The sequence below is a fragment of the Triturus cristatus genome, chromosome 10, assembly GCF_964204655.1.
Source record: "Triturus cristatus chromosome 10, aTriCri1.1, whole genome shotgun sequence".
Classification (NCBI taxonomy): domain Eukaryota; kingdom Metazoa; phylum Chordata; class Amphibia; order Caudata; family Salamandridae; genus Triturus; species Triturus cristatus.
In genome coordinates, this window is record NC_140593.1 from 738493643 (window position 1) to 738565731 (window position 72089).

The following is a 72089-nucleotide window of genomic DNA, read 5'->3' on the forward strand; positions in this document are numbered from 1 at the left end:
GCTGAGACTTCCTGCTGAAATTCCTGCTGAAACTTAATCTTGGAACTTTCTCTTCAAAATTCCCTGCTGGACTGCTGGGGGATCAACCAGGTACTAGCGCTGTGACCCCTGCGCTCCCCGACCTTGCCTGGGATCCCCCTAGTCAGTCCTGTGCCAGGCGCTGGTCGCCGAAGTCGCCGCTTAATTTCAGCCCCCCCTGCCTGGGGAATTCGAGGCGCACTCACCGCTGCGGCCCGGGGCCGGGAAACTGCCTCCCTGTCATCACCGGGGCCCGCGGAGAAGCCCGGGGCCCCGCCGCTGCCGTCGCAGCCAAAGAATCGCGATCCCCGGCACCGGGAAGGCCTCGTTGGGCCCAGGCGTCTCGCCGCGGCCGCGTAGGCCTGAGGCCAAGCACTCGCATCACCTGACGGGGGCGGACTGCCAAACGCCGCCCCCGCCGCAGCGCCATTGGTGGATAGGGCCGCGCCCCCGCAGACCGCCCTGCCATTGGCGGCTGCGAGCGCGGACCCCTGCAGCCGCAAGAAGATCCCCAGAACCCCCAGTGAGGCCAGCGGAGCTCCCCGGTCACGTCTGACCCGACCGGGAGCCCCGCGCTTTGTACCCCGTGCCACTCCAGAAGTCCGTGAGGGAGGCCCTCGGCCCGGACATCGCCGGGCGGCCTGGAATCCCGCCGCGAGGTCCCCGCCGGGCAGAAGCACTGAGTAGCGCGAGGCACGTAAGGAGGAGGGAACCCCCCTCCCACCAGAGAACCCGTCGCCAGGGCCGCGTAAGGGCCGAAGACTAAGGTAATCGCCGGGGAGGAGGGCGGGAGGCCCCACGAGGCCCGGAGCACGCCCCTCCCCCGGGGAGATCCCCAGAGAAGTCTCCACCGCCCCACTAAGCTTGCCCGAGACTGTCGGACCCCGGACTGCCTCCCAGGGACAGCGCTGGGTGGGACTGCCTCCCAGGGACAGCGCTGGGTGAGACTGCCCCCCTGTAAAGCACCAGAGGTACCGAGCCACACGAACTGCCTGAGCCAAAGCACCGGTCCATAGCTAGGTGCAGCACTACGTTCTAAGAGCCTGGGTCCTGGGGCTATCACCCTGCTAAGTGCAGTGCCATGTGCAGCCCGCCTGATTCCTAGCGCTATTCATGGGATCTGTGCAGGGCTGGGTCAAATGACATATTTGGAGCGCTTGGGAATTGCTAGTTGCGGCGCTGTGTTTAACCTTGCCCTTTTTCACTGCGTTCAGGTATTGCCAGTTTAAAGTATAATGCCATGATTTGGAACCTGCCCTTTTTATTGTAGTCAGGTGTTGCCAATTTAAAGTATAATGCCATGATTTGGAACCTGCCCTTTTTATTGTAGTCAGGTGTTGCCAATTTAAAGTATAATGCCATGCTTTTGAATCTGCCGTTTTATTGTAGTCAGATGTTGCCAATTTGAAGGGTAATGAAATGCCTTTGAATGTATAAGGGTACTGCCAGTGAGAATCTAATGAATTGCATTTGAACTAGATAAACTTGATTGATTTTTAAGTGAACCTACTGTGTGAGGTCAATTATTGTGTGCGCTTTCTGCTTCAGGGGATGTGTGTGCTGTATGGTTGCTTCACACGTAAGCCTTCGGGTGCCCGACCGCTCGAGTCACGCTACGCCTTTAGGGCCCGGTGACCCCAGGTCCTACATTGTTGGCGAGCGGTGGGATAAGGACCTGTGACCATACAGCACCCTCCAGTGAAGCGGAGGGCGCCGCAATTAGACGCCTATTGTGGTTAAGCTCTGCAACTGTTGATTACTGCCTTGATTGAATTCCACTGTCCAGACTGAGGGTGTAGAATCCCAGTAGCCGGAAACTGTCACCCATATCCTAGGATTTTTTTTTCTTCCTTAGTATCTAGGTCCCCGCCTGTCACGATGGAGTTCCGGTTAGCCGACCTCGAGGGGTACACCGTGAGGCAACTGAGGGAATTCGGGCAGGAGATGGGGGTGCCTGGGGTGCGGAAGGTCAAAGGACCGGAACTCCGCACCGCCTTAAGGGCATGGGTAGAAGCCCACCCAGAGGGAAGAGGGGATGAGGGACAGGAGGCGCAGGATGCCCCTCAGGAGGAGAGCGCGCAGGAGGTACTAGACCTGATCAATGGGGATGTGTCCGAAAAGGGGCCACCAGGGAGACGTTCTGGGGCCAGCAGTAGGGCAGGGTCCAGGAGAAGCGCGTCTCCAGAGGAATATGAGGACAGGAGGGAGGAGAGGCAGTTGAAGTGGGAGCTAGCCAAGTTAGATCAGGAAAGAGAAAACAAGAGATGGGCAATGGAAGAAAAGAAGCTGGCGCACGAGCTTCAGCTTAAAGAGTTGGAGCTGCGCGCTCTCCAGTTGAAGGCGTCCAATAGGGACGATGGTGGCAGCGTACCAAAGACTCCCCAGGAGTCAAAATTCTATTTGCCCAAAGACGTGATTGCCAGTTACACGAGAGGGGATGACATCGCCAAGTGGCTGGAGGCATACGAGGTGGCCTTGACAGCCCATGGGGTACCTGAGAGTAGCTGGGGGGGTGGCCTGTATCGCTACATACCTCCCGACGTCAGGGACACCCTTCTGTATTTAGCCAAGGCAGATCAGGTCAGGTATGCCCCCATGAAGGAAGCCCTGCTTAAGAAATTTGGCCTCAACCCCGAGAGGTATAGGCAGAAGTTTCGTGGCAGCCATAAGCTGTCCACCCAGACATGGGTAGATTTTTTTGATTATGCGAGGAAGGCACTAGATGGTTGGGTGCGTGGCAGCGAGGTGCAGGACTACCAAGGATTGTACGATCTTTTTTTAAGGGAGCACCTCTTGGATAAGTGCTTTCCGGAGCTGCGCCAACATCTGGTGGACCGCAAGATAACGGACCCCCGTGAGCTTGCGGAGGAGGCAGATATTTGGGTGAGCACCCGGGTGTCTCACAAGGGCCCCGGGGGAGATGGCTCGAAAGGCGGACAGGGTTTCCCCCAGAAGAAAGAGGGGGGAGATAAAAAGGTGGAGTTCTCGAAAGGTCCCCAAAATAAGTTTGGGAAAGGAGTAGGAACCCCACCCCCGTCCAATTCCACAAGACCCACTTACCCTGACAGGAGTCAGCAGCCAAGGATTGTGAGGTGCTACGAATGTGGGGAGATTGGACACTACAAGGGAGATCCCAAGTGTCGCAAGCGACCCCCAGCCCCAACGGGCGGGAAGAGCCCCGGGGTAAGTAGTGTAGCGCTTGGGATGGAGCTGCCCTTAGATAGGGAAGGGGAGTGGACAGGCCTGGCCCTGGTCTCACTCGGGGATAGAGAGATGGTTCCCGTAGTGTCCCTACCCCCGAATACTGCTAAATACCAGCAGAAGGTGAGAATTAACGGGGAGGGGGTGGAGGCTCTGAGGGACACAGGGGCCAGCATGACCACTGTCGTGAGGCGGCTGGTGTCCCCAGAGCAAGTAATCCCAGAGGAGTTCCATCCGGCCGTATTGGCTGACGGCAGTGTGAGTCACTATCCAGTGGCTCAAGTTCCCTTTGAGTGGGGAGGAGTCAAAGGCCTGCTGAGAGTTGCGGTGAGCCCTGCCTTGCCTGTGGGGTGTTTGCTAGGGAACGACCTGGAGCACACCGAGTGGAGAGAAGTAGAGTTCCGAGCTCATACAGAGATGCTGGGGTTGCCAGGGTGGACTTGCGTAAGCACGCGGTCCATGGCTGCCCGGCATGGAACTCACCCTGGGTTGGAGCCTGGAATAATGGCCCAACCCAAAGCCAAACATGGAAGGAAGAAGGTGGTGGAGGACATGCCCCGTGAGATGGATGGGGAGGCCGCAGAGGTGCCCCCGGAGTCCGCGGAGGTAGATGTCGTTCCTGTGGAGGACCTGCCGACCCTTGCTGACTGGCATGTGGAAGGAGGACCTACCCGGGAGGAGTTTTGTCAGGCACAAAGGACGTGCCCCACTCTTGAAGGCATGCGGCGGCAGGCCGAAGCCCAAGTGGCCAGTCAGGAACTGGGGGGTTATCATGTGTATTGGGAGGATGGTCTCCTATACAGTGAGCCCAGGGTGCCGGTACATGGATCTTCGAGGGCCATAGTGGTCCCCCAATGTTACCGGGCCTTCCTGCTGGAGTTAGCGCACGAGATACCCTTAGCCGGACATCTGGGCCAGGACAAAACCTTTGCACGGTTAGTCCCCCATTTTTATTGGCCCAGGATGAGGATTGCCTCGGACACCTTTTGTAAGACCTGCAAGTCTTGTCAGGCCAGTGGCAAGACTGGGACTAAGTTGAAGGTCCCGTTGGAACCGCTCCCCGTGGTCGGGACCCCTTTTGAGAGGGTCGGTATCGATATTGTTGGGCCATTGGACCCTCCGACCGCAGCGGGACACCGGTTCATCTTGGTTTTGGTGGACCACGCCACAAGGTACCCAGAGGCTATTCCTCTGAGGACCATCACTGCACCGGTGGTGGCGCGGGCACTGTTGGGAATTTTTACCCGAGTGGGATTCCCCAAGGTCGTGGTGTCGGACAGGGGCACGAATTTCATGTCGGCCTACATGCAGGCCATGTGGAAGGAGTGTGGAGTGACCTATCGGTTCTCCACCCCTTACCACCCCCAGACTAACGGACTTGTAGAGCGCTTCAACAAGACGTTGAAAGGAATGATCCGGAGCCTGCCAGAGGGCTTGAGGCGTAAGTGGGACGTCCTCCTCCCTTGCCTGCTGTTCTCCTACCGTGAGGTGCCGCAGAAGGGAGTCGGGTTCAGCCCTTTCGAGCTGCTCTATGGCCATCCCGTTAGGGGGCCCCTCAGCCTAGTGAAGGAGGGGTGGGAGAAGACTTCGCAGAAGCTTCCCCGTGATATTGTCAGCTACATGCTGGCATTCCGCAGCCAGATGGCCAAGCTGTGGAAGGCGGCCTCAGAGAATCTAGAGGCTAGCCAGGCCGTCATGAAGGAGTGGTACGACCGCAACGCTCGGACGGTAGAGTTGGACGCTGGACAGAAGGTGTGGGTCATGGAACCTGGGGAGCTTTGTGCCCTCCAGGACCGGTGGACTGGTCCGTACGAAATTGTGGAGCGACGAGGCCAGACCACCTACGTAGTTGACCTGAAGACCCCCCGTCAGCCCCATCGGGTGCTCCACGTCAACCGCCTGAAGCCGCACCATGAGCGATCGGAGCTTGCCCTCCTCATGGTGACGGATGGGAGCGAGGAGGAAGAGAGTGAAGCTCTTCCTGACCTCCTTGCGGTCCAAGAGAAGGATGGTTCGGTAGAAGGTGTAGTCCTCTCCCCATCCTTGACCCCGGAGCAACAGAGGGACTGTCGCCATGTCCTGGGACAGTTCGCCTCGTTGTTCTCCCTCACGCCTGGAATCACTCATCTGTGTACCCATGATGTGGACACAGGGGACAGCCCCCCAGTGAAGAACAAGTCTTACCGGCTCTCTGACCGAGTGAAGGATAGCATCCAGCGTGAGGTGACAAAGATGCTGGAGCTGGGGGTGATAGAACCTTCCAGCAGCCCGTGGGCTAGTCCAGTGGTGTTGGTGCCGAAAGCGGCCCCACCGGGTACGACGCCAGAACTTCGGTTCTGTGTGGACTACCGGGGGTTGAACTCTGTCACGAAGACAGATGCTCACCCCATCCCACGGGCAGACGAGCTGGTGGACCGGCTGGGAGCAGCCCGGTACCTCAGCACCATTGACCTGACGTCCGGATATTGGCAGATTGCCATGGCCGATGGAGCAAGGGAGAAAACAGCATTCTCCACCCCCGAGGGCCACTACCAGTTCCGAGTGATGCCCTTTGGGCTCAAAAATGCTCCGGCCACATTCCAGCGGTTAGTGAATCAGGTACTATCTGGCCTGGAGTCCTTCTCAGCGGCATACCTGGATGACATAGCTGTCTTCAGTAGCACCTGGGAGGACCATCTGCAACACCTCCAGGAGGTATTGCAGGCGCTGCAACGCGCTGGCTTAACCATTAAAGCCAGCAAGTGCCAGATTGGACAGGGATCTGTCGTGTACCTGGGACACCTGGTGGGCGGAGGTAAGGTGCAACCCCTCCAGGCCAAAATAGAGACCATCATGGCCTGGGAGCCCCCCAAGACCCAAACTGCGGTCCGAGCTTTCCTCGGCCTCACTGGGTATTACCGCCGGTTTGTCAAGGGATATGGCACCATCGTAGCCCCCTTGACAGAATTGACGTCCAAGAAACAACCTCGCAAGGTCATATGGACAGCTGCTTGCCAGGAGGCATTTGAAACGCTGAAACAAGCGATGTGTACCGCTCCAGTACTCGCCACCCCAGATTTCAGTAAAGAGTTTATTGTACAGACGGACGCCTCAGAGCACGGCATAGGTGCGGTGCTCTCGCAGCTCAACACAGAAGGCCAAGATCAACCTGTGGCCTTCATCTCTAGAAGACTCCTCCCTCGGGAACAGCGATGGAGCACCATCGAGCGGGAAGCCTTCGCGGTGGTCTGGGCTCTGAAGAAGTTGAGACCATACCTCTTTGGATCTCACTTCCTGATTCAGACGGACCACCGCCCCCTTCGCTGGCTCATGCAGATGAGAGGCGAAAACCCCAAGTTGCTGAGGTGGTCCATTTCCCTACAGGGGATGGACTTTCGGGTGGAACATCGGCCCGGAGTTGACCACGCCAATGCTGACGGTCTCTCCCGGTTTTTCCGCCTTAGCGATGAGAACTCCCTAGAGGTTGGGTAGCTCTCCCCTCTTTCGGCTGGGGGGGACGCGTGTTAGACCTGTCAGCCCTAGGGTGGTCTCCCCCTGTATTTTTCATCGTGCCTCATTTTTTCCACCCTCATTTTTGTGTTGGACTTAGGTCTCCGGGCGCCTTTTCATTGCCAATCAGTGTTAAGGTGCAGGTGCTCCCTTCCCCTAAGATGGCTGCCACAGGCCCCTGCTACTGCGGAGTGGCCTTTCTAGTAGCACCCTAGCTGCCAGGAGCTGGCTGGGACCCCACAACAATGTTGCGACACCAGCCCGCCTTTTTTTGTCCTATACCTAGAGTGGGGAAGCTCCTGGAATGTGCTGGAACCTTCTAGAAGAAGGGTGGGGTTTTACTTTTGCCGCCTTAGGAGGTGGTCACCTGACCTAGGGCTACTTAACAGAGGGAGGGAACTTTTTCTAGTTAGTTGGGGTAAAGCAGACCTGGGGAACCCACGCAGGAGTTTTAGGCGGTAGGGCCTAGACAGGGACTTATGCCTCTGAAGGTGACAGGGTTTAGGCACTGCCCTTTAAGTGAGTGAGGGATCCTGTACTACCCACTGATCTGGCCCAGCGATAGGGAGACCCCGGAATGACCTGCCAAGCCTGACTAGGAGGGAACTAGTCACCAGCTCACCCCCCCCCCCCAAGGAACAGAACTTTTAAGGGCGCGAGAACCAACTGCGCCACCAAGACTGCAAAGACCTACTTCTGAAACTACTGCTGAAACTACTGCTAGAAGTTACTGCTGAGACTTCCTGCTGAAATTCCTGCTGAAACTTAATCTTGGAACTTTCTCTTAAAAATTCCCTGCTGGACTGCTGGGGGATCAACCAGGTACTAGCGCTGTGACCCCTGCGCTCCCCGACCTTGCCTGGGATCCCCCTAGTCAGTCCTGTGCCAGGCGCTGGTCGCCGAAGTCGCCGCTTAATTTCAGCCCCCCCTGCCTGGGGAATTCGAGGCGCACTCACCGCTGCGGCCCGGGGCCGGGAAACTGCCTCCCTGTCATCACCGGGGCCCGCGGAGAAGCCCGGGGCCCCGCCGCTGCCGTCGCAGCCAAAGAATCGCGATCCCCGGCACCGGGAAGGCCTCGTTGGGCCCAGGCGTCTCGCCGCGGCCGCGTAGGCCTGAGGCCAAGCACTCGCATCACCTGACGGGGGCGGACTGCCAAACGCCGCCCCCGCCGCAGCGCCATTGGTGGATAGGGCCGCGCCCCCGCAGACCGCCCTGCCATTGGCGGCTGCGAGCGCGGACCCCTGCAGCCGCAAGAAGATCCCCAGAACCCCCAGTGAGGCCAGCGGAGCTCCCCGGTCACGTCTGACCCGACCGGGAGCCCCGCGCTTTGTACCCCGTGCCACTCCAGAAGTCCGTGAGGGAGGCCCTCGGCCCGGACATCGCCGGGCGGCCTGGAATCCCGCCGCGAGGTCCCCGCCGGGCAGAAGCACTGAGTAGCGCGAGGCACGTAAGGAGGAGGGAACCCCCCTCCCACCAGAGAACCCGTCGCCAGGGCCGCGTAAGGGCCGAAGACTAAGGTAATCGCCGGGGAGGAGGGCGGGAGGCCCCACGAGGCCCGGAGCACGCCCCTCCCCCGGGGAGATCCCCAGAGAAGTCTCCACCGCCCCACTAAGCTTGCCCGAGACTGTCGGACCCCGGACTGCCTCCCAGGGACAGCGCTGGGTGGGACTGCCTCCCAGGGACAGCGCTGGGTGAGACTGCCCCCCTGTAAAGCACCAGAGGTACCGAGCCACACGAACTGCCTGAGCCAAAGCACCGGTCCATAGCTAGGTGCAGCACTACGTTCTAAGAGCCTGGGTCCTGGGGCTATCACCCTGCTAAGTGCAGTGCCATGTGCAGCCCGCCTGATTCCTAGCGCTATTCATGGGATCTGTGCAGGGCTGGGTCAAATGACATATTTGGAGCGCTTGGGAATTGCTAGTTGCGGCGCTGTGTTTAACCTTGCCCTTTTTCACTGCGTTCAGGTATTGCCAGTTTAAAGTATAATGCCATGATTTGGAACCTGCCCTTTTTATTGTAGTCAGGTGTTGCCAATTTAAAGTATAATGCCATGATTTGGAACCTGCCCTTTTTATTGTAGTCAGGTGTTGCCAATTTAAAGTATAATGCCATGCTTTTGAATCTGCCGTTTTATTGTAGTCAGATGTTGCCAATTTGAAGGGTAATGAAATGCCTTTGAATGTATAAGGGTACTGCCAGTGAGAATCTAATGAATTGCATTTGAACTAGATAAACTTGATTGATTTTTAAGTGAACCTACTGTGTGAGGTCAATTATTGTGTGCGCTTTCTGCTTCAGGGGATGTGTGTGCTGTATGGTTGCTTCACACGTAAGCCTTCGGGTGCCCGACCGCTCGAGTCACGCTACGCCTTTAGGGCCCGGTGACCCCAGGTCCTACAGAAGGGGTATGGCCCGGAGGAGAACTCCTGGGAGCCCGCTTCCTCCATCCATGCTGCTCGCCTGGTGGCGGCTTTCCATCGCCGGTGTCCCGGTAAACCGGGACCAGTTCTCAGCGCCTCGTGAGGGGTGAGGGGGGATGTGCTGTCACGATCCGCGCTCGGGTGGCGCTGAGTGACGCATCTCCTCTACCCCTGGACTACGGACGAGCAACTCGGCGACAGCAAGAACTACATCCCCCAGAACTCCCAGTAGTTCCCGTCCCACGTGACAGTTCGCGCTGCCGGAAACGCTGAAAAGCGGCCAATCCCGGGGAAGCAGTGCCGATGATTCTCTGAAGCCTTCGGTTCCTGAAGACCCGAGCGGATGGTTCTCCTCAGCGGCTTGAACTCCGGACCTCGAGAGACTCCGACCACGCCTCTACTGCTTCTTGTTCCTCGCTCGGCAGCCTGTGAGTATTTGAGACAGGAGCTGCCCGACTTTAGCCCTTTCGACTTAGACGCGACCTCGGACCATCGAGGGAAAGCGCTAAGAGACAGACAACGCCCACGGATTTCCGGGCATCTCCGCCTGGGGTTTTCGCTCCTCTGCTCCCGGCTCCTCCTGGAGCATTGAGTAGCAGCGCAACGCCACAGGCAGCGCCCACGGATTTCCGGGCACCTCCACCTGGGGTTTCGCTCCTCTGCTCCCGGCTCCTCCTGGCGCATTGAGTAGCAGCGAAACACCGCAGGCAGCGCCCACGGATTTCCGGGCCACAGCTTTCCCATAATATCGCGCTCCTCGGTTCGAGACCTTGCTGAGCCTAGAGTAGCAGCGCAGACACCCGACAAGACCAACCTCCACCTCCTCCGCGATTCTGATCGCCACAGCAAGGTTCTTACAGTTCCGTGACGTAACGGTGCTGGAGGCCTTCGTGCGCTCGGAAAGGAGGAGAAGATACGTTGGTATCGCCGAGACCAGTCACCCTGCGACACCAGTTCCCGTAAAGGGACTCTCGAGAAGCGGACCCTTCTCGATCCCTCCACAGTTAGACGGAAAGAGACGACCGGTAAGAGAGCTACTCACAAGGGGAAGCCAGGGGAAGGGGTAAAGGGAGCCATCACTCATTGTGTGTTTGTCTAATTCACAGATCTCCCTCCCAGCCGTCCCTACCCGTCCTTCCCTCGCTCACCTACCCCTTTCGTCCGAGTGTATTACACATCCGCCGGACTAGGGGCAGATGGGAGGTGGACCCCTTTAAACTTCAGCGTCATCCTGAGGAGCGGAACCAGTGGGATACCGACACTCACGCTCGGGGTCATCGAGCCCTCGGACAGCCCCTGGGCCAGCCCGGTCGTGCTGGTCCCCAAAGCTGCTGCCCCCGGCACCACTCCTGAACTCCGATTCTGCATCGACTATCGGGGCTTGAATGCTGTCACCAGGACCGACGCTCATCCCATCCCCCGAGCGGATGAATTGATCGACCGCATGGGGGCTGCCCGCTACCTCAGCATCTTCGACCTGACAGCGGGCTACTGGCAGATCGGTCTCACACCCCGAGCCCAAGAACGGTCCGCCTTTTCTACCCCCGATGGCCACTACCACTTCAAGGTCATGCCCTTCGGCATGAAGAATGCCCCAGCTACTTTTCAGCGACTAGTGAACCAGGTCTTGGCGGGGCTCGAAGAGTTCAGCGCCGCCTACCTGGACGATATCGCTGTGTACAGCCGCCACTGGTCCGACCACCTCCACCACCTCCGAGAGGTCCTGCAGGCCCTCCAGCGGGCCGGCCTCACAATCAAGGCCGGCAAGTGCCAAATTGGTCAGGGATCCGTGACCTACCTCGGACACCAGGTGGGAAGCGGTCTGGTGGCCCCTCTGCAACTCAAAATCGCTGCCATCCAGTCCTGGCAGCCCCCAGTCACGCAGACCGAGGTCCGAGCCTTCTTGGGACTCACCGGCTACTACCGGCGGTTCGTGAGGGACTATGGCAGCATTGTGGGGCCCCTCACGGGTCTCACGTCCAAAAACCACCCGAAGAAGATTAACTGGACCCCCGACTGTCAAGCGGCCTTCGAGAAGCTGAAAGCCGCCCTGTGCACTGCCCCTGTGCTCCAGGCCCCCGATTACAGTCGGGAATTCATTGTGCAAACGGACGCCTCCGACCACGGCATCGGGGCGGTTCTCTCCCAGCTGAACCCCGAGGGTCTTGACCAGCCGGTGGCCTTCATCAGCAGACGCCTCCTGGCCCGAGAACAGCGCTGGAGCACGATCGAGAGGGAGGCCTTCGCAGTGGTGTGGGCCCTCAAAAAGCTCCGGCCCTATCTCTTCGGTACCCACTTCCGGGTGCAAACCGATCATCGACCCCTGCAGTGGCTAATGCAGATGCGGGGGGAAAACCCAAAACTATTGCGCTGGTCCATCTCCCTGCAGGGGATGGACTTCACTGTGGAACATCGACCGGGCTAAGACCACGCCAACGCAGATGGCCTGTCACGCTTTTTCCGCCTCGACGAGGAGAGTCCCCAAGAGGATGGGTGACTCTCCCCGCCTTCAGCTGGGGGGGACGCATGTTGGACAGGCCACATGAAGGGCTTGCTCCCTCCCCGCATGACAGGGCCCAAGCCCCGGCCCTCCAGGTGTTACCCACAAGAGCAACCCGCACCCCGTCTCCCGACGGAACTCCTGCCCCCGGACATCCATGTATCATGGGGCCGAACCACTACCGGCTCCCCCGGCTGGACCAGCCGCCATCTTGGACACTGCACCACGAGGCCGCGTGGCCTCAGCTCGACCCTAACCCTGGGCCTGGCCAGGCCCCGACATCCCGGCACCACCATCCACCCAGGAGGTGAACGGACCACTTGGCAGGTCAGTGGGAGAAAGAAATGTCGCTCCCTCCCCGCATGACAGGGCCCAAGCCCCGGCCCTCCAGGTGTTACCCACAAGAGCAACCCGCACCCCGTCTCCCGACGGAACTCCTGCCCCCGGACATCCATGTATCATGGGGCCGAACCACTACCGGCTCCCCCGGCCGGACCAGCCGCCATCTTGGACACTGCACCACGAGGCCGCGTGGCCTCAGCTCGACCCTAACCCTGGGCCTGGCCAGGCCCCGACATCCCGGCACCACCATCCACCCAGGAGGTGAACGGACCACTTGGCAGGTCAGTGGGAGAAAGAAATGTCGATGGCTCTCCCCCGCCAGGTGCCGATCGCCCTCCAGCTCCCCCGGGCGCTGGCTCCACCCCCCTGCTGGGTGTCTGGACTCCCTCATCCCGGACCTTCCGACCTCCAAGCGCGAGGGTCCGGACATCAAAGGGCGCCAGACCTGTAACTAGGGCAGCTCCAGAGCAGGAAGGCAGTTGTATCCGGGAGTCGAGAGACACCGAGAAGAACTCAGCCTTGACGGACTACCGGCGCTGCCGTAGCCCTGCCTTGTGAACTATCGTCCTGCCTGCTGGCGCTGCCGCGGTCTTCTGCATCCTCCATCCTCGTCGGGACCTGCTGGCGCTGCCGCGGACCGTTGTAACGACCACCTTCATCGGGACCTGCTGGCGCTGCCGCGGACCGTGTAACGACCACCTTCATCGGGACCTGCTGGCGCTGCCGCGGACCGTGTAACGACCATCTTCACCGGGACCTGCTGGCGCTGCCGCGGCCCGTCCAAAGCTAGAACATCGAGCTCGAGGATTGTGAGCTATCCATCATACCATCTCAGCTACCAGATTGGTAACCAGACTGTCCCGCTACCCCCTTTCCCAAACCAAGAGACTAGAATCGAGGGGACCCCTGAGTCCAGACCTCCTTGTACCATTCCATCGTACCTTAAGAAATTGCTTATAAAGAACGTTAAATCCTATCCTTGTGTGGTGTATATCTGTGGGGGGGAAGTTACTCGTCTGTACGATCGCTGGAGACGGCTCTCCCCGGAGACCTCTCCCCTTGTCCTCGGCCGACCCTCCCGGTCCGTCTAACATCGAGCGGTTCAACAGAACCCTGAAGGGGATGATCAAGGGCCTGGAAGAGCCCCTGAGGAGGAGATGGGATGTCCTGCTGCCCTGCCTCCTGTTCGCCTATCGGGAGGTACCACAGAAATCCCTGGGCTTCAGCCCCTTCGAACTGTTGTATGGGCACCCCGTCCGAGGGCCCCTCAGCCTGGTCAAGGAGGGCTGGGAGGCGAACGCCCAAGATGCCCCCCCCCCGACGTCTACCGGTACCTCCTGACCCTGCGGAACCAGACTCGGAAGTTCCGGGCCCTAGCAGAAGCCAACCTTGAAGCCAGCCAAGAAGACATGAAACGCTGGTATGACGAAAATGCCTCAGCCATCGAGTTCGAGCCGGGCCAGCAAGTCTGGGTCATGTCACCCGTGGACCCCTGCGCCCTGCAGGACAAGTGGACCGGGCCCTTCAAGGTAGTTGAGAGGAAGAGCCCCGTCACCTACCTGGTCGACATGGAGTCCCCGAGGAACCCCCTCCGGGTCCTGCACGCCAACCGGCTCAAGCCCCACTTTGCCCGAACTGAACTAAGCCTACTGCTGGCTACCGACGATGGGGGCGAAAGTGACTCCGAGCCCCTACCAGACCTCCTGGGGTCCTCGGGCCAAGACGGCTCCTTGGAGGGCGTCCGCCTCTCCGCCACCCTGACACCAGAACAGCGCCATGATTGCCAGAAGCTGCTGCAACCTTTCGCTGCCCTCTTCTCTCTCACGCCCGGGGTGACCCCCTGGTGCGTCCACGACGTGGACACAGGGACAGCCCCCCTGTACGACACCGCGCTTATAGAGTACCTGACCGAGTCCGAGCCTGCATACAGACCGAGGTCGACAAGATGCTCGCCCTCGGAGTCATCGAGCCTTCCGACAGCCCGTGGGCCAACCCGGTAGTCTTGGTGCCGAAGGCCGCCGCCCCCGGCACTGCCCCCGAACTCAGATTTTGTGTCGACTACCGGGGCCTGAACGCAGTCACCAAGACCGATGCCCACCCCTTGCCACGAGCAGACGAGCTGATCGATCGCTTAGGGGCCGCCCGCTACCTAAGCACCTTTGATCTCACCGCTGGGTACTGGCAGATCAAGCTCACTCCCGGCGCCCAAGAACGATCAGCCTTTTCCACCCCCGATGGGCACTACCACTTTCGGGTAATGCCCTTCGGTATGAAGAACGCCCCAGCGACCTTTCAGAGGCTAGTAAACAAGGTCCTGGCCGGACTAGAAGCCTTCAGCGCGGCCTACCTCGACGACATTGCTGTCTTCAGCGACCACTGGGCCGCGCACCTAGGGCACCTTGGGGAAGTCCTGGCCGCTCTCCAAAGAGCCGGGCTCACCATTAAGGCCAGTAAATGCCAGATCGGTCAAGGATCTGTGACCTATCTGGGCCACCAGGTGGGGAGTGGCCAGGTGGCGCCCCTCCAGTTAAAAGTCGACGCCATCCAGGCATGGGAGCCCCCCGCAACCCAAACCGCTGTCCGGGCCTTCCTAGGCCTCACAGGCTACTACCGACGATTCATCAAGGATTATGGCAGCATTGTGGGCCCCCTTACGGAACTCACTTCAAAGAAACAGCCCAAGGCGGTGCACTGGACGCCCCGCTGTCAGACCGCGTTTGATGCTCTCAAGCCGGCCATGTGCGCTGCCCCTGTGCTACAGACCCCCGACTACAGCAAGGAATTTGTAGTCCAGACCGATTCCTCGGAGTACGGGGTCGGGGCGGTCCTCTCCCAGCTGGACGCCAAGGGCCTCGACCGACCGGTGGCCTTTATCAGCCGCCGACTGCTGCCGCGAGAACAGAGGTGGAGCACCATCGAGCGGGAGGCCTTCGCTGTGGTATGGGCTCTCAAGAAGCTCCGGCCCTACCTTTTCGGCACCCACTTCAGGGTCCAGACTGACCACCGGCCCTTGCGGTGGCTCATGCAAATGCGGGGCGAGAACCCCAAGCTGTTGCGCTGGTCCATCTCGCTGCAAGGGATGGACTTCACTGTGGAACACCGGCCTGGCAACGACCACGCCAATGCTGACGGCCTGTCCCGATTCTTCCGCCTCGGCGAGGAGAACCCCCAAGGAGATGGGTGACTCTCCCTGCCTTCAACTGGGGGGGACGCATGTGGGAGCCGGCCTCGTGGCGTGGTCCTGTTTCCCCGCGCTAAGCCGCACGAGGTCCCATGCACCTCGGGGCTCCTCCATTTTGGATTATACGTCACTCCACGTGACCACCTGCGTGACCCCGCTTCACCCGGCCTCTGTCCCAGCGAGGCCCGACATCAAGGCGCCAACCCCTGGCCCGGGGGACACTACGGGAACCCTTCCCACTCCCGGCGGAGGGCAGTATCGATGGGACCCCCAACCGTCCTTCCACACCTAGGTGCGATCGCCCCACAGCTCTCTGGGGCCTGGCGCCTCTCCTGCTGGGCGTCTGGCCGCTCCCTACTCGGCCTCTCCGCCCCCTCCGGGCGCAAGGGTCCGGACATCAAAGGGGCTCCAGTCCTATATCTGGGGCGACCCGACAACAGGACAGTAGTTGTATCCTGGAGTCAAGAGCCCTGCTGATCGGATCCCGGCTGACCCTACGGAAGAAGACTCACCTTGAACCCACCCTCTGAGCCCTGCTGACGACGTCGCGGCTCCACCGTGCTTAAAGACCTTCACGAACCTTTGGGGCCCTGCTGACGCTGTCGCGGCCCGACCTTGTTGAAAATTACCATCAGAGCCCAGCTGACCTCGTCGCGGCTCGACCGAAGCGGACCTACCACCGGAGCCCTGCTGACTGTGTCGCGGCTCAACCTAAGCGGAACTGCCACCCGAGCCCTGCAGACGCCGTCGCGGCTCCCCACGTCCGAGCCGCTCTGAGACCAGCACTCAAGGTCTGGTGCAGAGCCCTCCCGTACCTGGTTGGTACTAAGACTGTCCCGCTACCCTATCCCCTAACAGACATTGAGACTCTTATAGGATCCCTCGATCCCACTGTAAATATTGAACGTACTACTGCGATAAAGAACCAAGTCACGCAACTGATATTGAGTCCTGTGTGGTGGTGTTACTGGACCTAGTACGATCCTAGGAGAAAGACCTCCCCAAGGGGGCTCCTCAGCGGCGCTCGGCTATAACTTTGCGGTAGGAAGGTGCCCCGGAATAGTCCCTCCGACTACCCGGTGGTCCTCCCTCCAACAGGGCCCCACCCGCGAACAATTCCAGCAAGAACAGAAGGCCTGCCCGTCCCTCGAGGGGACCCGACAGCAAGCGGCCGCCCCGGCCTCGGGGGACCCCACGGGAACCCACTGGGTCTATTGGGACAATGACTTACTATACAGCGAGCAGAAAATCTTCGAACTGGGAGCCGGCCGGGTGTTGGTGGTTCCCCTCCGGTTCCGGGAGTTCCTCCCGAACCTGGCGCATGACGTGCCCCTCGCCGGACACCTCGGGCGGGACAAGACTTACAGCCGCCTAGTGACCCATTTCTATTGGCCCCGAATGCGGAGAGACGTGGACCACCACTGCCGGTCCTGCCAGACCTGCCAGGCTAGCGGAAAGACTGGGGGTCGAGTTAAAGCCCCCCTCCAACCATTTCCAGCCATCCACACCCCGTTCGAACGAGTGGGGATCGACATCGTGGGGCCCCTCGACCCCCGAACCGCCCTGGGACACCGCTTCATCCTGGTACTGGTCGACCACGCCACCCGATACCCCGAGGCCATCCCACTCCGCACTGTGACAGCTCCAGTGGTGGGCCGGGCCCTGATGGGCATCTTCTCCAGGGTGGGGTTCCCCCGAGAAGTGGTGAGTGACAGGGGTACGAACTTTATTTCAAAGTACATGAAATCCCTCTGGCAACAATGTGGGGTCACCTACAGATTCACCACCCCTTACCACCCCCCCGGGGGACCGGACTGGTCGAGCGGTTCAACAGAACCCTAAAAGGGATGATCCAGGGCCTGGAAGAGCCCCTGAGGAGGAGGTGGGATGTCCTGCTACCCTGCCTCCTGTTCACCTATCGGGAGGTACCACAGAAATCCCAGGGCTTCAGCCCCTTCGAACTATTGTATGGGCACCCCGTCCGAGGGCCCCTCAGCCTGGTCAAGGAGGGCTGGGAGGCGAACGTCCAAGATGCCCCCCCCGACGTCTACCGGTACCTCCTGACCCTGCGGAACCAGACTCAGAAGTTGCGGGCCCTGGCAGAAGCCAACCTCGAAGCCAGCCAAGAGGACATGAAGCGCTGGTATGACGCAAATGCCTCGACCATCGAGTTCGAGCCGGGCCAGCAAGTCTGGGTCATGTCACCCGTGGACCCCTGCGCCCTGCAGGCCAAGTGGACCGGGCCCTTCAAGGTGGTTGAGAAGAAGAGCCCCGTCACCTACCTAGTCGACATGGAGTCCCCGAGGAACCCCCTCCGGGTCCTACACGCCAACCGGCTCAAGCCCCACTTTGCCCGAACTGAACTAAGCCTGCTGCTGGCTACTGACGATGGGGGCGAAAGTGACTCCGAGCCCCTACCAGACCTCCTGGGGTCCTCAGGCCAAGACGGCTCCTTGGAGGGCGTCCACCTCTCCGCCACGCTGACCCCGGAACAGCGCCATGACTGCCGGAGGCTGCTGCAACCCTTCGCTGCCCTCTTCTCTCTCACGCCCGGGGTGACCCCCTGGTGCGTCCACGACGTGGATACCGGGGACAGCCCCCCTGTGCGACACCGCGCCTACAGAGTACCTGACCGAGTCCGAGCCGGCATACAGACCGAGATCGCCAAGATGCTCGCCCTCGGAGTCATCGAGCCCTCCGACAGCCCGTAGGCCAGCCCAGTGGTCTTGGTGCCGAAGGCCGCTGCCCCCGGCACCTCTCCGGAACTCAGATTTTGTGTAGACTACCGGGGCCTGAACGCAGTCACCAAGACCGATGCCCACCCCCTGCCATGGGCAGACGAGCTGATCGACCGCTTAGGGGCCGCCCGCTACCTAAGCACCTTTGATCTCACCGCTGGGTACTGGCAGATCAAGCTCACCCCCGGCGCCCAGGAACGAACCGCCTTTTCTACCCCCGATGGGCACTACCACTTTCGGGTGATGCCCTTCGGTATGAAGAACGCCCCAGCGACCTTTCAGAGGCTGGTGAACAAGGTCCTGGCCGGGCTAGAAACCTTCAGCGTGGCCTACCTCGATGACATTGCAGTCTTCAGCGACCAGTGGGCCGCGCACCTAGGGCACCTCGGAGAAGTCCTGGCCGCTCTCCAAAGGGCCGGGCTCACAATTAAGGCCAGCAAGTGCCAGATCGGTCAAGGATCTGTGACCTATCTGGGCCACCAGGTGGGGAGTGGCCAGGTAGCGCCCCTCCAGTTGAAGGTCGATGCCATCCAGGCGTGGGAGCCCCCCGCAACCCAAACCGCTGTCCGGGCCTTCTTAGGCCTCACAGGCTACTACCGGCGCTTTATTAAAGATTATGGCAGCATTGTGGGCCCCCTTACGGAGCTCACTTCCAAGAAACAGCCCAAAGTGGTGCACTGGACGCCCCGCTGTCAGACCGCTTTTGAAGCCCTCAAGGCGGCCATGTGTGCTGCCCCGGTGCTACAGGCCCCTGACTACAGCAAGGAATTTGTGGTGCAGACTGACGCATCAGAGTACGGGGTCGGGGCGGTCCTCTCCCAGATGGACGCCGAGGGCCACGACCGACCTGTGGCCTTTATCAGCCGCCGACTGCTGCCCCGAGAACAGAGGTGGAGCACCATCGAGCGGGAGGCTTTCGCTGTGGTATGGGCTCTCAAGAAGCTCCGGCCCTACCTTTTCGGCACCCACTTCAGGGTCCAGACTGACCACCGGCCCTTGCGGTGGCTCATGCAAATGCGGGGCGAGAACCCCAAGTTGTTGCGATGGTCCATCTCGCTGCAAGGGATGGACTTCACCGTGGAACACCGGCCCGGCAACGACCACGCCAATGCTGGCGGCCTGTCCAGATTCTTCCGCCTCGGCGAGGAGAACCCCCAAGGAGATGGGTGACTCTCCCTGCCTTCAGCTGGGGGGGACGCGTGTTGGAGCCGGCCTCGTGGCGTGGTCCTGTTCCCCCTCGCTAAGCCGCACAAGGTCCCATGCACCTCGGGGCACCTCCATTTTGGATTATACGTCACTCCACGTGACCACCTACATGACCCTGCTCTACCCGGCCTCAGTCACAGCGAGGCCCGACATCGAGGTGCCAACCCCTGGCCTGGGGGATACCACATGAGCCCTTCCCACTCCCGGCGGAGGGCAGTATCGATGGGACCCCCAACCGTCCTTCCACACCTAGGTGCGATCGCCCCACAGCTCTCTGGGGCCTGGCACCTCTCCCGCTGGGCGTCTGGCCGCGCCCTACCCGGCCTCTCCGCCCTCCTGGGCGCAAGGGTCCGGACATCAAAGGGCTCCAGACCTATATCTGGGGCGACCCGGCAACAAGACGACAGTTGTATCCCGGAGTCAAGAGCCCTGCTGATCGGATCGCGGCTGACCCTACGGAGAAAGACTCTTCCTGAACCGACACTCTGAGCCCTGCTGATGACGTCGCGGCTCCATCGTGCTTACAAGACCTTCACGAACCTTTGGGGCCCTGCTGATGCTGTCGCGGCCCGACCTTGTTGAAACGTACCATCAGAGCCCAGCTGACCTCGTCGCGGCTCGACCCAAGCGGACCTACCACCGGAGCCCTGCTGACCGTGTCGCGGCTCGACCCAAGCGGAACTACCACCTGAGCCCTGCAATCGCCGTCGCGGCTCTCCACGTCCGAGCCGCTCCGAGACCAGCACCCAAGGTCTGGCGCAGAGCCTTCCCTTACCTGGCTGGTACTAAGACTGTCCCGCTACCCTATCCCTCCAAGAACATTGAGACTCTTACCGGATCACTCGATCCCATTGTAAATATTGAACCGTGCTCCTTTTTATATAAAGAACCAAGATAAGCAACTAATACGGAGTCCTGTGTGGTGGTGTTACTGGGCCTAGTACGATCATAGGAGAAGGACCTCTCCTAGGAGGCTTCTCAGCGGCGCTCGGCTATAACTTGGCGGCAGAAAGGTGCCCCGGAGTAGTCCCCCCGACTCCCGGGTGGTCCTCTCTCCAACAGGCAGCGGGTGCGTTACTTGCCTGCACGATTGTGTCTGGCTCGGATCCCGTCGCTGGCCACCAAATGTTGGGGGGAGGACCACCGGGGAGTCAGGGGGCCCACTCCGGGGCACCTTCCTACCGCAAAGTTATAGACGAGCGCCGCTGAGAAGCCTCCTAGGAGAGGTCTTTCTCCTATGATCGTACTAGGCCCAGTAACACCACCACACAGGACTCCGTATCAGTTGCTTATCTAGGTACTTTATCAATAGTAGCACATTCGAAATATTTACAGGGGGATCGAGAGATCCAGAAAGAGTCTCAATGTCTTTGTAGGGACAGGGTAGCGGGACAGTCTTAGTACCAGCCTGGTACGGGGAAGCTCTGCGCCAGACCTTGCGTTAGGCCGAAGGTGGCTCCGGGGACCGGAGCGGCAGGTGCTGGTCTCAAAGCAGCTCGGACGTGGAGAGCCGCGACGGGGTCTGCAGGGCTCGGGTGGTAGTTCCGCTTGGTCGAGCCGCGACACAGTCAGCAGGGCTCCGGTGGTAGGTCCGCTTTGGTCGAGCCGCGACGAGGTCAGCCGGGCTCTGATGGCAAGTTCAACAAGGTTGGGCCGTGACAGCGTCAGCAGGGCCCCAAGGGTTCGTGAAGGTCTTTAAGCACGGTGGAGCCGCGACGTAGTCAGCAGGGCTCAGAGCGTGGTTCCAGGATGAGTCTTTCTCCGTAGGGTCAGCCGCGATCCGATCAGCAGGGCTCTTGACTCCGGGATACAACTGCTGTCCTGTTGCAGGGTCGCCCCAGATATAGGCCTGGAGCCCTTTGATGTCCGGACCCTTGCGCCCGGGGGGGCGGAGAGGCCGGGTCGGGAGCGGCCATATGCTCAGCAGGGGAGGCGCCAGGCCCAGGAGAGCTGTGGGGCGATCGCACCTAGGTGTGGGAGGACGGTTGGGGGTCCCATCGATACTGCCCTCCGCCGGGAGTGGGGAAGTGTTCACGTGGTACCCCCTGGCCAGTTGTTGGCGCCTTGATGTCGGGGCTTGCTGGGGCCGAGGCCGGGTTGAGCGGGGTCACGTAGGCTGGTGCGCAGAGTCACGTACAATCCAAAATGGAGGAGCCCCGAGGTGCAGGGGACCTCGTGCGGCTTGGCGAGGGGGAACAGGACCATGCCACGAGGCCGGCTCCAACACTCTATTACTCACTCTCTACTACTCACTCTCTACTACTCTCTCTTTACTACTCTCTACTACTCACTCTCTACTACTCGCTCTCTACTACTCGCTCTCTACTACTCGTTCTCTACTACTCACTCTCTACTACTCGCTGCCTACTACTTGCTCTCTACTACTCCCTACTACTCACTCTCTACTACTCACTCTCTACTACTCACTCTCTACTACTTACTCTCTACTACTTACTCTCTACTACTCACTCTCTACTACTCACTCTCTACTACTCACTCTCTACTTCTTGCTCTCTACTACTCTCTACTACTCACTCTCTACTACTCGCTCTCTACTACTCGCTCTCTTCTACTCGCTCTACTACTCGCTCTACTACTCGATCTACTACTTACTCACTACTACTCTCCACTACTCTCTACTACTCTCTCTACTACTCACTCTCTACTACTCACTCTCTACTACTCACTCTCTACCACGCTACTACTCAGTCTCTACTCTCTCTCTTCTACTCGCTCTCTTCTACTCGCTCACTTCTACTCGCTCTCTACTACTCGCTCTCTACTACTCACTCTCTACTACTCGCTCTCTACTACTTTCAACTCTCTCTACTACTCATTGTACTACACTCTCTACTACTCACTCTACTACTCACTCACTACTACTCTACTACTCTCTCTACTACTCACTCTCTACTACTCACTCTCTACTACTCACTCTCTACTACTCACTTTCTACTACTTTACTACTCACTCTCTACTACTCTCTACTACTCTCTCTCTACTACTCTCTCTCTAGTACTCTCTCTCTACTACTCGCTCTCTACTACTCACTCTACTACACTCTCTACTACTCACTCTACTGCTCACTCTACTACTCACTCACTACTAATCTCTACTACTCTCTCTACTACTCTCTATACTACTCTCTCTACTACTCTCTCTACTACTCTCTCTCTAGTACTCACTCTACTACTCGCTCTCTACTCTCTCTACTACTCACTCTCTACTACTCACTCTCTCTACTACTCACTCTCTACTACTCTCTACTTCTTGCTCTCTACTACTCGCTCTCTACTACTCGCTCTCAACTACTCGCTCAACTACTCGCTTTACTACTCTCTCTAATACTCACTCTACTACTCGCTCTCTACTACTCACTCTACTACTCACTCTCTACTACTCTCTACTAGTTTACTACTCACTCTCTACTACTCTCTCTCTACTACTCTCTCTCCAGTACTCGCTCTCCTCTACTCATGCTCTACTACTCACGCTCTACTACTCGCTCTGTACTACTCTACTACACTCTACTACACTCTCTACTACTCTCTACTACTCACTCTCTACTACTCATTCTACTACTCGCTCTTTACTATTCACTCTCTACTACTACTTTACTACTAGTCACTGTCTACTAACTCTCTACTACTCACTCTCTACTACTCACTCTACTACTCACACTCTACTACTCACTCTACTACTCACTCTCTACTACTCTCTCTACTACTCTCTCTACTACTCGCTCTACTACTCGCTCTCTACTAGCTCTACTACTCATTCTACTACTCTCTCTACTACTCTCTCTACTACTCACTCTCTACTACTAACTCACTACTGCTCTCTACTACTCTCTCTACTACTACTCTACACTACTACTCTACTACTCACTCTCTACTACTCTCTACTACTCTCTCTAGTACTCTCTCTCTACTACTCTCTCTACTACTCTCTCTACTACTCTCGCTCTACTACTCGCTCTACTACTTACTCACTACTACTCTCCACTACTCTCTACTACTCTCTCTACTACTCACTCTCTACTACTCACTCTCTACTACTCACTCTCTACTACTCTACTACTCACTCTCTACGACTCAGTCTCTACTCTCTCTCTTCTACTCGCTCTCTTCTACTCGCTCACTTCTACTCGCTCTCTACTACTTGCTCTCTACTACTCGCTCTCTACTACTCGCTCTACTACTCTCTACTACTCTCTCTACTACTCTACTACTCTCACTACTACTCACTCTCTCTACTACTCTCTCTACTACTCATTACTACTCACTCTACTAACTCTCTACTACTCACTCTCTACTACTCACTCTCTACTACTCACTCTACTACTCACTCTAGTACTCACTCTACTACTCACTCTACTACTCACTCTACTACTCATCTCTACTACTCTCTCTACTACTCTTCCTCTACTACTCCCTCTCTACTACTCACTCTACTACTCACACTACTACTCACTCACTACTACTCGCTCTACTACTCGCTCTACTACTCACTCTACTACTCGCTCTACTACTCGCTCTACTACTCACTCACTACTACTCTCTACTACTCTCTCCACTACTCACTCTCTATTACTCTCTACTACTCACTCTCTACTACTCACTCTCCACTACTCACTCTTTACTACTCACTCACTACTACTCTTTACTACTCATTCGCTACTACTCTCTCTACTGCTCTCTACTACTCTCTAGTACTACTCTCTACTACTCTCTACTACTCACTCTCTAGTACTCTCTCTCTAGTACTCTCTCTCTACTACTCTCTCTACTACTCTCTCTCTACTACTCACTCTCTACTACTTTCTACTCTCTCTACTACTCAATCTACTACACTCTCTACTACTCACTCTACTACTCACTCTACTACTCAATCACTACTAATCTCTACTACTCTCTCTACTACTCTCTCTACTACTCTCTCTCTACTACTCTCTCTCTACTACTCTCTCTCTACTACTCTCTCTCTAGTACTCTCTCTCTACTACTCACTCTCTACTACTTACTCTCTACTACTCACTCTCTACTACTCTCTCTACTACTCTCTCTACTACTCGCTCTCTACTACTCGTTCTCTACTACTTGCTCTCAACTACTCGCTCTACTACTCGCTCTACTACTCTCTCTAATACTCACTCTACTACTCGCTCTCTACTACTCACTCTACTACTCACTCTCTACTACTCACTCTCTACTACTCACTCTCTACTACTTTCTACTCTCTCTACTACTCATTCTACTACTCGCTCTCTACTATTCACTCTCTACTACTACTCTACTACTACTCACTATCTACGAACTCTCTACTACTCACTCTCTACTACTCACTGTTGGAGCCGGCCTCGTGGCGTGGTCCTGTTCCCCCTCGCTAAGCCGCACGAGGTCCCCTGCACCTCGGGGCTCCTCCATTTTGGATTGTACGTGACTCTACGCACCCGCCTACGTGACCCCGCTCCACCCGGCCTCGGTCCCAGCGAGGCCCGACATCGGGGCGCCAACCCCTGGCCAGGGGGATACCACGTGAACACTTCCCCACTCCCGGCGGAGGGCAGTATCGATGGGACCCCCAACCGTCCTTCCACACTGTGAGAAGTTGGCCTGATGTATGATGTCACTAGTTCTAGTGTACACCTTATATCACTCCAAATACCCTTATGGTGATTGGTTGTAAAGTCAACCTTATAGACCAGCTATCCTAGTGGTAGCATGGACAAGAGCAGTCTTAGGCTAAACTCTGAATGGCATGTGAAGCCAGCTGTGATACCATATATAATCCCTTGAATACCAAATGAAAGGACACCACAACAGATATATATATAAAATAAAGTGTATTTATTCTAGTCAAACCCTCAGCACTCTTTATGAGATTAGAGGTAAGTACAACACAGTCTTATTTAAGCATACATTAAGTCACACAGGTAAGTAATACAGTTAGGCCCTAGGGGCCACGCAAACCATATACTAAGTAAGTGGTATAAGGACCACTGTCACGGAAATAGGATAGGCCTAGGCCTAGGGAATCGCTGGGGCTACACTATACTACCAACAGTTAGGAAGTGGGAGGCCCACGGGATTCAGGTGCAGAGTGGAAACACTCACGCGTAATGCGTAAAAGTCGATAGAAATAGCAGTTGTTAGAAATTAACAGTTTAAGGACACTTCTAAAGCAGCTAGAGAGTCGAGACTCGGAAACTAGACCCTAGGATAGTCACTACCCTTGTGAGCACCGAAGTACCCAAGTTACCTAGCCCACAGGCTGCGGGTGCATAGGTGTGAACTTGCGTCGGATTTCGTCGTGGACTTCTATGGATGCCTGAAGGAAAGATGCTGACAGGCAGTCAGTGAAGAGTGTCCGGTGGATCCCAAGGCTGGGATCAAGAAGAGAGGAGACCTGCAAGCAGAAGGGACAGAGTCAAGGTCACTAGCCAGTGACCACGTGGAACCAGGAAGGAACCAGGCGATGTCGTGAAGATTGCAGGTGAAAGTGAAGCTTGTCGTTGCAGCCACGAGGACCAGGGAACGTCGAGGACGACCAGGACCAGGAGGCGAGCTGTCCCACGAAGGCTCTTGCTGTCGGCGGCGTCGAAGTTGGACTAGGACTCACCAAGCCTTGGCAAGCGGAACCCACGAAGAACGGAGGACTTGCTTCTGGTGCAGACCAGGAAGGTCTGGGGTGCTTCTCTTTTTCAAAGGAGCAGGAGCCAATCTGGAGGAGCCAAACCAGCGCTGAAGATTACGGGATGCGTCGTCACAAAGGCCACTAGCCAGCGGGCAAGCAACCGGACAGACGCGGCAAGCAGGAAAATGCAGAAGGGCCCCACGCAGGACTCGTGGAGTGTGGGGGGCTGGTCTTCGATGCAGATGGTGCTTGGGGGTGGGGCTTCTCAATCCCCGGTGCACAACTTCGAGGGTGCCTCAGAAGCTGCGCTTGAAGATACTAGCCACTTTTCCCAGGTAGCCGGTCCCACGTCTCTCGTCGCCTCCACGGATCTCAGCTCTGCTGTGGATGTGGATCAGGGTCGGAGAAGTCTGGAAGTCAAGGCTCTGGTCGGGCTCTGCAGTCGGTCCCTCGTAGAACTATAGCAAAGCAAAGGGTAGTCTCTTGATGGTGCCTGTTTGCACAGGGTAGCCACTCCTTGGCCACAAGGGAGATTCTTCAGTCTTCTTCTTTCGTCGAATGTCGAAGGTCCAGAGTTTCTGTTCAAGTTGCAGGTTCAGGATAATCTAAAGTCTCGAGGCCCAACTCCCACTCTTATACTAATCTGGGGGGCTGGGATACCTGCTAGGTCACGCCTTATGGGTGGGACCTGGGAGGGGGTGGTTACACCCACTTCCCTTTGTCCAGTTTCGCGCCAGAGCTGGGGCTGGAGTGCCCCAGCGCCAGTTTGAACTGGACTATGCAAGGAACACCTTGTGTGCCCCAGGCATGTCTCATTCCTTTCAGCCCACCCAGCCCCAATACACTAAAGGCTGTCTGGGGAGGTGCTAGCACCTCCCCAAGCAGGAAACCTATTGTCCAGGCCACCCTGGCTGGGATCACTCCCAGCAGCAGGAGGTCAGACTTGTGTCGTGGCAGCAGCATCCATTTTGTGATGCTGAGGCTTTGGTCAGAGGCTAACAGTAAAGTATGATTTCAACATGTCTTTCCCTCTAGAAGGGGGGAATAATATCCTCATGTCCAGAAATGGTATGGGGGTATTATTCCACAGTGTTAGACACCTTACACGACATGTTTCGATAAAGCCAAACCATAGTTACCATAACCGTTTAAGATTATAAGGCACTTTAAGAGTATATGGTAGGCTATATCATAGAACAGCTATAAGGACATGCTTCCGAAAGCTGCAGACAGGCTCAGCTCATGCTAGAGCACCATCTCACATGTTACCAAGCACTCTGCCTCCAGGATTGTTAAGGCCTGCCATAGGAGTGGCTGATAGGTACACATGTGTCTATATGTACGTTAGGTATAGGAATACTACACCTAAGCAAGGGGTGATTACACAACCTTGCCCCAGCTGAGTGATCAGCCAGTTGTGTCAAAATGGAAGGCCAGGCCAGGGGTGGCATAATACATGCTGCAGCCCCTGGTAGGCCTAGGGTACACCTATGCCCTGGGTACCTAGGGTACACTGTACAGGGGCCAATAAGGTGATCCTATCCAAATGGGTTATGCACCTAAAGTACATAGTATCAATTTAGAGAGAGAACAGCAGGGCTGTGGGTCTGATTAGCAGGCCCACAGCCACATCTAAGTCGAAAACCAGTAAAGCAAAAGCAAAAAGTGGGGGTGAACATAGAAAGCAGACCCTACTCTCCTACACAACCCCCCCCCCCAAACTTAGGGACATTAAACTAACCTTGACCAGTTGAGTCTTCATGTTCTAAGTGGAAATATCTGGAGAGTCCATCTGCATTGGCATGGTCAGTCCCAGGTCTATGTTCCACTGTGAAGTCCATCCCCTGTAGGGAAATGGACCACCTAAGAAGTTTGGGATTTTCACCCTTCATCTGATTTAGCCACAAGAGTGGCTTATGGTCTGTCTGAATCTTGAAGTGGGTGCCAAACAAGTATGGCCTCAGCTTCTTCAGGGCCCAAACCACAGCAAAGGCCTCCCTCTCAATAGCTGACCAACGTTTCTCTCTAGGGGTCAGCCTTCTACTTATAAAAGCAATGGGCTGGTCTTGACCATCTACATTCAGTTGTGAAAGAACAGCTCCCACACCTAACTCAGAAGCATCTGTCTGGACAATGAACTCTTTGGAGTAGTCTGGACTTCTCAGAATAGGTGCACTGCACATGGCCTGCTTCAGGTCATCAAATGCTTTTTGACAGCTTACTGTCCACTGAACTTTCTTTGGCATCTTCTTGGAGGTCAAGTCATTAAGTGGTGTCACAATGGACCCATAGTTCTTAACAAACTTTCTGTAGTACCCAGTCAGACCCAAGAAAGCTCTGACCTGAGTCTGGGTAGTTGGAGGAGTCCAGTCCTTTATGGTCTGGATCTTGCTATCCAGTGGTTGAACCTGACCCCCACCAACTAGGTGGCCCAGGTATACAACCTCGCTCTGCCCTATCTGGCACTTGGTGGCCTTGATAGTGAGGCCTACCTTTTGCAGGGCCTCTAAAACATTCCTCAGGTGGACCAGGTGATCCTCCCAGGTGGAGCTAAAGACAGCAATATCATCAAGATAAGCTGCACAATAATCATCCAACCCAGTAAGGACTTGATTCACCAACCTTTGGAAAGTGGCAGGTGCATTCTTCAAACCAAAGGGCATTACCACAAATTGATAATGTCCTCCTGGGGTCGAGAAAGCAGTTTTGGCCTTTGCATTCTCAGCTAGTCTGATTTGCCAGTAGCCTGCTGTTAGGTCAAATGTGCTCAAAAACTTAGCAGCTGCCAGTCTGTCAATGAGCTCATCTGCCCTAGGTATTGGGTGGGCATCTGTCCTAGTGACAGCATTGAGACCTCTGTAATCCACGCAAAACCTCATCTCTCTCTTACCATCTTGGGTGTGAGGCTTTGGCACAAGGACTACAGGACTAGCCCAAGGGCTCTCTGAAGGTTCAATGACTCCCAGCTCCAACATCTTTTGTACCTCAACTTTTATGCAGTCCCCGACATGGTCAGGTTGCCTGTAGATTTTACTCTTCACAGGCAGACTGTCACCAGTGTCCACCTCATGGGTGCACCAGTTTGTCTGACTTGGGGTCAGAGAGAACATATGTCTGTAGGACTGCAGAACTTGCCTGCAGTCCTGTTGCTGATGGACAGTGAGGCTGTCAGAAAAGACCACACCATCAACTGAGCCATCATCAGGGTTCTGAGTCAACAGGTCTGGGAGAGGGTCACTCTCTTCCTCCTGCCCCTCATCTGTAGCCATGAGTAGCCCCATGTCTGCCCTGTCAACATATGCCTTCAATCTGTTGACATGAAGCACCCTGTGGGGTCTTCTGGGAGTCCCAAGGTCCACCAAGTAGGTGACTTCTCCCTTTTTCTCAACAATAGTGGGGGGTCCAGACCATTTGTCTTGGAGTGCTGCTGGGGCCACTGGCTCCAACACCCAAACTTTCTGTCCTGGCTGGTAAACAGTCAGTACAGCCTTTTGGTCATGCCAAGCTTTTTGGAGTTCTTGGCTTGCCTCAAGGTTTTTAGAAGCCTTCTTCATATACTCTGCCATCCTGGAGCGGAGACCAAGTACATAATCCACTATGTCCAGTTTGGGTTGTCTGAGAGGTCTCTCCCATCCTTCCCTTACCAAACACAGGGGTCCTCTTACAGGATGCCCAAACAAAAGCTCAAAAGGGCTGTAGCCAACCCCCTTTTGTGGGACCTCTCTGTAAGCAAACAGAAGGCAGGGTAAAAGGATGTCCCATCTTCGCCTAAGCTTGTCTGGTAAACCTTTTATCATTCCCTTTAGGGTCTTGTTGAATCTCTCAATAAGCCCATTGCACTGTGGGTGATAGGGTGTGGTGAACTTGTAGTTCACACCACACTCCTTCCACATTGCAGTCAAGTATCCTGACATGAAGTTGGCACCTCTGTCAGAAATGACCTCCTTTGGAAAGCCCACTCTGGAGAATACTCCAAGCAGGGCCCTTGCCACAACAGGAGCTGTTGTGGTCCTCAGGGGAATTGCTTCTGGATACCTGGTGGCATGGTCCACTATCACCAGTATGAATCCGTGCCCAGATGCTGTCTGTGGGTCCATTGGTCCTACAATATCTATGCCCACTCTTTCAAAGGGGACCCCCACCACAGGTAGTGGTATGAGGGGGGCCTTTGTGGTGCCACCTGATTTGCCACTGGCTTGGCAGGTGACACAGGAGCGACAAAACTCCTTAGTATCTTCTGACATATGGGGCCAGTGAAAGTGAGGGACAAGCCTGTCCCAAGTCTTGTTCTGGCCTAAATGTCCTGCAAGGGGAATATCATGGGCCAAGGTTAGAAGGAAGCCTCTGAACTTCAGTGGTATGACCAACCTCCTGGATGCTCCAGGCTTGGGGTCTCTAGCCTCTGAATACAGTAGCCCTTCATCCCAATACACTCTATGGGTACCTTGAGCATTCCCTGCAGCCTCAGCAGCAGCCAGCTGTCTGAGGGGTTCAAGAGAGGGGCAGTCTAATTGAGCCTGCCTCAGATCTGCCCTTGAAGGTCCCCCTGTCCCAAGAAACTCAACCTGATCAGGTTCAAGTTCTTCTAGGACAGTTCCTTCAGGGCTCTCAGAATCATCCTCCTGGGAGGGCTGATCCACCACCTGAGGCAGGGGGGAAGGCACAGCCTTAACCCTACTGCTCTTTCTCTTGGGTTGTGACTGGTCCATAGTTTCAGGATCCAGCACTTGTTCAGTGGTGCACTTTTTGGCCTGTGACCTGGTCACAGCAAGGACATGTGCATCTATCCCCAGCATTTCTGCATGGGTCCTATACTCCACTTCAGACCAAACTGAAGTTTCAAGATCATTGCCCAGTAAACACTCTACAGGAAGGTCTGAACTAACAACAACTTTCTTGAGGCCAGTTACCCCTCCCCAGGAGAAGTTAACAATAGCCACACTATGGGAGGTAGTGGCATTGCTAGCGTTGGTCACTAGGTAATTCTCACCTAGTATGATCTGTCCAGGGTCCACAAAAGCAGGTGTCACTATTGTGACACTAGCCCCAGTGTCCCTGTAGGCCTGAGCCATTCTTTGGTTGATAAAAGGAGTCTGTCTGTACTTGGTACTTGCCCAGGTTACTGGGGCCTACAGTAGAGGACAAAGCTAAGTCCCCATCACAGATCAGAACAGCCTGAGTAGGTATTCTGACTAGGCCAGAATCCTCCTCAGTTCCCAGGGTTAACCCTACTACACCCTTTTGCTGGGAACCACCACTTACAGCTGAACTAGGGGGTACAGTTGCCTTAGGGGCAATGGTGGCTGGGGGCTTATCCTTTTTGGTGCACTCACTAAACCAATGTGAGTTGGACTTACAATAGTTGCACCATGGTTTCTTTTGGCCTTCTTTCTTTTTATCCTTTTTGGGACCACCCTCCCCTGAGCCTTTTGGGGGCCTGGTGAAGACTTCTGGTCTTTTTGTTTCTGATCATTACCCTTCTGGTCTGCCTTTTTCTGATCACCGCCCTGGGTCTGGTTTTTCTGCTTAACTCTAGTCCTGACCCATCTATCTGCCTTCTTTCCCAATTCTTGGGGAGAAGTCAGGACAGAATCAATCAGGTGTTGATGCAATAGCTGGTTTTGACAGTTTTTAAGGATTTGTTCTCTCATGATCAAATTATACAATCCTGTATAGTCCTTAACCTTACTTCCCATTAGCCAGCCTTCCAGAGCCTTAGTGGCACAATCTACAAAGTCAGTCCAGTCCTTAGTCTGTGTCTTCTGGGTATCCCTGAACAACAACCTGTATTGTTCAGTGGTTAGGCCAAACCCATCAATTAGAGCACTCTTCAGGACAGTGTAATTATCTGCATCCTCATCACTAACTGTGAGGAGCTTGTCTCTACCTTTCTCAGAGAAGGAGAGCCACAAGATAGCTGCCCACTGACTTTGGGGTACCTGCTGTACTTTGCAAGCTCTCTCCAAAGCAGTTATCCATTTGTGGATGTCATCCCCACACTTGTAGGGAGGGACAATCTTGCTCAGGTTTCTATTATCATAGTGCCTGTCTCTATCCTTAGGGATATTGCTGCCACCAGTGGGTTCTGACCCACTTAACTTTTGCTCTCTAGCCAGAGCAAGCTTCTCCTTGGCAAGGGCAAGTTCTTCCCTCTGAATCCTCAGATTAGCTTCCCTCATTCTGGCTTCATGCTCCTTTCTCTCAGGGGAAGTCATTCCCCTATGAGAGGAAGCATTAGAGATGCTAGAGACATGGGAGTGGATGGATTCCCTTGAAGGGGATCTGTCCCTCCTGCTTCTCTGTGTAAGCCCACTTGGGGGTCCGTATGGGGGGACCCCATGCAAACTCCCATGTAAGCTTAGGTTAGCCTGGCTAAGTCTTCCTGCTTGGCCCTGGCTGTCTACCTCTTCATCTGAAATCCCATCTGACTCATCTGTGGTGGGTAGACCCTCCTTTGTACCTAGGGTACCTGCCTGTGAGGCTTTAAGAGCATCATACTCCTCTAGGAGTTGTCTTAGCTGAAGGAGGGTAGGGTTTGCACCCTGTTTTATTCTTCTGGAGGTACACAATTGTCTCATCTCCTGAAAAGTTAGGGTATCATATCTAGAGGGGGTCTTCTGCAGACCTGCCCCTCCTGAGAGAGCATCTACTTGATCTCCTCCCAGGGAAATGATCTAGTGAGGGTGTGGTGTGTGCACCTACCTACACTAGTTGTTTCTACTAAACCTCTCTGGTAGTTGTAGTCAGGGTGTGTTACTCCCTTCAACCTACAACTACTAAGTCCAGTAGGACTTAAGTATTATAATCTATGTTATATGTACCTAGACAATATCTGTGTGATCTTTCAATTTAGTATCTCAAGATTACAATGGTATTACAACAGCAAGCTCAGATCCCCACCGCTGCTCACCAATGTGAGAAGTTGGCCTGATGTATGATGTCACTAGTTCTAGTGTACACCTTATATCAGTCCAAATACCCTTATGGTGATTGGTTGTAAAGTCAACCTTATAGACCAGCTATCCTAGTGGTAGCATGGACAAGAGCAGTCTTAGGCTAAACTCTGAATGGCATGTGAAGCCAGCTGTGATACCATATATAACCCCTTGAATACTAAATGAAAGGACACCACAACAGATATATATATATATATATATATATATATATATATATATATATATATATATAAAATAAAGTGTATTTATTCTAGTCAAACCCTCAGCACTCTTTATGAGATTAGAGGTAAGTACAACACAGTCTTATTTAAGCATACATTAAGTCACACAGGTAAGTAATACAGTTAGGCCCTAGGGGCCACGCAAACCATATACTAAGTAAGTGGTATAAGGACCACTGTCACGGAAATAGGATAGGCCTAGGCCTAGGGAATCGCTGGGGCTACACTATACTACCAACAGTTAGGAAGTGGGAGGCCCACGGGATTCAGGTGCAGAGTGGAAACACTCACGCGTAATGCGTAAAAGTCGATAGAAATAGCAGTTGTTAGAAATTAACAGTTTAAGGACACTTCTAAAGCAGCTAGAGAGTCGAGACTCGGAAACTAGACCCTAGGATAGTCACTACCCTTGTGAGCACCGAAGTACCCAAGTTACCTAGCCCACAGGCTGCGGGTGCATAGGTGTGAACTTGCGTCGGGTTTCGTCGTGGACTTCTATGGATGCCTGAAGGAAAGATGCTGACAGGCAGTCAGTGAAGAGTGTCCGGTGGATCCCAAGGCTGGGATCAAGAAAAGAGGAGACCTGCAAGCAGAAGGGACAGAGTCAAGGTCACTAGCCAGTGACCACGTGGAACCAGGAAGGAACCAGGCGATGTCGTGAAGATTGCAGGTGAAGGTGAAGCTTGTCGTTGCAGCCACGAGGACCAGGGAACGTCGAGGACGACCAGGACCAGGAGGCGAGCTGTCCCACAAAGGCTCTTGCTGTCGGCGGCGTCGAAGTTGGACTAGGACTCACCAAGCCTTGGCAAGCGGAACCCACGAAGAACGGAGGACTTGCTTCTGGTGCAGACCAGGAAGGTCTGGGGTGCTTCTCTTTTTCAAAGGAGCAGGAGCCAGTCTGGAGGAGCCAAACCAGCGCTGAAGATTACGGGATGCGTCGTCACAAAGGCCACTAGCCAGCGGGCAAGCAACCGGACAGACGCGGCAAGCAGGGAAATGCAGAAGGGCCCCACACAGGACTCGTGGAGTGTGGGCGGCTGGTCTTCGGTGCAGATGGTGCTTGGGGGTGGGGCTTCTCAATCCCCGGTGCACAACTTCGAGGGTGCCTCAGAAGCTGCGCTTGAAGATACTAGCCACTTTTCCCAGGTAGCCGGTCCCACGTCTCTCGTCGCCTCCACGGATCTCAGCTCTGCTGTGGATGTGGATCAGGGTCGGAGAAGTCTGGAAGTCAAGGCTCTGGTCGGGCTCTGCAGTCGGTCCCTCGTAGAACTTTAGCAAAGCAAAGGGTAGTCTCTTGATGGTGCCTGTTTGCACAGGGTAGCCACTCCTTGGCCACAAGGGAGATTCTTCAGTCTTCTTCTTTCGTCGAATGTCGAAGGTCCAGAGTTTCTGTTCAAGTTGCAGGTTCAGGATAATCTAAAGTCTCGAGGCCCAACTCCCACTCTTATACTAATCTGGGGGGCTGGGATACCTGCTAGGTCACGCCTTATGGGTGGTGTTGGACCTGGCCTCGTGGCGTGGTCCTTAACCCCCTGGATTGTGGCCGTTCCCCGCCCCGGCCGTCACGGGCCACCCGTCTGGACTGCACCAAGGCCCTTCACCCGGAGCTACACGTGGTCGCATACTCCTCGTGGCTCCGCCATCTTGTTGGCATCCACGTCACACCGTGCCCCAGCCGGCGCGACCCCGCTCAACCCAGCCTCGACCCCAACGAAGCCCCGACATCGAGGCACGACGAACTGGCCAGGGGGTGCCGCAGGAACCATTCATCGCCCCGGCGGAGGACAGTATCGATGGGACCCCCAACTGTCCTCCCCTCTCGAGGTGTGATCACCCTGCAAACTCCCATGGGCCTGGCGCCTCTCCTGCTGGGCGTCTGGCCACCTCCACCCGGCCACTCCGCCCCCTCGGGCGCATAGGTCCGGACATCAAAGGGCTCCAGACCTATATCTGGGGCGACCCCGCCACAGCTCGGCAGTTGTATCCCGGAGTCGAGAGCCCTGCTGATTGAATCGCGGCTGACCCTACGGAGAAGAACTCTTGTCGGAACCATCACGAGCCCTGCTGACTGCGTCGCGGCTCCTTCCTGTGAACCCTTTCTGAACCACCTGGAACATCGGAGCCCTGCTGACGCCGTCGCGGCCCAACCTCGCTGAAACCTCCCTCGGAGCCCTGCTGACGACGTCACGGCTCGAGCTGAGCAGAAACCATCTTGAGAGCCCTGCTGATTGAATCGCGGCTCTCCACGAACTGTACGCCAGAGCCCTGCTGACGCCGTCGCGGCTCAACCCCTCCGAGATCCGGAGGTCCTCCAGCTTGAGGATAAGAACTGGGCCCCAGGTACCCTCGTACCGCAGTCCTGCCAGAGACTGTCCCGCTACCCCGACCCTTCCAAAGAGACACTGAGACTTTTGGTGGATCCCTCGATCCCTTCGTGTAAATATTGACCTCGTAACCTTTTTATTGCTGATAAAGAATTGCTTGTCACAAGACAACCTCCTTGAGTCCTGTGTGGTGGTGTTACTGTGCTAGGACGTGATAGGAGAAGGATCTCTCAGGAGACTTCTCGGCAGCGCTCGGCTACTTCGTGCAGTGTGAGGGCCCCCCCTTGGTGGTCGCACCGACTCCTCGGGGTCCGCCTTCCAACATTTGGTGGCCAGCGACGGGATCCGAGCCGAACGCAGTACGTACCAGCCAGTACCCACTAGCTACCCATCCAAACGAATAGCATCATGAGCAGCCAGGAAAACAACGCGACAATGGAGTTCCAGCCCGAACGGCTGGAAGAATATACGCACAAAGAATTAAAACAGTTCTGCAGAGACAAAGGCATTGCAACCACCAGCCTCGGTACCAAGGAAGAGTGCAGAAAGCTCTGAGGGCATGGTTGGAGGCTGGGGCAGGCCCCTCCCAGGAAGAAGGGCCCTTGCCCCTGACGGAGACCACAGCAACCGCACTGACCCCGGCAACCGGAGGAAGAAAGAGCCTAGAAACCGGCCTCTCCGAGGAAGAAATACGAGAGCGGGAAAAGGTCCGGAGCCACGAACTAGAGCTCGCCCGACTGCGGCTGGACGGCGAACTCCAGCTGGCAGAAAAGAAACTGGCCCTCGAGCAGCTACGCCTTCAAGAAGAAATAGAAGAGAAGAGACGACACCGGGAGTTGGAGGAAAAGAAACTAACTCTTGAGCACGAGCGCAGTCTCAAGGAGCTCGAGATCAAGGCCAAGAACGGAGGCACCAACACCCCCAGTACTAGAGACACTCTACCGCCCCCCGAGGCCAAGGTGCATATCCCGAAGGAGGTCGTCAAGGAGTATTACAAGAATGACGATATCCAACAATGGTTCAAGGCCTACGAGGTGGCCATGACCTCCCATCGGGTGCCCCGAAAAGACTGGGGCGCAGGCCTGTGGGGGCGATTCCTGAGTGAAGGGCGGGACACGCTGCTCCAGCTACCGGAGGAGGTGATGACCTCCTACGATCACATGAAGGAGGCCCTGCTCACCCGATACGGGCTAACAGCGGAGATGTACCGCCAGCGGTTCCGAGACTGCAAGAAAATCCCGGGTACCACATGGGTGGAATATATGGACTTTTTCAGTCGGGCCCTAGAAGGGTGGATCAAAGGCAGCAAAGTAACCACCTACGGACAACTGGTCGACCTCATCGTCTGGGAACACCTTTCTAATAATTGCTTCGTGGAACTGAGACAGCACCTCCTCGACAGCAAAATGACCGACCCGCGAAAACTTGCCGTCGAGGCCGATCGATGGGTCAACTCCCGGGTCCCCCGGAGCTCAATGGGGGAGTACCAGAGGAACCCCAACGGACCCCCACGCCAGCGCGGTGGGGGGGAGGGCCGAACAGGAACCGAGACCCTCCTGCTGGGGCCCCCAGGAGCCCCCCTCGAGGGCCACCGCAGCCACATCTCTCCCCGAGCCTAGCGCGAAGGGTGGGCCCGGCCCGACCCGGACCACGGCCACCCGTGACCTGCTATGGCTGCCAACAAACCGGACACTTTGCCAGCGACCCGGCCTGCCCCCTGAACCGAAGAAACGGGGCCGGCGGGCCCCCGCCCCGGCAGCTGACAGCCGCCGCCTTGGGGGGAGAGGAGGAAGAAGAGGCCCTCGACCGAGAAAACACTGAGTGGGAGCCGGCAGCCATGTCCCTGGTCTGCCTGGGTAGCCGAGAGATGGTACCCTGCACCCCCATCCCAACCAACACCCAGAAGTACCGGCAGCAGGTCACGGTCAACGGACAACGGGCCGAAGCCCTTCGCGACACCGGCGCCAGTATCACCGCTGTCCGCTGCCACCTGGTGACCCCTGAACAGATTCTACCGAATGTGCTGTGCCCTGTGCGGACGGCCGACAACAGTGAAAGCCTATGCCAGATGGCCCTGGTCCCCTTCGAGTGGGGAGGGGTGACGGGCCTGCTGAAGGTGACGGTGCGCGACGACGCCCCGGTCGACTGCCTCCTGGGGAACGACTTGGAGAGTTCCCCCTGGGCTCAAGTAGAACGACGAGAGCACCTCCGAATGTTGGGACTGGCTGATTGGGCCTGCGCCATCACCCGGTCCATGACCGCCCAGGCCCCCCGCTCCTCCTCGACCTCCGGGACGGCCCGACCCGAGGGGCTCACACCCCCTCCCGCCAGCAGCGAGGAGGAGGCGGACACCGACCCCGGGCCCAGCGAATCCTCCCCCGAAGAGATGGCTTCTCCGAGCGCCCTACCAGAACTGACGCAATGGCAACATGAAGGGGGCCCCACCCGAGAGCAGTTCCAGCAAGAGCAACAGTCCTGTCCCTCTCTCGAAGGGGTCCGACAGCAGGCGACCGCGCAAGCCAACGGTGACCAGACCGGCACCCACTGGATCTACTGGGCCGAGGGCCTGTTGTACAGTGAACAGAAAGTGGCAGAACTCGGGGCCGGCCGCGTGTTGGTGGTCCCCCTCCGCTTCTGGGAGTTCCTTCTCAACCTGGCCCATGATGTGCCCCTCGCCGGACACTTGGGGCAAGACAAAACGTACAGTCGTCTGGTGACCCACTTCTACTGGCCTCGGATGCGGAGAGATGTGGACAACCACTGCCTTGTCCTGCCAGACCTGCCAAGCCAGCGGAAAGACGGGGGGTCGGGTCAAGGCCCCCCTCCAGCCCTTTCCCGCCGTCAGCACCCCGTTTGAACGAGTCGGAATCGACATTGTGGGACCCCTGGACCCCCAAACCGCCCTGGGCCACCGCTTCATCCTGGTCCTCGTGGACCACGCCACCAGGTACCCGGAGGCGGTCCCGCTCAGAACTATAACGGCCCCTGTGGTAGGCCGGGCCTTGATGGGGATCTTCTCCCGAGTGGGATTCCCCAGCGAAGTGGTGAGCGACCGTGGCACGAACTTTATCTCCAGGTACATGCGGTCCCTGTGGCAACAATGCGGGGTCACATACAAGTTCACGACCCCATATCACCCTCAGGGGAACGGGCTGGTTGAGCGGTTCAACCGAACATTGAAGGGGATGATCCAGGGCCTGGAAGAACCCCTCAGGCGGAAATGGGATGTCCTGCTGCCCTGCCTCCTGTTTGCCTATCGGGAGGTCCCGCAGAAGTCCCTGGGGTTCAGCCCGTTTGAACTATTGTATGGGCACCCGGTCCGCGGACCACTCAGCCTGGTCAAGGAGGGCTGGGAGATGAAGCCCGAGGCGCCCCTCCTGACGTCTACCGATACCTCCTGACCCTCCGAAACCAGACCCGCAAGTTCCGAGCCATAGCCGAAGCCAACCTCGAGGCCAGCCAGGAGGACATGAAGCGGTGGTACGATCGCAACACTTCTACGGTAGAATTCGAGCCAGGTCAGAAAGTATGGGTCATGGCCCCGGTCGAACCCGGCGCCCTCCAGGACAAGTGGACCGGGCCCTTCCAGGTGGTGGAGAAGAAAAGTCCCGTCACCTACCTGGTCGATCTGGAGTCCCCCCGGAACCCCCTCCGGGTCCTATATGCGAACAGGCTAAAACCCCACTTCGCCCGGACCGAACTGAGCCTGCTGCTGGCGACCGACGAGGGGAGCGAGGACGACTCCGAGCCCTTGCCCGACCTCTTGCAATCCGACAGTCACGATGGATCGATCGAAGGGGTCCAACTCGCCTCGTCCCTGACCCCGGAGCAGCGCAACGACTGCCAGCGATTACTGCGGGACTACGCAGCCCTCTTCTCTCTCACCCGGGGGGTGACCCACTGGTGCGTCCACGACGTCGACACCGGGGAGAACCCCCCCATACGACACAGAGCCTACCGGGTGCCTGACCGAGTGCGGGCCTGCATCCAGGCCGAAGTAGCGAAGATGCTGGCCCTGGGGGTCATCGAGCCTTCCGACAGCCCGTGGGCCAGCCCTGTCGTCCTGGTGCCCAAGGCCGCAGCTCCCGGTCACCCCCCGGAGTTGCGATTCTGCGTGGACTACCGAGCCCTGAATGTAGTAACCAAGACGGACGCACACCCGATACCCCGGGCCGACGAACTGATCGACCGCCTAGGGGCCGCTCGCTACTTGAGCACGCTGGACCTCACCGCCGGGTACTGGCAAATCCAGCTCACCCCCGGCGCCCAAGAAAGATCCGCCTTTTCGACTCCGGATGGGCATTACCACTTTCGGGTGATGCCCTTCGGAATGAAGAACGCCCCGGCCACCTTCCAAAGACTGGTGAACAAGGTTTTGGCCGGGCTTGAGGCCTTCAGCGCGGCCTACTTAGATGACATTGCCGTGTACAGCAACCACTGGGCCGAGCACCTCCTCCACCTGGAGGCCGTCCTGGCCGCCCTCCAGCGGGCCGGGCTCACAATCAAGGCCAGCAAATGCCAAATCGGCCACGGATCAGTGACCTACCTGGGCCATCAAGTGGGGAGCGGGCAGGTGGCCCCCCTCCAAGCGAAGATAGATGCCATCCAGACCTGGGAACCCCCCACTACCCAGACCGCTGTCCGGGCCTTCCTGGGCCTCACCGGATACTACCGGCGGTTTATCCGGGACTATGGGAGCATTGTTGGCCCCCTCACAGAGTTAACGTCCAAAAAACAGCCCAAGAAGGTACACTGGACACCCCGCTGCCAAACAGCCTTCGACACCCTCAAAACGGCCATGTGTACTGCTCCGGTGCTGCAAGCCCCGGACTACCAGAAGGAGTTCGTGGTACAGACGGACGCCTCCGAGTATGGGATCGGGGCCGTCCTCTCCCAAACTGACGAAAGGGGGCTCGACAGACCAGTGGCCTTCATCAGCCGGCAACTACTGCCCCGGGAGCAACGCTGGAGCACTATTGAGCGCGAGGCCTTCGCTGTGGTGTGGGCCCTCAAGAAGCTCCGGCCCTACCTCTTTGGCGCCCACTTCCGGGTCCAGACCGACCACCGGCCCTTGCAATGGTTAATGCGAATGCGGGGCGAGAACCCCAAGCTGCTGCGATGGTCCATCTCGCTACAAGGGATGGACTTTGACGTCGAACACCGGCCCGGCAATGACCACGCCAACGCCGACGGCCTGTCCCGCTTCTTCCGCCTTGACGAGGAGAATCCCCAAGGAGATGGGTGACTCTCCATGCCTTCGGCTGGGGGGGACGCCTGTTGGACCTGGCCTCGTGGCGTGGTCCTTAACCCCCTGGATTGTGGCCGTTCCCCGCCCCGGCCGTCACGGGCCACCCGTCTGGACTGCACCAAGGCCCTTCACCCGGAGCTACACGTGGTCGCATACTCCTCGTGGCTCCGCCATCTTGTTGGCATCCACGTCACACCGTGCCCCAGCCGGCGCGACCCCGCTCAACCCAGCCTCGACCCCAACGAAGCCCCGACATCGAGGCACGACGAACTGGCCAGGGGGTGCCGCAGGAACCATTCATCGCCCCGGCGGAGGACAGTATCGATGGGACCCCCAACTGTCCTCCCCTCTCGAGGTGTGATCACCCTGCAAACTCCCATGGGCCTGGCGCCTCTCCTGCTGGGCGTCTGGCCACCTCCACCCGGCCACTCCGCCCCCTCGGGCGCATAGGTCCGGACATCAAAGGGCTCCAGACCTATATCTGGGGCGACCCCACCACAGCTCGGCAGTTGTATCCCGGAGTCGAGAGCCCTGCTGATTGAATCGCGGCTGACCCTACGGAGAAGAACTCTTGTCGGAACCATCACGAGCCCTGCTGACTGCGTCGCGGCTCCTTCCTGTGAACCCTTTCTGAACCACCTGGAACATCGGAGCCCTGCTGACGCCGTCGCGGCCCAACCTCGCTGAAACCTCCCTCGGAGCCCTGCTGACGACGTCACGGCTCGAGCTGAGCAGAAACCATCTTGAGAGCCCTGCTGATTGAATCGCGGCTCTCCACGAACTGTACGCCAGAGCCCTGCTGACGCCGTCGCGGCTCAACCCCTCCGAGATCCGGAGGTCCTCCAGCTTGAGGATAAGAACTGGGCCCCAGGTACCCTCGTACCGCAGTCCTGCCAGAGACTGTCCCGCTACCCCGACCCTTCCAAAGAGACACTGAGACTTTTGGTGGATCCCTCGATCCCTTCGTGTAAATATTGACCTCGTAACCTTTTTATTGCTGATAAAGAATTGCTTGTCACAAGACAACCTCCTTGAGTCCTGTGTGGTGGTGTTACTGTGCTAGGACGTGATAGGAGAAGGATCTCTCAGGAGACTTCTCGGCAGCGCTCGGCTACTTCGTGCAGTGTGAGGGCCCCCCCTTGGTGGTCGCACCGACTCCTCGGGGTCCGCCTTCCAACAGGTGGGACCTGGGAGGGGGTGGTTACACCCACTTCCCTTTGTCCAGTTTCGCGCCAGAGCTGGGGCTGGAGTGCCCCAGCGCTGGTTTGAACTGGACTATGCAAGGAACACCTTGTGTGCCCCAGGCATGTCTCATTCCTTTCAGCCCACCCTGCCCCAATACACTAAAGGCTGTCTGGGGAGGTGCTAGCACCTCCCCAAGCAGGAAACCTATTGTCCAGGCCTCCCTGGCTGGGATCACTCCCAGCAGCAGGAGGTCAGACTTGTGTTGTGGCAGCAGCATCCATTTTGTGATGCTGAGGCTTTGGTCAGAAGCTAACAGTAAAGTATGATTTCAACATGTCTTTCCCTCTAGAAGGGGGGAATAATATCCTCATGTCCAGAAATGGTATTGGGGTATTATTCCACAGTGTTAGACACCTTACACGACATGTTTCGATAAAGCCAAACCATAGTTACCATAACCGTTTAAGATTATAAGGCACTTCAAGAGTATATGGTAGGCTATATCATAGAACAGCTATAAGGACATGGTTCCGAAAGCTGCAGACAGGCTCAGCTCATGCTAGAGCACCATCTCACATGTTACCAAGCACTCTGCCTCCAGGATTGTTAAGGCCTGCCATAGGAGTGGCTGATAGGTACACATGTGTCTATATGTACGTTAGGTATAGGAATACTACACCTAAGCAAGGGGTGATTACACGACCTTGCCCCAGCTGAGTGATCAGCCAGTTGTGTCAAAATGGAAGGCCAGGCCAGGGGTGGCATAATACATGCTGCAGCCCCTGGTAGGCCTAGCGTACACCTATGCCCTGGGTACCTAGGGTACACTGTACAGGGGCCAATAAGGTGATCCTATCCAAATGGGTTATGCACCTAAAATACATAGTATCAATTTAGAGAGAGAACAGCAGGGCTGTGGGTCTGATTAGCAGGCCCACAGCCACATCTAAATCGAAAACCAGTAAAGCAAAAGCAAAAAGTGGGGGTGAACATAGAAAGCAGACCCTACTCTCCTACACACACCTAGGTGCGATCGCCCCACAGCTCTCTGGGACCTGGCGCCTCTCCTGCTGGGCGTCTGGCCGCTCCCGACCCGGCCTCTCTGCCCCCCCCGGGCGCAAGGGTCCGGACATCAAAGGGCTCCAGACCTATATCTGGGGCGACCCGGCAACAGAACAGTAGCTGACCCTACGGAGAAAGACTCATCCTGGAACCACGCTCTGAGCCCTGCTGACTACGTCGCGGCTCCCCCGTGCTTAAAAGACCTTCACGAACCTTTGGGGCCCTGCTGACGCTGTCGCGGCCCGACCTTGACGAACTTTCCATCAGAGCCCAGCTGACCTCGTCGCGGCTCGACCGAAGCAGTACTACCACCCGAGCCCTGCAGACACCGTCGCGGCTCTCGACGTCCGAGCTGCTTTGAGACCAGCACGCAAGGTCTGGCGCAGAGCCTCCCCCGTACCAGGCTGGTACTAAGACTGTCCCGCTACCCTGTCCCTACAAAGACATTGAGACTCTTTCTGGATCACTCGATCCCACTGTAAATATCGAATGTGCTACCATTGATAAAGTACCGAGATAAGCAACTGACGGAGTCCTGTGTGGTGGTGTTACTGGGCCTAGTACGATCACAGGAGAAGGACCTCTCCTAGGAGGCTTCTCAGCGGCGCTCGGCTATAACTTTGCGGTAGGAAGGTGCCCCGGGGTGGTCCCCCCGACTCCCCAGCGGTCCTCCCTCCAACATTTGGTGGCCAGCGACGGGATCCGAGCCAGACGCAATCGTACAGACAAGTAACGCACCCACTACCTAACCAGACGAAAAAAGGGAACCATGAACGGCCAAGAAGCAACCGTGGCCGCAACCTTCCAGCCAGAAAGGCTGGAAGAATACACCCACAAAGAACTGAAACAATTCTGCAACTCCAAAGGGATCCCAGCCACAGGATTGGGCACCAAGGAAGAAATGCAGAAAGCCCTGAAAGCCTGGGCAGAATCCGAGGCCACTCCACTCCGAGCCGAACGGACCTCGGCCCGGGACGGAAACCTGCCACCGACCATAACCCCGACCGATGGGGGGCGAAGCATCCCGGAAACCGGCCTATCCCACGAAGAAATGCGATAGCGGGAGAGGGTCCGGACACACGAATTGGAACTCGCCCGACTCCAGCTGGACGGTGAACTCCTGCTGGCGGAGAAGAAACTAGCCTTGGAGCAACTACGGCTGCAGGAGGAAATAGAAGAAAAGAAACGGCATCGAGAACTAGAAGAGAAACGGCTAACCCTCGAGCACGAGAGGGGCCTCAAGGAACTCGAACTGAAATCCAAAACGGGGGAGACCAGCACCCCCGGATCCCGGGATGCTCTGCCACTGACCGAGCCAAAGGTTCATATCCCCAAGGATGTCGTCAAGGAGTACTATAAAAACGACAACATCCAGCAATGGTTCCGAGCATACGAGGTAGCCATGACCTCCCATCGGGTACCCCGGAAGGATTGGGGTACCGGCCTATGGGGGAGGTTCCTCAGCGAGGGCCGGGATACCCTGCTGCAACTCCCCGACGCGGTGATGACATCATACGACCACATGAAAGAAGCCCTACTCACCCGCTACGGACTATCAGCCGAGATGTACCGGCAGCGCTTCCGGGACTGCAAGAAGCTCCCCGGTACCACATGGGTCGAATACGTGGACTTCTTCAGCCGGGCCTTTGAAGGGTGGATAAAAGGGAGCAAGGTCACCTCGTACAACGAACTGTTCGACCTCATTGTCTGGGAGCACCTCGCCAACAACTGCTTTGTCGAACTAAGGCAACACCTCCTGGACAGTAAGCTGACTGAGCCCCGGAAGCTCGCCGCCGAAGCCGACCGATGGGTCAACACCCGGGTCCCCCGGAACCCTGTGGGGGACTACCAACGGAGTACCACGGGGCCTCCTCGCCAGCGGGGCGGAGGAGGGGGGTCCCACCGCAGTCGAGAATTCCCGGCCAGGCCGCCCAGAAGCCCGCCACGAGGCCAAGCCGCCAACCACACGTCCCCGACCCTGGTTCGAAGGGGGACCCCCATCGCCAGGCCTGGACCCCGACCAACAGTGACCTGCTTCGGCTGCCAACAGACAGGCCACTATGCGAGCGACCCGGCCTGCCCCGTGAACCGACGGAACGGGCCCACTGGGCCCCCTCCCCGACAAATAGCCGCCGCAGCCCTGGGGGAAGGAGAGGAAGAGGAGGAAAACCGCGACGACGGGTCCCCCGAGTGGGAACCATCTGCCATGTCACTCGTATGCCTGGGCTCCCGAGAAATGGTGCCCCGAGCTGCCATCCCAAGCAACACCCAGAAGTACCAGCAGTGGGTCACCATCAATGGACAACGGGCCGAAGCCCTCCGGGACACTGGGGCCAGTGTGACTGCTGTCCGCTGCCACCTGGTGACCCCCGAACAGATCCTGCCGCATGTCCTATGCCCTGTCCGGACCGCGGACAACACCGAAAGCATGTGCCGGATGGCCAGGATCCCCTTCGAGTGGGGAGGAGTGTCAGGCACCCTAAAAGTAACCGTCCGCGATGACGCCCCAGTGGACTGCCTCCTGGGGAACGACCTAGAGAGCTCCCCCTGGGCCCAGGTGGAGCGCCGAGAGCATCTGGGGTTGCTAGGGCTGCCTGAGTGGGCCTGCGCCACCACCCGGTCCATGACCGCCCAACCCGCCGCTGCAGCGGCCCCCGACGAGCCTACGGGTCAAGGACTGCCACCCTCCTCCGGCACGGAGGAGCCTGACGATGAGGCCAGGCCATCCGAACTTTCCCCCGACGAGGCCGCCTCCCTCAGCGAGATCCCCGAGCTGGCCCAGTGGCGCCACGACGGGGGCTCCACCCGCGAACAATTCCAGCAAGAGCAGAAGGCCTGCCCGTCCCTCGAGGGGGCCCAACAGCAAGTGGCCGCCCAGGCCTCGGGGGACCCCACGGGAACCCACTGGATCTATTGGGACAATGACTTGTTGTTTAGCGAGCAGAAAGTCGCCGAACTGGGAGCCGGCCGGGTGTTGGTGGTTCCCCTCCGATTCCGAGAGTTCCTCCTGAACCTGGCGCATGACGTGCCCCTCGCCAACCGGCTCAAGCCCCACTTTGCCCGAACCGAACTAAGCCTGCTGCTGGCTACCGACGATGGGGGCGAAAGCGACTCCGAGCCCCTACCCGACCTCCTGGGGTCCTCGGGCCAAGACGGCTCCTTGGAGGGCGTCCACCTCTCCGCCACCCTGACCCCAGAACAGCGCCATGACTGCCGAAAGCTGCTGCAACCCTTCGCTGCCCTCCTCTCTCTCACGCCCGGGGTGACCCCCTGGTGCGTCCACGATGTGGACACCGGGGACAGCCCCCCTGTGCGACATCGCGCCTACAGAGTACCCGACCGAGTCCGAGCCTGCATACAGACCGAGGTCTCCAAGATGCTCGCCCTCGGAGTCATCGAGCCATCCGACAGCCCGTGGGCCAGCCCTGTGGTCTTGGTGCCGAAGGCCGCCGCCCCTGGCACCCCCCCGGAACTCAGATTTTGTGTGGACTACAGGGGCCTGAACGCAGTCACCAAGATCGATGCCCACCCCCTGCCAGGGGCAGACGAGCTGATCGATCGCTTAGGGGCCGCCCGCTACCTTAGCACCTTTGATCTCACCGCTGGGTACTGGCAGATCAAGCTCACCCCCGGCGCCCAGGAACGATCCGCTTTTTCCACCCCCGATGGGCACTACCACTTTCGGGTGATGCCCTTCGGTATGAAGAACGCCCCAGCGACCTTCCAGAGGCTGGTGAACAAGGTCCTGGCCGGGCTAGAAGCGTTCAGCGCGGCCTACCTCGACGACATTGCAGTCTTCAGCAACCACTGGGCCGTGCACCTAGGACACCTCGGAGAAGTCCTGGCCGCTCTCCAAAGGGCCGGGCTCACGATCAAGGCCAGCAAGTGCCAGATCGGTCAAGGGTCTGTGACCTATCTGGGCCATCAGGTGGGGAGTGGCCAGGTGGCGCCCCTCCGGTTGAAGGTCGATGCCATCCAGGCGTGGGAGCCCCCCGCAACCCAAACAGCTGTCCGGGCCTTCTTGGGCCTCACGGGCTACTACCGGCGATTTATCAAGGTATCAAGGATTATGGCAGTATTGTGGGGCCCCTCACGGAGCTCACTTCCAAGAAACAGCCCAAGGCGGTGCACTGGACGCCCCGCTGTCAGACCGCTTTTGAGGCCCTCAAGGCGGCTATGTGCGCTGCCCCTGTGCTACAGGCCCCCGACTACAGCAAGGAATTTGTGGTTCAGACCGATGCCTCGGAGTCCGGGGTTGGGGCGGTCCTCTCCCAGATGGACACCGAGGGCCTCGACCGACCTGTGGCCTTCATCAGCCGCCGACTGCTGCCACGAGAACAGAGGTGCTCTACTACTCGCTCTACTACTCGCTCTACTACTCACTCTACTACTCACTCTCTACTACTCACTAATAATCTCTCTCTACTACTCTCTCTCTAGTACTCACTCTCTACTACTCACTCTCTACTACTCTACTACTCACTCTCAACTACTCACTCTCTACTTTCTCTCTTCTACTCGCTCTCTTCTACTCACTCTCTACTACTCACTCTCTACTACTCACTCTCTACTACTCTACTACTTACTCACTACTACTCTCTACTACTCTCTCTACTACTCACTCTCTACTACTCACTCTCTACTACTCACTCTCTACTACTCACTCTCTACTTTCTCTCTTCTACTCGCTCTCTTCTACTCGCTCACTTCTACTCACTCTCTACTACTCGCTCTCTACTACTTGCTCTCTACTACTCGCTCTCAACTACTCGCTCTACTACTCTCTACTACTCTCTCTACTACTCTCTACTACTCTCTCTACTACTCACTCTCTCTACTACTCTCTCTACTACTCATTACTACTCACTCTACTAACTCTCTACTACTCACTCTCTACTACGCACTCTCTCTACTACTCACTCTACTACTTGCTCTCTACTACTCTCTACTACTCACTCTACTACTCACTCTCTACTAACTCTCTACTACTCTCTACTACTCTCTACTACTAGTCTACTACTCACTCTCTACTTCTCACTCTCTACTACTCACTACTACTCTCTAGTACTCTCTACTACTCTCTACTACTCCCTAGTACTCTCTCTACTACTCTCTACTACTCTAGTACTCTCTCTACTACTCTCTCTACTTCTCACTCTACTACTCACTCGTTACTACGCTACTACACACTCTACTACACTCTCTCTACTCTCTCTACTACTCACTTTCTACTACTCACTCTTTACTACTCACTCTTTACTACTCACTCTCTACTACTCACACTCTACTTTTCACTCTCTACTACTCACTCTCTACTAACTCTCTACTATTCTCTACTACTAGTCTACTACTCACTCTCTACTTCTCACTCTCTACTACTCACTACTACTCTCTAGTACTCTCTCTACTACTCTCTATACTACTCGCTCTCTACTTGCTCTACTACTCATTCTACTACTCACTCTACTACTCACTCTACTACTCGCTCTCTACTATGCTCTCTACTACTCGCTCTCTACTACTCACTCTACTACTCACTCTACTACTCACTCTACTACTCACTCTCTACTACTCGCTCACTACTACTCTACTACTCACTCTACTACTCACTCTACTACTCACTCTCTACTACTCACTCACTACTACTCTCTACTACTCTCTCTACTACTCTCTCTACTACTCACTCTACTACTCACTCTCTACTACTCACTCACTACTACTCTCTACTACTCACTCTACTACTCGCTCTCTACTACTCTCTCTACTACTCACTCTCTACTACTCACTCTACTACTCACTCTCTACTACTCACTCTCTACTACTCACTCACTACTGCTCTCTACTACTCTCTCTACTACTCACTCTCTACTACTCACTCTCTACTACTCACTCTACTACTCACTCTCTACTACTCGCTGCCTACTACTCGCTCTCTACTACTCACTCTCTACTACTCTACTACTCTCTCAATTACTCACTCTCTACTACTCACTCTCTACTACTCTACTACACTCTCTACCACACTCTCTACTACACACTCTCTAATATACACTCTACTACACACTCTAGTAATCTAGTACTCACTCTAGTACTCACTCTACTACTCACTCTCTACTACTCAATCTCTACTACTCGCTCTCTACTACTCTATTACACTCTCTACTACACTCTCTCTACTTCTCATTGCTACTCACTCTCTACTAACTCTCTACTACTCACTCTACTACTCTCTATTACTCACTCTACTACTCACTCTACTCGCTGCCTACTACTCGCTCTCTACAACTCCCTACTACTCGCTCTACTACTCACTCTACTACTCAGTCTACTACTCTCTCTACTACTCACTCTCTACTACTCACTCTCTACTACTTTCTACTCTCTCTACTACTCACTCTACTACTCTCTCTACTACTCGCTCTCTACCACGCTCTCTACTACTCGCTCTCCACTACTCACTCTACTACTCACTCTACTACTCTCTTTACTAATCACTCTCTACTACGCTCTCTACTACTCATCTCTACTACTCACTCACTACTACTCTACTACTCTCTCTACTACTCTCTCTACTACTCACTCTACTACTCACTCTCTACTACTCACTCACTACTACTCTCTACTACTCTTTACTACTCTCTCTCTCCTACTCTCTCTACCACTCTCTCTACTACTCTCTCTACTACTCACTCTCTACTACTCACTCTACTACTCACTCTACTACTCACTCTCTACTACTCTCTCTACTACTCACTCTCTATTACTCTCGACTATTCACTCTCTACTACTCACTCGCTACTACTCTTTACTACTCACTCTCTACTACTCTCTCCACTACTCTCTACTACTCTCTAGTACTACTCTCTACTACTCACACTACTACTCTCTACTACTCTTGTACTCTCTACCATTCATTCTCTACTACTCTCTACTATTCACTCTACTACTCTCTCTGCTACTCACTCTCCACTACTCTCTCTACTACTTGCTCTCAACTACTCTCTCTACTACTCTCTCTCTACTACTCTCTCTCTACTACTCTCTCCCTACTACTCGCTCTCTACTACTCGCTCTCTACTACTCACTCTCAACTACTCGCTCTCTACTACTCTCTACTACATTCTGTACTACTGTCTCTACTACTCTCTCTACTACTCGCTCTCTACTACTCTTCTACACTCTACTACACTCTACTCTCTCTACTACTCACTCTCTACTTCTCACTCTCTACTACTCACTCTACTACTCGCTCTCTACTAGTCACTCTCTACTACTCACTCTCTGCTACTCGCTCTCTACTACTCGCTCTCTTACTACTCGCTCTATTACTCGCTCTACTACTCGCTCTACTACTCACTCTCTACTACTCACTAATAATCTCTCTCTACTACTCTCTCTCTAGTACTCTCTCTCTACTACTCGCTCTCTACTACTCTCTACTACTCACTCTCTACTACTCTCTACTACTCACTCTCTACTACTTTACTACTCATTACTACTCACTCTCTACTAACTCTCTATTACTCACACTCTACTACTCACACTCTACTACTCACTCTTTACTACTCACTCTCTACTACTTACTCTCTACTACTCTCTACTACTCACTCTCTACTACTCTAGTACTCTCTCTGCTACTCTCTCTCTACCACTCTCGCTCTACTACTCACTCTATTACACTCTACTACTCACTCTCTACTACTCGATGCCTACTACTCGCTCTCTACTACTCTACTACTACTCACTCTCCACTACTCACTCTCTACTACTCACTCTCTACTACTCACTGTCTACTACACTCTACTACACTCTACTACACACTCTCTACTATTCACTCTCTACTACTCACTCTCTACTACTCTCTACTATTCACTCTCTACTACTCTCTCTCTCTTCTACTCTGTCTCTACTACTCTCTCTACTACTCACTCGCTACTACTCTCTACTACTCTCTACTACTCACACTCTACTACTCTCTACTACACTCTCTACTACACACTCTCTACTACTCACTCTACTACTCACTCTCTACTACTCTCTACTACTCGCTCTCTACTACTCACTCTCTACTACTCTCTACTACTCACTCTACTACTACTCTACTACTCACTCTCTACTACTCACTCTCTGCTACTTACTCTCTACTACTCTCTACTACTCACTCTACTACTTCTCTACTACTCACTCTCTACTACTCTCTCCCTACTACTCACTCTCTGCTGCTCACTCTATTACACTCTACTACTCACTCTCTGCTACTCTACTACTCTCTCAATTACTCACTCTCTACTACTCACTCTCTACTACTCACTCTCTACTACTCACTCTACTACACTCTCTACTACACACTCTCTACTACTCACTCTACTACTCACTCTCTACTACTCTCTCTTCTATTCACTCTCTACTACCCTCTACTACTCACTCTCTACTACTCACTCTCTACTACTCTCTACTATTCACTCTCTACTACTCTCTCTCTACTACTCTCTCTATTACTCACTCGCTACTACTCTCTACTACTCACTCGCTACTACTCTACTACTCTCTACTACTACGGTCTACTACTACTCTCTACTACTCTCTAGTACTCTCTCTAAAACTCACACTCTACTACTCTCTACTACTCTCTACCATTCACTCTCAACTACTAACTCTCTACTACTCTCTCTACTACTCACTCTCTACTACTCTCTCTACTACTTGCTCTCTACTACTCGCTCTCTACTACTCGCCCTACTACTCGCTCTACTACTCGCTCTACTACTCGCTCTACTACTCACTGTCTACTACTCGCTCTCTACTACTTGCTCTCTACTGCTCGCTCTACCACTCTCTCTACTACTCTCTCTCTACTACTCACTCTCTACTACTCTCTACTACTCTCTCTACTACTCACTCTCTACTACTCACTCTCTACTACTCACTCTCTACTCTCTCTCTTCTACTCGCTCTCTTCTACTCGCTCTCTACTACTCGCTCTCAACTACTCGCTCTACTACTCTCTACTACTCTCTCTACTACTCTCTACTACTCTCTCTACTACTCACTCTCTCTACTACTCTCTCTACTACTCATTACTACTCCCTACTACTCACTCTCTACTACTCACTCTCTACTACTCACTCTACTACTCACTCTACTACTCACTCTCTACTACTCGCTCTCTACTGATCTACTACACTGTCTACTACACTCTCTCTACTCTCTCTACTACTCACTCTCTACTACTCACTCTCTCTACTACTCACTCTACTACTTGCTCTCCACTACTCTCTACTACTCACTCTACTACTCACTCTCTACTAACTCTCTACTACTCTCTACTACTCTCTACTACTAGTCTACTACTCACTCTCTACTTCTCACTCTCTACTACTCACTACTACTCTGTAGTACTCTCTACTACTCTCTACTACTCCCTAGTACTCTCTCTACTACTCTCTACTACTCTAGTACTCTCTATACTACTCTCTACTACTCTCTCTACTACTCACTCTACTACTCACTCTACTACTCACTCTCTACTACTCGCTGCCTACTACTCGCTCTCTACTACTCACTCTCTACTACTCTACTACTCTCTCAATTACTCACTCTCTACTACTCACTCTCTACTACTCTACTACACTCTCTACCACACTCTCTACTACACACTCTCTACTACACACTCTCTAATACACACTCTACTACACACTCTAGTAATCTAGTACTCACTCTAGTACTCACTCTACTACTCACTCTCTACTACTCAATCTCTACTACTCGCTCTCTACTACTCTATTACACTCTCTACTACACTCTCTCTACTTCTCATTGCTACTCACTCTCTACTAACTCTCTACTACTCACTCTACTACTCTCTATTACTCACTCTACTACTCACTCTACTCGCTGCCTACTACTCGCTCTCTACAACTCCCTACTACTCGCTCTACTACTCACTCTACTACTCAGTCTTCTACTCTCTCTACTACTCACTCTCTACTACTCACTCTCTACTACTTTCTACTCTCTCTACTACTCACTCTACTACTCTCTCTACTACTCGCTCTCTACCACGCTCTCTACTACTCGCTCTCCACTACTCACTCAACTACTCACTCTACTACTCTCTTTACTAATCACTCTCTACTACGCTCTCTACTACTCATCTCTACTACTCACTCACTACTACTCTACTACTCTCTCTACTACTCTCTCTACTACTCACTCTACTACTCACTCTCTACTACTCACTCACTACTACTCTCTACTACTCTTTACTACTCTCTCTCTACTACTCTCTCTACCACTCTCTCTACTACTCTCTCTACTACTCACTCTCTACTACTCACTCTACTACTCACTCTACTACTCACTCTCTACTACTCTCTCTACTACTCACTCTCTATTACTCTCGACTATTCACTCTCTACTACTCACTCGCTACTACTCTTTACTACTCACTCTCTCCACTACTCTCTACTACTCTCTAGTACTACTCTCTACTACTCACACTACTACTCTCTACTACTCTTGTACTCTCTACCATTCATTCTCTACTACTCTCTACTATTCACTCTACTACTCTCTCTGCTACTCACTCTCCACTACTCTCTCTAATACTTGCTCTCAACTACTCTCTCTACTACTCTCTCTCTACTACTCTCTCTCTACTACTCTCTCCATACTACTCGCTCTCTACTACTCGCTCTCTACTACTCACTCTCAACTACTCGCTCTCTACTACTCTCTACTACATTCTGTACTACTGTCTCTACTACTCTCTCTACTACTCGCTCTCTACTACTCTTCTACACTCTACTACACTCTACTCTCTCTACTACTCACTCTCTACTTCTCACTCTCTACTACTCACTCTACTACTCACTCTCTACTAGTCACTCTCTACTACTCACTCTCTGCTACTCGCTCTCTACTACTCGCTCTCTACTACTCGCTCTACTACTCGCTCTACTACTCGCTCTACTACTCACTCTACTACTCACTCTCTACTACTCACTAATAATCTCTCTCTACTACTCTCTCTCTAGTACTCTCTCTCTACTACTCGCTCTCTACTACTCTCTACTACTCACTCTCTACTACTCTCTACTACTCACTCTCTACTACTTTACTACTCATTACTACTCACTCTCTACTAACTCTCTATTACTCACACTCTACTACTCACACTCTACTACTCACTCTTTACTACTCACTCTCTACTACTTACTCTCTACTACTCTCTACTACTCACTCTACTACTACTCTACTACTCACTCTCTACTACTTACTCTCTACTACTCACTCTCTACTACTCTAGTACTCTCTCTGCTACTCTCTCTCTACCACTCTCGCTCTACTACTCACTCTATTACACTCTACTACTCACTCTCTACTACTCGATGCCTACTACTCGCTCTCTACTACTCTACTACTACTCACTCTCCACTACTCACTCTCTACTACTCACTCTCTACTACTCACTGTCTACTACACTCTACTACACTCTACTACACACTCTCTACTATTCACTCTCTACTACTCACTCTCTACTACTCTCTACTATTCACTCTCTACTACTCTCTCTCTCTTCTACTCTGTCTCTACTACTCTCTCTACTACTCACTCGCTACTACTCTCTACTACTCTCTACTACACACACTCTACTACTCTCTACTACACTCTCTACTACACACTCTCTACTACTCACTCTACTACTCACTCTCTACTACTCTCTACTACTCGCTCTCTACTACTCACTCTCTACTACTCTCTACTACTCACTCTACTACTACTCTACTACTCACTCTCTACTACTCACTCTCTGCTACTTACTCTCTACTACTCTCTACTACTCACTCTACTACTTCTCTACTACTCACTCTCTACTACTCTCTCCCTACTACTCACTCTCTGCTACTCACTCTATTACACTCTACTACTCACTCTCTACTACTCTACTACTCTCTCAATTACTCACTCTCTACTACTCACTCTCTACTACTCACTCTCTACTACTCACTCTACTACACTCTCTACTACACACTCTCTACTACTCACTCTACTACTCACTCTCTACTACTCTCTCTTCTATTCACTCTCTACTACCCTCTACTACTCACTCTCTACTACTCACTCTCTACTACTCTCTACTATTCACTCTCTACTACTCTCTCTCTACTACTCTCTCTATTACTCACTCGCTACTACTCTCTACTACTCACTCGCTACTACTCTACTACTCTCTACTACTACGGTCTACTACTACTCTCTACTACTCTCTAGTACTCTCTCTAATACTCACACTCTACTACTCTCTACTACTCTCTACCATTCACTCTCAACTACTAACTCTCTACTACTCTCTCTACTACTCACTCTCTACTACTCTCTCTACTACTTGCTCTCTACTACTCGCTCTCTACTACTCGCCCTACTACTCGCTCTACTACTCGCTCTACTACTCGCTCTACTACTCACTGTCTACTACTCGCTCTCTACTACTTGCTCTCTACTGCTCGCTCCACCACTCTCTCTACTACTCTCTCTCTACTACTCACTCTCTACTACTCTCTACTACTCTCTCTACTACTCACTCTCTACTACTCACTCTCTACTACTCACTCTCTACTCTCTCTCTTCTACTCGCTCTCTTCTACTCGCTCTCTACTACTCGCTCTCAACTACTCGCTCTACTACTCTCTACTACTCTCTCTACTACTCTCTACTACTCTCTCTACTACTCACTCTCTCTACTACTCTCTCTACTACTCATTACTACTCCCTACTACTCACTCTCTACTACTCACTCTCTACTACTCACTCTACTACTCACTCTACTACTCACTCTCTACTACTCGCTCTCTACTGATCTACTACACTATCTACTACTCTCTCTCTACTCTCTCTACTACTCACTCTCTACTACTCACTCTCTCTACTACTCACTCTACTACTTGCTCTCCACTACTCTCTACTACTCACTCTACTACTCACTCTCTACTAACTCTCTACTACTCTCTACTACTCTCTACTACTAGTCTACTACTCACTCTCTACTTCTCACTCTCTACTACTCACTACTACTCTGTAGTACTCTCTACTACTCTCTACTACTCCCTAGTACTCTCTCTACTACTCTCTACTACTCTAGTACTCTCTATACTACTCTCTACTACTCTCTCTACTACTCACTCTCTACTACTCGCTCTCTACTACTCTACTACACTCTCTCTACTCTCTCTACTACTCACTTTCTACTAATCACTCTCCACTACTCACTCTTTACTACTCACTCTCTACTACTCACACTCTACTACTCACTCTCTACTACTCACTCTCTACTAACTCTCTACTACTCTCTACTACTAGTCTACTACTCACTCTCTACTTCTCACTCTCTACTACTCACTACTACTCTCTAGTACTCTCTACTACTCTCTACTACTCTCTAGTACTCTCTCTACTACTCTACTACTGTCTCTAGTACTCTCTAGTACTCTCTACTACTCACTCTCTATACTACTCGCTCTCTACTAGCTCTACTTCTCATTCTACTACTCACTCTAATATGCTCTCTACTACTCGCTCTCTACTACTCACTCTTGTTGGAAGGCGGACCTCGGGGGAGTCGGAGAGACCACCCAGGGGGGCCCCCACACTGTACGAAGTAGCCGAGCGCTGCTGAGAAGCCTCCTAGGAGAGGTCCTTCTCCTACACCGTACTAGCACAGTAACACCATCACACAGGACTCGAGGATGTTTATCAAGACGAGCAATTCTTTATCAGCATTTAGGATGTTACGGTTATCGATATATACAAGGGGGGATCGAGGGATCCGTAAGAGTCTCAAAGTCTTTGGTAGGGACGGGGTAGCGGGACAGTCTTTAGTAGCAGCTGGGTACGAGGGTACCTTAGGCCCAGTTCTTGATCCTCAAGCTGGGGGGACTCCGGGTCTCGGAGGGGTCGAGCCGCGACGCCGTCAGCAGGCCTCTTAAGGTGTTTCAGTTCAGCTCGAGCTGCGACGACGTCAGCAGGGCTCTGGCGATCAGTTCATGGAGCTTGAGCCGCGACCAGGTCAGCAGGGCTCTTAAGGTGTTTCAGTTCAGCACGAGCCGCGACGACGTCAGCAGGGCTCTGGGGGAGGTTTCAGCGAGGTTGGGCCGCGACAGCGTCAGCAGGGCCCCGATGTTCCGTGAGGTTCCTTGTCTCAATAAGGTGGAGCTGCGACGTAGTCAGCAGGGCTCGTGCTATAGTGTCAAGCAAGAGTTCTTCTCCGTAGGGTCAGCCTTGATTCCATCAGCAGGGCTTTTGACTCCGGGATACAACTACTGTCCCATTGCGGGGTCTCCCCAGATATAGGTCTGGAGCCCTTTGATGTCCGGACCCTTGCGCCCGGGGGGGCGGAGAGGCCAGGCTGGGAGAGGCCAGACGCCCAGGCGGAGAGGCTCCAGGCCCGGGGAGGCCGGAGGACAATCGCACCTAGGTGTTGAGGGACGGTGGGGGTCCCATCGAAACTCTCCTCCTCCGGGAGTGGTGAAGTGGCCATGCGGTGCCCCCTGGCCAGATCTTGGTGCCTCGATGTCGGGGCTTTGATGGGGCCGAGGCCGGAGGGAGCCGGGCTGCGTGGGCTGGTGCTTGGAGCAAGCATGGGGGGGACCCCGAAGGTATGATGGGTCCCTGTGCGGCCTGGAAAAGGGGGCCGCTGAGGCGGGTGTAGGAAAACGGGTACAATCCAAAGGGGGCCTCGAAGGGAGGAGGGGTCCCTGGCGGCCTGAAAGGGCGGCCCGTGTAGGCCGGTGCGGGGGACGAGCACAATCCAAGAGGGTTAAGACCACGCCACGAGGCCGGGTCCAACAGGCGTCCCCCCCAGCCGAAGGCAGGGAGAGTCACCCATTTCCTTGGGGGTTCTCCTCGTCGAGGCGGAAGAAGCGGGACAGGCCGTCGGCGTTGGTGTGGTCATTGCCGGGCTGGTGTTCAACAGAGAAGTCCATCCCTTGCAGCGAGATGGACCATCGCAGCAGCTTGGGGTTCTCGCCCCTCATTTGCATTAACCACTGCAAGGGACGGTGGTCGGTCTGGACACGGAAGTGGGTGCCGAAGAGATAGGGCCGGAGCTTTTTGAGGGCCCACACTACAGCGAAGGCCTCCCGCTCGATGGTGCTCCACCGCTGCTCCCGGGGCAGCAGCCGTCGGCTGATGAAGGCCACGGGTCTGTCGAGTCCCTCCGAATCTACCTGGGATAGGACAGCCCCAATTCCATATTCGGAGGCGTCCGTTTGCACCACGAACTCCTTGCTGTAGTCAGGGGCCTGTAGCACAGAGGCAGTGCACATCGCCGTTTTGAGAGTCTCGAAGGCCGTCTGGCAGCGGGGGGTCCAGTGTACCTTCTTAGGCTGCTTTTTTGATGTGAGCTCTGTGAGGGGGCCGACAATGCTCCCATAGTTTCTGATGAATCGCCGGTAGTACCCGGTGAGGCCCAGGAAGGCCCGGACAGCTGTCTGGGTGGTGGGGGGTTCCCACGCCTGGATGGCATCAATTTTCGGTTGGAGGGGAGCCACCTGACCGCTCCCTACTTGATGGCCCAGATAGGTCACCGATCCTTGGCCTATCTGGCATTTGCTGGCCTTGATCGTGAGCCTGGCCCTTTGGAGGGCGGCAAGGACTGCTTTGAGGTGCCCCAGGGGCTCAGCCCAGTGGCTGCTGTATACGGCAATGTCATCTAAATAAGCCGCGCTGAAGGCCTCTAGCCCGGCCAGGACCTTGTTCACTAGTCTCTGGAAGGTGGCCGGGGTGTTCTTCATGCCGAAGGGCATCACCCGAAAGAGGTAGTGCCCATCAGGAGTGGAGAAAGCGGATCTCTCTTGAGCACCGGGGGTGAGCTGGATCTGCCAGTACCCGGCGGTGAGGTCAAAAGTGCTCAGGTAGCGGGCTGCCCCTAAGCGGTCGATGAGCTCGTCGGCCCGGGGAAGAGGATGGGCATCGGTCTTGGTAACAGCGTTCAGGGCCCGGTAGTCCACACAAAATCGTAGCTGCGGGGGGGTGCCTGGGGCGGCGGCCTTTGGCACCAGGACGAGGGGACTGGCCCACGGGCTGTCGGAGGGTGTTGGAGGGAGGACCACCGGGGAGTCGGGGAGACTGCTCCGGCCACCTTCCTTCCGCAAAGTTATAGCCGAGCGCCGCTGAGAAGCCTCCGAGGAGAGGTCCTTCTCCTAAGATCGTACTAGGCCCAGTAACACCACCACACAGGACTCTGTATTCGTTGCTTATCTTGGTTCTTTATCAAAGGTTGCACATTCAATATTTACAGTGGGATCGAATGATCCAAAGAGTCTCAATGTCTTTAGGGGGATAGGGTAGCGGGTCAGTCTTAGTACCAGCCAGGTACGGGGAGGCTCTGCGCCAGACCTTGCGTGCTGGCCTCAAAGTAGCTCGGACGTGGAGAGCCGCGACGGCGTCTGCAGGGCTCGGGTGGTAGTTCCGCTTGGGTCGAGCCGCAACACAGTCAGCAGGGCTCCGGTGGTAGGTCCGCTTCGGTCGAGCCGCGACGAGGTCAGCTGGGCTCTGATGGAAAGTTCAACAAGGTCGGGCCGCGACAGCGTCAGCAGGGCCCCAAAGGTTCGTGAAGGTCTTTAAGCACGGTGGAGCCGCGACGTCGTCAGCAGGGCCTAGGGGGTAGTTTCAGGATGAGTCTTTCTCCGTAGGGTCAGCCGCGATCCGATCTGCAGGGCTCTTGACTCCGGGATACAACTGTTGTCTTGTTGCCGGGTCGCCCCAGATATAGGACTGGAGCCCTTTGATGTCCGGACCCTTGCGCCCGGGGGGGGCGGAGAGGCCGGGTAGGGAGCGGCCAGACGCCCAGCAGGAGAGGTGCCAGGCCCCAGAGAGCTGTGGGGCGATCGCACCTAGGTGTGGAAGGACGGTTGGGGGTCCCATCGATACTGCCCTCCGCCGGGAGTGGGAAGGGTTCACATGGTATCCCCCGGGCCAGGGGTTGGCGCCTTGATGTCGGGCCTCGCTGGGACCGAGGCCGGGTAGAGCAGGGTCACGTAGGTGGTCACGTGGAGTGACGTATAATCCAAAATGGAGGAGCCCCGAGGTGCATGGGACCTCGTGCGGCTTAGCGAGGGGGAACAGGACCACGCCACGAGGCCGGCTCTAACACGCATCCCCCCCAGCTGAAGGCAGGGAGAGTCACCCATCTCCTTGGGGGTTCTCCTCGCCGAGGCGGAAGAATCTGGACAGGCCGTCAACATTGGCGTGGTCGTTGCCGGGCCGGTGCTCCACGGTGAAGTCCATCCCTTGCAGCGAGATGGACCATCGCAACAGCTTGGGGTTCTCGCCCCGCATTTGCATTAGCCACCGCAAGGGCCGGTGGTCAGTTTGGACTCTGAAGTGGGTGCCGAAAAGGTAGGGCCGGAGCTTCTTGAGAGCCCATACCACAGCGAAGGCTTCCCGCTCGATGGTGCTCCACCTTTGTTCCCGTGGCAGCAGTCGGCGGCTGATAAAGGCCACAGGTCGGTCGAGGCCCTCGGCGTCCATCTGGGAGAGGACCGCCCCGACCCCGTACTCTGATGCATCGGTCTGCACCACAAACTCCTTACTGTAGTTAGCGGCCTGTAGCACAGGGGCAGCACACATGGCTGCCTTGAGGGTTTCAAAAGCGGTCTGACAGCGGGGCGTCCAGTGCACCGCCTTGGGCTGTTTCTTGGAAGTGAGCTCCGTAAGGGGCCCCACAATGCTGCCGTAATCTTTAATAAATCGCCGGTAGTAGCCTGTGAGGCCTAAGAAGGCCCGGACAGCGGTTTGGGTTGCGGGGGGCTCCCACGCCTGGATGGCATTGACTTTTAACTGGAGGGGCGCCACCTGGCCACTCCCCACCTGGTGGCCCAGATAGGTCACAGATCCTTGACCGATCTGGCATTTGCTGGTCTTAATGGTGAGCCCGGCCCTTTGGAGAGCGGCCAGGACTTCTCTGAGGTGTCCTAGGTGCGCGGCCCAGTGGTTGCTGAAGACGGCAATGTCGTCGAGGTAGGCCGCGCTGAAAGCTACTAGCCCGGCCAGGACCTTGTTCACCAGCCGCTGGAAGGTCGCTGGGGCGTTCTTCATACCAAAGGGCATCAGCCGAAAGTGGTAGTGCCCATCGGGGGTGGAAAAGGCGGATCGTTCCTGGGCGCCGGGAGTGAGCTTGATCTGCCAGTACCCAGCGGTGAGATCAAAGGTGCTTAGCTAGCGAGCGGCCCCTAAGCGATCGATCAGCTCATCTGCCCGTGGCAAGGGGTGGGCATCGGTCTTGGTGACTGCATTCAGGCCCCGGTAGTCTACACAAAATCTGAGTTCCGGGGAGGTGCCGGGGGCAGTGGCCTTCGGCACCAAGACCACTGGGATGGCCCACGGGCTGTCTGATGGCTCGATGACTCCGAGGGCGAGCATCTTGGAGACTTCGGTCTGTATGCAGGCTCGGACTCGGTCGGGTACTCTGTAGGCGCGGTGCCGCACCGGGGGGCTGTCCCCTGTGTCCACGTCGTGGACGCACCAGGGGGTCACCCCGGGCGTGAGAGAGAAGAGGGCAGCGAAGGGTTGCAGCAGCTTCCGGCAGTCATGGCGCTGTTCTGGGGTTAGGGTAGCGGAGAGGTGGACGCCCTCCAAGGAGCCGTCTTGGCCCGAGGACCCCAGGAGGTCTGGTAGGGGCTCGGAGTCGCTTTCGCCCCCATCGTCGGTAGCCAGCAGCAGGCTTAGTTCAGTTCGGGCAAAGTGGGGCTTGAGCCGGTTGGCGTGTAGGACCCGGAGGGGGTTCCGCGGGGACTCCATGTCGACCAGGTAGGTGACGGGGCTCTTCCTCTCAACCACCTTGAAGGGCCCGGTCCACGGGCGACATGACCCAGACTTGCTGGCCCGGCTCGAACTCGATGGTCGAGGCATTTTCGTCATACCAGCGTTTCATGTCTTCTTGGCTGGCTTCGAGGTTGGCTTCGGCCAGGGCCCGGAACTTCCGAGTCTGGTTCCGCAGGGTCAGGAGGTACCGGTAGACGTCGGGGGGGGGCATCTTGGACGTTCGCCTCCCAGCCCTCCTTGACCAGGCTGAGGGGCCCTCGGATGGGGTGCCCATACAAGAGTTCGAAGGGGCTAAAGCCCAGGGATTTCTGTGGTACCTCTCGATAGGCGAACAGGAGGCAGGGCAGCAGGACGTCCCATCTCCTCCTCAGGGGCTCTTCCAGACCCTTGATCATTCCCTTCAGGGTTCTGTTGAACCGCTCGACCAGTCCGTTCCCCTGGGGGTGGTAAGGGGTGGTGAATTTGTAGGTGACCCCACATTGTTGCCAGAGGGATTTCATGTATTTTGAAATAAAGTTCGTACCCCTGTCGCTCACCTCTTCTCGGGGGAACCCCACTCTGGAGAAGATGCCCATTAGGGCCCGGCCCACCACTGGAGCTGTCACAGTGCGGAGGGGGATGGCCTCGGGGTATCGGGTGGCGGGGTCGACCAGTACCAGGATGAAGCGGTGTCCCAGGGCTGTCCGGGGGTCGAGGGGCCCCACGATGTCGATCCCCACTCGTTCGAACGGGGTGTGGACGGCTGGAAATGGTTGGAGGGGGGCCTTAACTCGAACCCCAGTCTTTCCGCTAGCCTGGCAGGTCTGGCAGGACCGGCAGTGATGGTCCACGTCTCTTCGCATTCGGGGCCAATAGAAATGGGTCACGAGGTGGCTGTAAGTTTTGTCTCGCCCGAGGTGTCCGGCGAGGGGCACGTCATGCGCCAAGTTCAGGAGGAACTCTCGGAATCGGAGGGGAACCACCAACACCCGGCCGGCTCCCAGTTCGGCGACTTTCTGCTCGCTATACAATAAGTCATTGTCCCAATAGATCCAGTGGGTTCCGGTGGGGTCCCCCGAGGCCTAGGCGACCGCTTGCTGTCGGGCCCCCTCGAGGGACGGGCAGGCCTTTTGCTCTTGCTGGAATTGTTCACGGGTGAGGCCCCCGTCGTGGCGCCACTGGGCCAGCTCGGGGATCTCGCTGAGGGGGGCGGCCTCGTCGGGAGGAAGTTCGGATGGCCCAGCCTCATCTTCAGGTTCCTCCGTGCCGGAGGAGGGTGGTAGTTCTGGGCCCGCAGGCTTGTCGGGGGCCGCGGCAGCGGCAGGTTGGGCGGTCATGGACCGGGTAGTGGCGCAGGCCCACTCGGGCAGCCCTAGCATCCCCAGATGCTCTCGGCGCTCCACCTGGGCCCAGGGGGAGCTCTCTAGGTCATTCCCCAGGAGGCAGTCCACCGGGGCGTCGTCGCGGACAGTTACTTTGAGGGTGCCTGATACTCCTCCCCACTCGAAGGGAATCCTGGCCATCCGGCACATGCTTTCGGTGTTGTCCGCGGTCCGGACAGGGCATAGGATATGCGGCAGGATTTGTTTGGGGGTCACCAGGTGGCAGCGGACAGCAGTCACACTGGCCCCAGTGTCCCGGAGGGCTTCGGCCCGTTGTCCATTGATGGTGACCCACTGCTGGTACTTCTGGGTGTTGCTTGGGATGGTAGCCCGGGGCACCATTTCTCGGGGGCCCAGGCATACGAGTGACATGGAAGCTGGTTCCCACTCGGGGGACCCGTCCTCGCGGTTTTCCTCCTCTTCCTCTCCTTCCCCCAGGGCTGCGGTATTTGTCGGGGAGGGGGCCCAGCGGTTCCGCCCCGCCAGTTCACAGGGCAGGCCGGGTCGCTCGCATAGTGGCCGGTCTGCTGGCAGCCGAAGCAGGTAACTAGTGGTCGGGGTCCAGGCCTGGCGATGGGGGTCCCCCTTCGGACCAGGGTCGGGGACGTGTGGTTGGCGGCTTGGCCTCGTGGCGGGCTTCTGGGCGGCCCGGTCGGGAAGTCTCGACTGCGGTGGGACCCCCCTCCTCCGCCCTGCTGGCGAGGAGGTCCCGTGGTACTCCGTTGGTAGTCCCCCACGGGGTTCCGGGGGACCCGGGTGTTGACCCATCGGTCGGCTTCGGCGGCGAGCTTCCGGGGCTCGGTCAGCTTACTGTCCAGGAGGTGTTGCCTTAGTTCCACAAAGCAGTTGTTGGCGAGGTGCTCCCAGACAATGAGGTCGAACAGTTCGTTGTAAGAGGTGACCTTGCTCCCTTTTATCCACCCTTCAAAGGCCCGGCTGAAGAAGTCCACGTATTCGACCCATGTGGTACCGGGGAGCTTCTTGCAGTCCCTGAAGCGCTGCCGGTACATCTCGGCTGATAGTCCGTAGCGTGTGAGTAGGGCTTCTTTCATGTGGTCGTATGAGGTCATCACCGCGTCGGGGAATTGCAGCAGGGTATCCCGGCCCTCGCTGAGGAACCTCCCCCATAGGCCGGCACCCCAATCCTTCCGGGGTACCCGATGGGAGGTCATGGCTACCTCGTAGGCTCGGAACCACTGCTGGATGTCGTCGTTTTTGTAGTATTCCTTGACGACATCCTTGGGGATATGAACCTTCGGCTCGGTTAGTGGCAGAGCGTCCCGGGCCCCGGGGGTGCCGGTCTCCCCCGTTTTTGATTTCAGTTCGAGTGCCTTGAGGCCCCTCTCGTGCTCGAGGGTTAGCCGTTTTTCTTCTAGTTCTCGCTGCCGTTTCTTTTCTTCGATTTCTTCCTGCAGCCGTAGTTGCTCCAAGGCTAGTTTCTTCTCTGCCAGCAGGAGTTCACCGTCCAGCCGGAGTCGGGCGAGGTCCATTTCGTGTATCCGGGCCCTCTCCCGTTCTTGCATCTCCTCGTGGGACAGGCCGGCTTCCAGGATGCTTCGTCCCCCATCTGTCGGGGTTATGGTCGGTGGCAGGTTTCCGCCCCGGGCCGAGGTTCCTTCGGCTCGGGGTGGAGTGGTCTCAGACTCTGCCCAGGTTTTCAGGGCTTTCTGCATTTCCTCCTTGGTGCCCAATCCTGTGGTTGGGATCCCTTTGTCCTTGCAGAATTGTTTCAGTTCTTTGTGGGTGTATTCTTCCAGCTTTTCCAGTTGGAAGGTTGCGGCGATGGTTGCTTCTTGGTCGTTCATGGTTTCCTTCTTCCGTCTGGTTAGGTAGTGGTTGCGTTACTTGCTTGTACGATTGCGTCTGGCTCGGATCCCATCGCTGGCCACCAAATGTTGGAGGGAGGACCACCGGGGAGTCGGGGGGACTGCTCCAGCCACCTTCCTTCCGCAAAGTTATAGCCGAGCGCAGCTGAGAAGCCTCCGAGGAGAGGTCCTTCTCCTAAGATCGTACTAGGCCCAGTAACACCACCACACAGGACTCTGTATTCGTTGCTTATCTTGGTTCTTTATCAAAGGTTGCACATTCAATATTTACAGTGGGTTTGAATGATCCAAAGAGTCTCAATGTCTTTAGGGGGATAGGGTAGCAGGTCAGTCTTAGTACCAGCCAGGTACGGGGAGGCTCTGCGCCAGACCTTGCGTGCTGGCCTCAAAGTAGCTCGGACGTGGAGAGCCGCGACGGCGTCTGCAGGGCTCGGGTGGTAGTTCCGCTTGGGTCGAGCCGCGACACAGTCAGCAGGGCTCCGGTGGTAGGTCCGCTTCGGTCGAGCCGCGACGAGGTCAGCTGGGCTCTGATGGAAAGTTCAACAAGGTCGGGCCGCGACAGCGTCAGCAGGGCCCCAAAGGTTCGTGAAGGTCTTTAAGCACGGTGGAGCCGCGACGTCGTCAGCAGGGCTCAGGGGGTAGTTTCAGGATGAGTCTTTCTCCGTAGGGTCAGCCGCGATCCGATCAGCAGGGCTCTTGACTCCGGGATACAACTGTTGTCTTGTTGCCGGGTCGCCCCAGATATAGGACTGGAGCCCTTTGATGTCCGGTCCCTTGCGCCCGGGGGGGGCGGAGAGGCCGGGTAGGGAGCGGCCAGACGCCCAGCAGGAGAGGCGCCAGGCCCCAGAGAGCTGTGGGGCGATCGCACCTAGGTGTGGAAGGACGGTTGGGGGTCCCATTGATACTGCCCTCCGCCGGGAGTGGGAAGGGTTCACGTGGTATCCGCCGGGCCAGGGGTTGGTGCCTCGATGTCGGGCCTCGCTGGGACCGAGGCCGGGTAGAGCAGGGTCACGTAGGTGGTCACTTGGAGTGACGTATAATCCAAAATGGAGGAGCCCCGAGGTGCATGGGACCTCGTGCGGCTTAGCGAGGGGGAACAGGACCACGCCACGAGGCCGGCTCCAACAGAGGGCTCGATGACCCCGAGGGCCAGCATCTTCGCCACCTCAGCCTGGATGCAGGCCCGCACCCGGTCGGGTACTCTGTAGGCTCTGTGTCGCACGGGGGGACTGTTCCCAGTGTCGACGTCGTGGACACACCATGGAGTCACCCCCGGAGTGAGGGAGAAGAGGGCCGCAAAGGGCTGCAACAGTTGCTGACAGTCGTGGTGCTGTTCCGGGGTCAGGGAGGAGGCGAGTTGGACGCCTTCGATGGTCCCGTCATGGTCGCTGGTCCGCAGGAGGTCGGGTAGGGGCTCGGAGTCGCCTTCGCCCCCGTCGTCGGTCGCTAGCAGTAGGCTTAGTTCGGTCCGGGCAAAGTGGGGTTTGAGCCGGTTAGCGTGTAGAACCCGGAGGGGGTTCCGGGGAGACTCCATGTCGATCAGGTAGGTGACAGGGCTCTTCTTTTCCACCACCTTGAAGGGCCCGGTCCATTTGTCCTGGAGGGCGCAGGGGTCAACCGGTGACATGACCCAGACTTGCTGGCCCGGCTCAAACTCGATGGTAGAGGCGTTTTGATCGTACCATCTTTTCATGTCCTCTTGGCTGGCCTCGAGGTTGGCTTCGGCCAGGGCTCGGAACCTTCGTGTCTGGTTTCGTAGGGTCAGGAGGTATCTGTAGACACCGGGAGGGGCATCTCGGGGCTTCGTCTCCCAGCCCTCCTTGACCAGGCTGAGGGGTCCTCGGACTGGATGCCCGTACAACAATTCGAAAGGGCTGAATCCCAGGGACTTCTGCGGGACCTCCCGATAGGCAAACAGGAGGCATGGCAGCAGGACATCCCATCTCCGCCATAGGGGTTCTTCCAGGCCATTGATCATGCCTTTTAAGGTTCTGTTGAACCGCTCGACCAGTCCGTTCCCCTGAGGGTGGTATGGGGTGGTGAACTTGTACGTGACCCCACACTGCTGCCACAGGGACCGCATGTATTTAGAGATGAAGTTCATACCTCGGTCGCTCACCACTTCTCGGGGGAACCCCACTCTCGAGAAGATCCCCATTAAGGCCCGGCCCACTACGGGGGCTGTCACAGTTCGAAGCGGGATGGCCTCAGGGTACCTGGTGGTGTGGTCTACGAGGACCAGGATGAAGCGTTGACCCAGGGCGGTCCGGGGGTCCAGGGGCCCTATGATGTCTATTCCGACCCGTTCGAACGGGGTGTTGACTGCTGGGAAGGGCTGGAGAGGGGCTTTGACCCGTCCCCCCGTCTTGCCGCTGGCTTGGCAGGTCTGGCAGGACCGGCAGTGGTTGTCCACGTCCTTCCGCATCCGGGGCCAGTAGAAGTGGGTCACCAGGTGGCTGTAGGTTTTGTCCTGCCCCAGGTGCCCGGCGAGGGGCACATCATGTGCCAGGTTAAGGAGGAACTCCCGGAATCGGAGGGGGACCACCAGCACTCGACTTGCCCCCAGTTCTGCAATCTTCTGCTCGCTGTACAGTAGTCCTTCGGCCCAATAGACCCAGTGGGTTCCGGTCTGGTCACCGTTGGCCTGCGAGGCCGCTTGCTGCCGGACTCCTTCAAGGGAGGGGCAGGTCTTCTGTTCCTGCAAGAACTGTTCTCTGGTGGGGCCCCCTGCGTGGCGCCATTGGGCAAGCTCCGGGAGTGTGCCGAGAGAGGCGATCTCGTCCGGGGGGGCACCGTGGATCTGGCATCGGTGTCCGCTTCTTCCTCGCTGGAGGCAGGTGGTGGCACGGGCCCCTCGGGCTCGACGGTGTTGGCGGCCATGGACGAACGGGGGGCCTGGGCGGCCATGGACCGGGTGGTGGCGCAGGCCCATTCAGGTAGTCCTAGCATTCGGAGATGCTCTCGCCGCTCCACTTGAGCCCAGGGGGAACTCTTGAGGTCGTTCCCCAGGAGGCAGTCCACCGGAGCATCGTCGCGGACAGTCACCTTCAGCATGCCCGTCACCCCTCCCCATTCGAAGGGAATCTGGGCCATCTGGCACATGCTCTCGCTGTTGTCGGCCATCCGGACGGGGCATAGCACATTCGGCAGGATCTGTTCGGGGGCCACCAGGTGGCAGCGGACAGCGGTGACACTGGCTCCGGTGTCATGGAGGGCTTCGGCCCGTCGTCCATTGATAGTGACCCACTGTTGGTACTTCTGGGTGTTGCTCGGGATGGGTGTTCGGGGCACCATTTCTCGGCTGCCCAGGCAGACCAGGGACATGGCCGCCGGCTCCCACTCAGTGGACCCCCCGTCGAGGGGTTCTTCCTCTTCCTCCCCTTCTCCCAGTGCGGCAGCCGCTAGTTGTCGGGGCGGGGGCCCGCTGGTCCCACTTCGTCGGTTCCGGGGGCAGGCAGGGTCGCTGGCATAGTGTCCTGTTTGTTGGCAGCCGTAGCAGGTTATCGTGGGCCGGGGTCCGGTTTTGGCTGGCGTCGTCCCTCTTCGGGCTAGGTTCGGGGAGGTGTGTTGCTGAGGCGGCCCCCGAGGCGGACTCCGGGGCGGCCCGGCTGGGATGTCTCGATTCCTATTTGACCCTCCTCCCCCGCCGCGCTGGCGGGGGGGTCCGGTGGGGTTTCGCTTGTACTCCCCCATCGAGCTCCGGGGGACTCGGGTGTTGACCCATCGATCGGCCTCGGCGGCGAGCTTCCGCGGCTCGGTCAGCTTGCTGTCGAGGAGGTGTTGTCTTAGCTCCACGAAGCAGTTGTTGGAGAGGTGTTCCCAAATAATGAGGTCGACCAGCTGCCCGTAGGTGGTGACCTTGCTCCCCTTGATCCAACCTTCCAGGGCCCTGCTGAAAAAGTCAACATACTCTACCCACTTGGTACCGGGGATTTTCTTGCAGTCTCTGAAACGCTGGCGGTACATTTCCGCGGTTAGTCCATAGCGGGTGAGCAGGGCCTCCTTCATATGGTTGTACGAGGTCATCACCTCTTCCGGGAGCTGGAGTAGGGTGTCTCGGCCCTCGCTAAGGAACCGACCCCATAGGCCGGCACCCCAATCCTTCCGGGGTACCCGATGGGAGGTCATGGCCACCTCGTACGCCTTAAACCACTGCTGGATGTCGTCGTTTTTATAGTACTCCTTGACGACATCTTTGGGAATATGGACCTTGGCTTCGGTGGGCGGCAGAGCGTCTCTATTGCTGGGGGTGCCGGTCTCCCCCTTCTGGGCCTTGAGCTCGAGTTCTTTGAGGCCCCGCTCGTGTTCGAGGGTCAGCCTTTTCTCCTCCAGCTCTCGATGCCGCTTCTTCTCCTCTATCTCCTCTTGTAGCCGTAGCTGTTCCATGGCCAATTTCTTTTCGGCCAGCAGGAGTTCGCCATCCAGCCGAAGTCGTGCGAGCTCTAGCTCATGGGTCCGGACCTTCTCCCGCTCTCGTATTTCTTCCGCGGAGAGGCGGGTTTCCAGGCTGTTTCTCCCTCCGTTCGCTGGGGTCAGTGCTGGTGGCGTGGCTGCATTCAGGGGCAGGGGACCTTCACTCTGGGAGGGACCCGCCTCGGACTCTATCCAGGTTCTCAGGGCTTCCTGCATCTCTTCCTTGGTACCTAGGCCGGTGGTCGCAATGCCCTTGTCCTTGCAGAACTGTTTTAACTCTTTGTGCGTGTACTCTTCCAATCGTTCTGGTTGGAACTCCATGGTCGCGGTGGTTTCCTAGTTGCTCATGGTCTCTGTTCGTCTGGATAGATAGCGAGTGGGTTACAAGCTTGTACGATCTGCGTTCGGCTCGGGTCCCGTCGCTGGCCACCAAATGTTGGAAGGCGGACCTCGGGGGAGTCGGAGAGACCACCCAGGGGGGCCCCCACACTGTACGAAGTAGCCGAGCGGTTATCGATATATACAAGGGGGGATCGAGGGATCCATAAGAGTCTCAAAGTCTTTGGTAGGGACGGGGTAGCGGGACAGTCTTTAGTAGCAGCTGGGTACGAGGGTACCTTAGGCCCAGTTCTTGATCCTCAAGCTGGGGGGACTCCGGGTCTCGGAGGGGTCGAGCCGCGACGGCGTCAGCAGGCCTCTTAAGGTGTTTCAGTTCAGCTCGAGCCGCGACGACGTCAGCAGGGCTCTGGCGATCAGTTCGTGGAGCTTGAGCTGCGACCAGGTCAGCAGGGCTCTTAAGGTGTTTCAGTTCAGCTCGAGCCGCGACGACGTCAGCAGGGCTCTGGGGGAGGTTTCAGCGAGGTTGGGCCGCGACAGCGTCAGTAGGGCCCCGATGTTCCGTGAGGTTCCTTGTCTCAATAAGGTGGAGCCGCGACGCAGTCAGCAGGGCTCGTGGTATAGTGTCAAGCAAGAGTTCTTCTCCGTAGGGTCAGCCGCGATTCCATCAGCAGGGCTCTTGACTCCGGGATACAACTACTGTCCCATTGCGGGGTCGCCCCAGATATAGGTCTGGAGCCCTTTGATGTCCGGACCCTTGCGCCCGGGGGGGCGGAGAGGCCGGGCTGGGAGAGGCCAGACGCCCAGCGGGAGAGGCGCCAGGCCCGTGGAGGCCGGAGGACGATCGCACCTAGGTGTTGAGGGACGGTGGGGGTCCCATCGAAACTCTCCTCCTCCAGGAGTGGTGAAGTGGCCATGCGGTGCCCCCTGGCCAGATCTTGGTGCCTCGATGTCGGGGCTTCGCTGGGGCCAAGGCCGGTGGGAGCCGGGCTGCGTGGGCTGGTGCGTGGAGCATGCATGGGGGGGACCCCGAAGGGATGAGGGGTCCCTGTGCGGCCTGGAAAAGGGGGCCGCTGAGGCAGGTGTAGGAAAACGGGTACAATCCAAAGGGGGCCTCGAAGGGAGGAGGGGTCCCTGGTGGCCTGAGAGGGCGGCCCGTGTAGGCCGGTGCGGGGGACGAGCACAATCCAAGAGGGTTAAGACTACGCCACGAGGCCGGGTCCAACAACTCTACTACTCACTCTACTACTTACTCTACTACTCACTCTCTACTACTCACTCACTACTACTCTACTACTCACTCTACTACTCACTCTACAACTCACTCTCTACTACTCACTACTACTCACTCTCTACTACTCACTCACTACTACTCTCTACTACTCTCTCTCTACTACTCTCTCTCTGCTACTCTCTCTACTACTCTCTCTACTACTCACTCTCTACTACTCACTCTACTACTCACTCTACTACTCGCTCTCTACTACTCACTCACTACTACTCTCTACTACTCATTCTACTACTCGCTCTCTACTACTCACGCACTACTGCTCTCTACTACTCTCTCTACTACTCACTCTCTACTACTCACTCTCTACTACTCACTCTCTACTACTCTCTACTACACTCTATCTACTACTCATTACTACTCACTATACTCACTCTCTACTACTCACTCTCTACTACTCACTCTCTACTACTCACTCTACTACTCACTCTCTACTACTCGCTGCCTACTACTCGCTCTCTACTACTCCCTACTACTCACTCTCTACTACTCTACTACTCTCTCAATTACTCACTCTCTACTACTCACTCTCTACTACTCTACTACACTCTCTACTACACTCTCTACTACACACACTCTACTACACACTCTAGTACTCACTCTAGTACTCACTCTAGTACTCACTCTCTACTACTCATTCTCTACTACTCACTCTCTACTACTCTCTCTAGTACTCTCTCCACTACTCACAGTGAGACCGGCCTCGTGGCATGGGCCCTCCCGACCAGCAAGTTACCCTGCAACCACGCCGAACCTCGTTGATACAGCCTTCCGGCTCCCGCGGGCCAACATCCCGAGGGCCGACCAGATCCCCAACACGCATGCCCGGCCGAGGGAGAGCGAAACCCCCCCCAAACCAGACCGAGAGGCGCCGATCCTGTCACACCTCTGGTCTCTCCCCCGAGGGAGGTTTCGATCGACCACCAGGCTCCCGGTGAGCAGGCGCCTCGCCCGCTGGGTGTCTGGAGTCCCTCCCGGACCCACCTGAACAGATCAAAGGGCCGAGCGACAGGAAACCTCGACACACCGCCCCCCAGGCGCCAGACCCTCTCCGCGAGGACTCCGGACTTCAAAGAGGAGGGGGAGTATAACAAGGGGTGCTGAAGGGACGAGAGCAGAGAAGACCTGGACTGACGAGAGCCTGCTGACCTGGTCGCGGCTCGATCGCTCCCCGAACCGAAGAACGCTACCCGAACTCTGAACCATATGAGCCCTGCTGACGCTGTCGCGGCTCCCCGAACTCTGAACCATCTGAGCCCTGCTGACGCTGTCGCGGCTCCCGAACTCTGAACCATCTGAGCCCTGCTGACGCCGTC